At 34.9% G+C, this 72,089-nt stretch overlaps 2 protein-coding genes across 3 annotated transcripts; one reads left to right on the top strand and one right to left on the bottom strand.

Moving 5' to 3' along the window:
* Nucleotides 1–23,740: 23,740 nt before the first annotated feature.
* LOC129256890 (urocanate hydratase-like) lies at nucleotides 23,741–46,958 on the top strand. The gene is made up of 18 exons (XM_054895107.2): nucleotides 23,741–24,463; nucleotides 30,209–30,339; nucleotides 30,761–30,854; nucleotides 31,439–31,498; nucleotides 32,520–32,648; nucleotides 32,996–33,057; nucleotides 33,559–33,625; nucleotides 33,948–34,129; nucleotides 34,951–35,001; nucleotides 35,246–35,308; nucleotides 39,815–39,994; nucleotides 40,425–40,522; nucleotides 40,886–40,967; nucleotides 41,327–41,448; nucleotides 41,979–42,049; nucleotides 42,262–42,460; nucleotides 43,336–43,517; nucleotides 45,237–46,958. The coding sequence occupies exons 1-18, from the start codon at nucleotides 24,338–24,340 to the stop codon at nucleotides 45,369–45,371; spliced, it is 2,034 nt and encodes a 677-aa protein (XP_054751082.2). The 5' UTR covers nucleotides 23,741–24,337; the 3' UTR covers nucleotides 45,372–46,958.
* Nucleotides 46,959–47,961: 1,003 nt separating this feature from the next.
* LOC129256892 (histidine ammonia-lyase-like) lies at nucleotides 47,962–66,814 on the bottom strand. Of its 2 annotated transcripts, XM_054895109.2 has the most exons (20): nucleotides 66,304–66,814; nucleotides 64,621–64,711; nucleotides 63,022–63,052; nucleotides 61,973–62,047; nucleotides 60,680–60,752; nucleotides 60,315–60,381; nucleotides 59,638–59,801; nucleotides 59,038–59,177; nucleotides 58,710–58,757; nucleotides 58,167–58,218; nucleotides 56,396–56,491; nucleotides 55,399–55,553; nucleotides 54,962–55,042; nucleotides 54,637–54,702; nucleotides 54,037–54,115; nucleotides 52,572–52,658; nucleotides 51,967–52,101; nucleotides 51,223–51,331; nucleotides 50,523–50,592; nucleotides 47,962–50,205 (listed from the first exon to the last, which is right to left on the bottom strand). In XM_054895109.2, exons 1-20 carry the CDS (start codon nucleotides 66,527–66,529, stop codon nucleotides 50,050–50,052), a joined length of 2,001 nt encoding a protein of 666 aa, XP_054751084.2. In that variant the 5' UTR covers nucleotides 66,530–66,814; the 3' UTR covers nucleotides 47,962–50,049. The 2 variants fall into 2 exon arrangements, with proteins under 2 accessions (XP_054751084.2, XP_063953536.1); XM_064097466.1 differs by lacking the exon at nucleotides 63,022–63,052 and having other exon boundaries at nucleotides 66,304–66,743.
* Between the last annotated feature and the right edge of the window lie 5,275 nt (nucleotides 66,815–72,089).

Raw genomic sequence — 72,089 nt, 5'->3', positions numbered from 1 at the left:
ATGAGTACAATAACTACAAAAAAGGTGCTTCATATGACATTGTGTTTAGCTTGGCACTCGCATTATATGACTATGGTGAGATATGTATACTCTTAATGAAATCCTTAAAAAGGAGTCCTTAATATATTCCTGTTTGGAGTCAATATATACACAAATTTCAGCTCGTGCTTGCATAATTTGGTTAGTGAAATACGTATGGTCTTAGTGAATTCCTACAAATAAGCTTAAAATGCCCCTCTTCAGGTCTGAATTTCCTAATTTTCAGTTCGCACTTCGCGCTCGCAATATTTGATTAGTGAGATGCGTATGATAATCATGATTACAATGACTACAAAAAGTGCTTCATGTGTTTAGTTGTAATTCTAACGAAATCAGCATGCACTTGGCACTCACATTATATGACTATGGTGAGATATGTATACTCTTAATGGAATCCTTAAAAATAGTCCTTAAGATATTCCTGTTTGGGGTCAATATATACAAAAAAATTTAGCTCGCGCTTGCATAATTTGGTTCGTGAAATACGTATGGTCTTAGCGAATTCCTACAAACAAGCTTAAAATGCCCCTCTTCAGGTCTGAATTTCCTAAATTTTCAGCTCGCGCGTCGCGCTCGCAATATTTGATTAGTGAGATGCGTACAAGGTCCTTAATCACAATAGATTCTATACATACTTAACGAGTATTTTCTAGTGGATTAACCCTTTTCTTGTTTACTTTAAATTTCTACATTTTCTGTTCCTCCATTTGAAAATTAAAAACAATTCAATGTGAATGTAACTTTATTATCATATTGTCACGATTGTGATTTTTTTTCTTTTACAGCTTTATTTTCCCCAAAATGGCCTGTTAAAAAGTGACGTACTTTTTATAATGTGTACAATGTTATTTATTATTCTGCACTTGTGCTTATAATTCTGCTGATTGACAAAATTAACTTCTTCGGGATAGATTTTAAAGAATATTTCCCTTTAAACATTACAGTGGTGCTAAAAAAAAAACTAGTGAACCCCACCAGAAAATGAACATATTAAAAAAAAATTAAATTCTGCCATCTTTTAAATATTCAATTGTGATGCCAAGTTATGAAATGTTATATTCAATATAGATTTTTTTCTGGGCTCGCCGGACATTGTAACGTTGTTGTCTACGTTTAACATTAAGCATAATCATAAAGGAATACATTTTCTGATGGGGTTCACAAACTAATTCTTAGCATCACTGTATAGGCCTATTATATGTTACAAGAGTATCAACTTTCTTGCATCAATTGCAATAGTCTATGTATACATCGTAATCAAATATATGACATTTATGAAATTTAAATCCACAAAGCAATTAAATCATAAAGGCTCATACATGATTCATATGATTTTTTTAGAACGGGGTTTTGTTATTATCAGAATAAAAACGTCATGCTAAGGGCATCTATAGTTCAAGAAATTTTAATATTGAACAATATAACAATAATGAATTACAAGTTATTGGAGTTACCTAGTTACCTAGTGACCAGGTGGGTGTTTCATAAAGCTGTTCGTAAGATAAGAGCGACTTTAAGAACGACTGGTGATCCTTACTTTTGGTAAAGCTATGCACCATTGACAATGGTTTAGCGCGTAAGAAAGGTTCACCAGTCGTTCTTAAAGTCGCTCATAACTTACGAACAGCTTTATGAAACACCCACCATCATTCATAATTAATGTTATGACATGTAAACATGACCATCCTGCGCATCCTACGTAATATAATATGTAACATTCCATTAATTCATACATCCCTAAAAATAGATAACCATGAAAGCGGGACAATTCATTAAACACGCAAATACACACATTTCCATAATGTACTAATCGAATGCATATAGTACCTCTTCATTGTAATCTGTTCGTTCAGATATCTAAATACTTTAATTATTCTATGTTGATTTCATCTAATTGGTAGTTCTTGTCCCTTTATTTCTCTAAACATTTTCAACTATGTTTCAATATTTATTTCATATACGTGAGATGATTGTAATCATTAATGGATAAAATAATCTCAGAAGATTTCAAGTTAACACACTTGAAATTAACTTAACTGTAATCACCATGCCTGCTGAATATGAATCATGGATAAAATCAGTTTCCAAATGTTGAAATAAAGTGATTGTGATATTTATAATACTAATCACAATAAAAATAGCAATTTTACACTAAAGTAACATTACATTTAGTAAGAAGCAGGATGGAATTTTTGTAAACATTTCGGGAATTCATCAAATGCTGAGGAACATGAGGAAAGGAAAGATATTCAGGACTATTGTTAGGACCCTAATAAAATTCAAATTATCAGCTCAACTTTTCGCTCCAGTACTCCAAATGATAGGTGGTCGTTTTCACTGTATACAATACCTGTTCTGGGATGTTTGGGGGTAAAATAGAATAAGGGTGTCACCCTTTACCCTTTCTAGCCTATTGTATTTACAATGAAACTCTATACTATCATTGTTGAAATGACATACCACTGCAAGAGACCATCGACTAGTACCCATTCTGCATGCATTTGTCAAATAATATACTGTAGCGTTACCATTGTAGAATTAGAACTGGATTTGGATTGAATTAATATTATTCAGGCCAATCTGACGGAAATATTAAGGTATGAGCTTTTGTGGAATGCAAACAGGGTGACTGTTTTGATGAGATGTGAAGGAAGCTTTCATTGAAACATGACTCACTTATTAAAACATACAATAACAGACCATTAGTTAAACAAAGATACTCATATGCCTATAACCTTAATATAACAGTCATACAATCGTCCCAAAATCATCAAGATAAATTTTGTCTTCCTGAACTATAAGTACAAGCTTACAAATAGATCGTATACACATGACTAGTATCAAAGATCGATGCTGTGGTATTATACCACCAATGAGACAGTGACAATAACACAGAATAATAAACATGAAGGACACGAGACAAATATTTGAACTTACTAGACTGTTAGCAGCCACAGGGGAATATTCGATCTCCATTCTTATAGTCCTCTATAAGCTGTTTTAACTCCTGTGTGTAGTTCGTGAAGTTCGTCTAGAGCAGATCGTAAGTGAGTATAGAGGTCCGACAAGAAACAAGATACCACTACATCACAGAGAAGATGGCTTGAATGTTTTGGGTCTCGTTGTTCATATAGATCCAGAGTATCACAGGCAATGTTTAACGAGGGTGACGTAGTCTTCATTAACAGACTTTGAAATTATGGGTAAGGCAGTCAACCATACTTCCCCTAAGCAAATTCTAAAGTCCAACAATCGTATGTTTGCGTCACTATAGTTCTTATTCAAACTTATGCGATATAATGTACAGCAAATAAAACATAATATTTTTACCATGTCTGTTACTTAGAGCGTGAACTAATGAAAAGTTATCATGACAAAACGATAAGCCATTAATCTTAACCAAGGCTTCGGAACTAACATAAAAGTAGGTTGGGGTCGGGGGCTAACCAAACCACAAGACACCCCCCCCCCCCCATAAAAAAGTGATTTATTTTTTTCATTTTTATACACGTTATTAAAAACATGGGCGATGACCCCCCCCCCCCCCCCCCCCCCCACCGCGCGCCTTCGCGGCCCCTGTTCTAATCCCATTAATGAATGCCAAATTTAAAGATGACATTAAATTCAAGTACAGATATATATGATTCCTCAGAAGATTGTGTGTTTCAGTGGATTTTCATTTTGTTGAGGGGCTGGGTATCTGAGATTTACCTCCTGGAACATCTCATCTTATTATTACTTAACTTAATGTTATCATCTCTTGAAGGAGAGACAATATGTAGCGTTTGTCTTACGTTTTGAACTTTATCAATTCCAATTCATGGAATCTTGCTTGATAATGAAACCACGACTGTAGTCTCAAACGTGAAGTTTACACAAACTTGAATGAATGAATCTAGGAAGTAAAACTGTCGATGTAGGATATTTAATTCACTTATATGTAATAATATAGAGGGAATACAGTTCGGAGAGCATTTAACAGTGATCTGGCGTTAAAGCCCAGCGCACAGTATTGCGATCCGATATACTAAGCGATTTTTTGTTTACAAAATCGCATTTTGCATCAAATATGAAGGTTCCAAGAAGTAAACTTATTTTATTTGAAGTTCGGTCTAATGTTCGGAATACCGGTAATAGAATCGTAATTTCGCTTTGTGGCAAGCCCTATTGTCGGAGTAAAGTCCAAATCGGTTTGAAGTCGCAGTCGATGATGACGTCATTACGATTTGGAATTGATTTTTTTCCTGAGGAGGCTCGAACTTGACTGAATTTCGTTTTCAGTTATTCTTACCATGCACTATTCTGAACCCTGATCGCTAAGATTTTATTGGTTGGAACGTTCATATCAAATGATATTACAATTTCTTTGAAATTCAGATCGCAAACTTTCTCTAACAATGTTTCTTGATGGAAGCCTGGAGCGATGAAAAAACCCAAACAATCTTTTCAATTCATTTTCAATTCAATTTGTTTTATTTTCATTTTCAGACAATAAACATAACAACAAACATACTATACATAATATACAAAGCAGAATGAACATCATAACAGATAGTATTGTGCCAAATAGAGAATTCGCATGTATTATGGAAGGTATTCTGAAATAAATGAAAGTTTAAGATGTTTTTTAATGTGTGTACGTTGTTTTATGTTTAAGGCTCTGGTGGATACCATTCCAGAATTTGGGAACTGTATAGATTATAGTTTTTTGTGAAAGTGTCGTTCTTTTTCCAGTGTGTATGCACCGTATTGTCATGATTGTGAAATTGTGGGTGTTTTTCAAATCAACAGAATAGTCAAGTGCCATAAGCCTTCTCAAACACGAGAATTAAACACGATAAATCAATGATATACTAGGTCAATCTACGATCAATATGCCCCACCCTTCAACTTCGCTCTGCCGCCCATGCCCTGTTTTCAAACATATACTGAGTAAATTTCAGACGAAAAAGTGTGTAGAAAGGATATTGCATGATAAAGTGACTTCTGATAATTATATTTGAGTAAATAAAATCGTAATACAAAAGTCAATTGTTTAGACGTGAAAACCATATTCCGTAGCTTTCGATTACTCTCTCTCTCTCTCTCTCTGCGCATAATGAGTAAAATGAATAGTCTTTGCAGTGAATTTTAATTGTGTTTAATCCCAATGAAATTTGTTCTTTGGTGCTCTAAAAACACTGCTTTTATACTCCATTTTTAAATACACAAAGTCCATACCGTGGGATGGCGGTACCAGCCCCCCCCCCCCCCCCCCCCGCCCACACTCTCCCTACTTGGTCGCTTCCCTTCCTCCCTCGCCGAGGATCCCACACTGTCACAAAATATTGTACCCCCGGCGCGCCATCATCCGGTCAAACCAACTGGTCAAAAACTAGACCCCCCTTGCTCTCAACTCCGACAAAACAAAAATTATGAAGGGGGTGACTTTGTTCCTTTGTAGACCTACAGGTCATTAATTAAAATGAAGGAGCACCCATAATTATTCTTGCTGTTTGATTTTCAGTGTGCTGATCGACTGCGATGGAATGAGTGTCAGTCAAATTTCAAAATGTCGCCCTCTGTTACTGCTCTATTTAAAAACGCAACTAGAAAATGGAACATTTCTCCTTTGTTGCTGTGTTTCTCCGTGCTGTAAATTTCTTGTTTTCATCTCATGTCTTATCTGAGGCAGCGATAGGAGGCAGATGGCGACCACCCCCTTTGATTTTTCGAGAAGTGAAAACAAGAGGAAAAGCAAGAAAACTAAAACAGTGGGAAAGGAAGAAAGAAGTCAAGAAGAGTCTCAACATTAACCCCCCTATAAAAAAAGAAGGTTCTGGGTTGTAAATCACAACCCCTGTTATTCCCGTTATACAAATGAGAGACATCACCTTTATGTTGTCTTGCCACCCCCCCCCCCTCCATCCATGAATATATAATCATGACACTGCCCCCCGTCACAGTGTCAAAGGTCTAACTTATTCACCTTCCAAGGGATGTCTGTGTATTCTCCCAGCATTATAATCAGGAAGCCTCGGTTGGATTACAGAAATGAAATAGATTTATTGCAATAAATCTCACCGGCTGTTTCCTGAACTGTAAGCCAACCCATCAAATGGAGGGAGGTTTGATTTCAAACTTGTCACCCCCCTGCCTTTTCTCTTTTCATAATTATTGGGAAATGAATTATTCAGAAAATACAGAATGCGTCGTATCTTAACAATAACATGGATAAAACCTTGATATAATAATAGTCTATCAACACGGAGATATGTTAAAAACTTTCCCTTATTCATTTTGTTTTTTAACCCAGGCTTACAGTAAATTTCCTTCATAGTCTGGTGTCTAATTCGCCAACGAAATTAATAGTTACATTTTTTTAACTGGTTGTCTTCAACAAGAAAAAAATGTAATACATAGAAAATTAAATAAAATTAATAAATGAATTATTGAATGAATAAACTATCGAACCAGCTTAGGCATTTTCACATGATTATGAAACAGGGTGGCGACCCCCCCCCCCCTCATATTTTTTTTAGAATACGGTGAATACCTCGATCCCCCCCAAAAAAAATGAAAAGAAAAGAAAAGGTGGAAGAAATAAGAACATCAAAAAGAATTGCATAAGTCATGTAACTCTATATTACCGATTTAATTCAGTTTGAGGGCAAATAGGTCGCCTCCCCCCCCCCCCCGCCTATAAACAAACAAAAAATACTGATGCTGTCCCTGTTTGAAAAAAATCCCAGAGCAACATACCAAGAATAGGGGAAGCAAATAATTAATTGAACTGAAGAGTTTATCATGTTTATAGGTGTGATTAGATAATATTGGTCGGTGTTGCTATTTCCTTTACTAAACGTTTCTTCTTTTTTTCTTTCCTTATTCCATTTCTCCTATCCCTTTTGCCCCTAAAAGTAGCCCTAAGGCACGTTCTTCGTCCTCGTACAAGTCGGATGTGGAGTTGGTATCGCCCTGATCATGATGATGACGGCGTGACTTTAAATGGCGTCATTAGAGTTCAATCTTAAAATCATATTCAAGTAAGTAGTGACAGAGAAAAAGAAATATAAAAAAAATGCGCTTTTGAAAGAATTCTACAACCCATGAAATAGTTCGAGGTTAAACTAATATTAATAGGATGAAACGCCCACAACACCTCAGGGATGTTGTTGAATAAACAGTGAGCGAAACGAAGCATAATGTTCAGAGATATGATCTGATATACAAAATATTAACAGTTGCAAAGAATAATCTCTGTTGGGTGCGAATAGAATTGCAGTCAATGGACAATAATGAAGCTACTTGTCAAGAAAAATTTTAAGGACAATTTATTTTTCATATTTTGGTTGTATTGTTAAACTTGCATTACACTTATTCTTATACATGCCTCATTATTCATGTTATTCAACTGTTTTCATGTCTAAAAATTGTATTAATATTTCTGAACGGTCGTTGGCCTAAAATAGCAAGTGAATAAGAAAATTATTTGAATAGAAGTATTGTTGAATAAGAAATTTACCTTTTGGGAATCGTTTGTGAATGCCGCTGCTAAATCTTATCTTTCTTAACATTGTTCCAAAATGACAATGATTTTTAATCAGGGGAGAAGATCTACAGTAGCCTAGTTCGAGAATCTTATCAAGATTGTTGCAACTGTTAAGTTATATGACATGACCTGAAAGGGAAATACAAGACCTTCAGTGACTGACACTGACATATTGATACAAAATAATGCAGGGTTGATCTTTATCTTTATACCAGAGGAGATTTTGGCTCCCAGACCAAGTCCATCTCAACCAAATTTTAATCAAAATAAAAGGAGAAAAAATATAATCCAAATCGGACGTAAACAAGAAATTATGACATTTGAAAGTTTCGCTTAATGTCATGGAACAGTTTTTTATGCACATCCTGGTCCATATACAAACAAAGAAACCGATGACAGCACCCACTATTAATTTCATTTGTATTGTTTGATATTAGATAAAACTATTTCAATTTTTACTCATTATTATTTGAAACAAAGTTTGACTCCTCCCTTGTGGACAATAAAATACAAAATAAACAGTGTGTGACATTATCGGCTCTCATTTGAACATCATTGTAGTGTATATGTTTTTTTGAAAAATAAGCGAAATTCTAAAATGTCATCACGTTCTTGATTTACAATCCGATTTCGATGAAATTTTCAGTGTTTCAGATTCAGATTCAGATTTAGATTTATTTCCAACAGAAATGACATAAATATTGATACAAATCATTTTTCATACATTATAACAAATATTTACGATACAAAACATCAAGGATAATTAACATATAAAGATATATACAAAACATTTTGTAGACAAATTATGATATATAGTTTTAGATAGAAGAAAGGTATCTGTGGAAATGGGAGATTCACTCAAAAGCATAGCTTGTATAATGTGAACCCCCCTCAAGGAAGAGAAAAGAGGAGAGAGAGAGAGAGAAAGAAAGAGAGAGAGACGCAATTGTTGCTATTTGCCTACGGAGACTTACTGAATAGATTAAAAATAACAGGATAACCCACAGGACAAGACAAAACGAAAAAAAAGTAAAATAAAACGAAAAAAAAAAAAAAACAGGACGACAAAAGGAGAAATAAACATAAATATAATCAGGACGAATTGCGACCGAAAATAGAGAATAAAACAACATGATAAAGACTAATAAAATAACTTGAAGTCTGGGAGGAGATGATAACGAGCGGGAATTAGTAATGAAGACCTCGGTAGGATTTAAGTAAGAAGTTTTTCAGTTTTCTTCTAAAAGAATGTATGGAAGGGCTGTTTTTTATGTTATTGTCGAGGGAGTTCCAAAATCTAGGGCCATCGAACATAAACGTACTCTTTGCCAATAAACTTCTAAAACGGGGTAAATGAAATTCGTTAGATTGCCTAGTAGGGTAATTATGAAAAGACCGATTAAGAGGAAACATAGAATCAAATACACGTGGAAGGGTATTTTTTCAAATTTAAACATAAATTGTCCTAAATGAAATAAGTATAGGTCGCTTATCTTCAGCAATTTGCTATCAAAACTAGTGGGTCAGTGTGTGAACGAAAAGCTAAATTATGAAAAACACGAAGGGACTTCTTTTGCAGTAATAACAGTCTATCTAAAATGGTTTGGTGGGTGCTGCCCCAGGCAAGTATCCCATAATTCAAGTAAGGTAAGATCAGGGAAGAATATAGCATTAAAAGTGATGACGACGAAAAATGATATTTCAATTTATTGATCATGCCAATATTTCGCGAAATAATCTTATATATACAATCTATGTGGTATTTCCAGGAAAGCTTATTATCAACGGTAACACCGAGAAATTTAATGAATGTGACACTGTTATGCTTGTTAAATTTTTATTTTCTCCTTTACAGATCAACCTTTAAATAAGGTCAATTGTTTTTTTCCCTGGAGGTCCATGAGCAAAATTTCGTCAAGTTGGAAAGGTTTTGATGTCATACATTTAGGAAAGGAACAACTGACACGAATTTTATGCAATGGTATAATAATAATTATGCCCAGAGAAAAATCACCAATTACAAACAAAGCGATTGCTTCAATCAGTGGCGTAACTACGGGGGGCATGGGGGCACGTGCCCCCCCCCCCCCTCAATCGGCTCGCCACAAAAAAAGGGGAAGGAGAAAAAGAGGGAGAAAGGATGAGAAACGTGGTGGGAAAGAAGAAATTATTGTTCGTTATAATGTTATATTATATTGTAATTACGTTATGTTACTGTACATTAAATAAGAAACATTTTTTTTCATAAATTTATGAAACATAATTTGCTCAGGGCCTCTGTCTTCATTGTTCCTGGTGCTCGCATTGTCTGTTTAACTAGATAAAATATATCCAATATTTTTTCGGAACACTATAGTTTTCAAGTATATTTGAGAGACCTGACGTTGTCAAATCAAGTCAATATACACCAAATATATTTCCTTGTACTTCGAGTTATTATTGTTTTATGTAGTGACATATGCTTCTTTTTCATGACTATTTAAAGTGATTGCCCCATTTTAAGGTCTTAATGTAAAACCTTTCCTGTCCGTGCTTACGTTTGCATTAGTGGATTGGTGATATATGTCTTCTCTTCGTGAATTGGCATTAGCATTAGATGACTATGGTGAGATATGTATACTCTGTCCCTATTTGGGGTCAATATACAAAAATTTCAGCTTGCGCTTCGCGCTCGTATTGTTGTTGTTTGTTTAGCGAGACAGGTACGTATCATGATAAAAAAATTGCTTATAATGTCCCTTTTTAGGTCTGAATATCAAACATTTTTAGCTCGCGCTTCGCGCTCACATTATTTGATCTGTCAGATAATGGCACTGTCCTTAGAATGTCTCTATTAGGTCAGTATACCTGGCAATTGATCGCGCTTCGCGCGCTCACTAAGTGACTCGAAATTTTTTATGGTGCCATCACCTCCCCCCCATGCCGTGACCCACGATACGCCACTGGTTTCAATTCAAGTGAAGGACACAAATTACACTTGGAGTATTATATAACTTTCAGGGGAGAGTTTCATGGAAGGACTTTTTGTCGTTTTATCCGACTGTCTAATGACTGTTACTATAGTAACCGCGCTTCTCAGCCAATTAGCATCAAGGAAAGATGTCGGATCAGAAAACTTGTCGGACAAAAATTATGATGAAACGTAAAACGTTCCCCTGGTGTAGTTTAATCAGTAAATGGTAGGCCTACTGGTGAAAATCAATCACTGTCGAAGAAGTATTCATTAGTGCCTGGTCGACAAAGCATAAATAGCATGCATACTTACATTTTAAAAATTGTTTAGATTTTAGCATACATGCCAGCCACAAATAGCCAAAATATTAACGTTATCATTTCCTGTATTACAAAACAGGAGAGTTTTGTCAAGTGCCAGGGCAATGTGGCCTATATATTTTGTTCTATCCACTGATAATTATTATAATAAATTAATTATAAATGATTTTATGTCCTGTGCTTTTCCCAGAATGGCCCATCTCAACTTATTAGAAGACGAGATCAAGAAACTAAGAATTGTTTGAGCAGATGAGTGCATATGAGCATAAATGAAAAAACTGAACTCAACTAATATGCACTGTATCATAATGGTTTGATATAACTACAATGATCCTAATTTTGTCAATCACTTTTATGTTTACCTTAAAATCGAAGTAGATTTATTTATGTGCATAACGTTACTAGGTAGAAAGATATCATATATGTACTCTATTCAACCTTATAATAAATATTTGTTCAAGTTGTATGTTCACGTCATCCCTGTTCATTATATATAGCTTTCAGAATTAAAATCGATTTCAATGGACTCTTATAATACAAATAAGTAAATATTTACGTTAGCGAATTTGAATGCCTCTAGCTCCTTGCTTATCACGTTTCTTACCATTTACGCAAAGTTTATTTTGCTCCTTTGCACTATTTCTCTGAACAGTGGCTAGATCAAAATGCCTCCTTTTGTTGGAGTCTGTCTCAGTTAACACCTTGAAGTTATAATCCAAACACAAATCTCAACATAAGAAAAGTTGTGACAATATTTCAACAGCTTTTGTATTGATGTTGAACTTTAGGGGCCCCCAAGGGAGAAGGAGAAAAACTTTTATTTGAAAAATAAAGATCTGATCTGATTCATACTGCCCACAATATAAGGTCAGATTGAGGCGCAAAATAAATTCTCTTTTAATTCTTGATAAATTAGAAATCTTGATACAGTTAATATAATTATGAACCATCATTGGCTTAACTGATACAATAATTCTATTTTCAATGTTATAAATATCTTTTGTGACATTAGAATACTGTATTGTGGTTGTCAACATTCAAACTGAATGTCTAAAAGTGTACATTTCATGTAGCAGACATATTATTCCTGGGGGAAAAACATTCACAAACACCACAAACAAAGGCAATGTTCAGTGTAGTTGACTGTCTGCTTTTCATTACAAAGAATTGAGGGAAGTTTATTCATTAGTCTTTTCACGAATACAGACACAATGAAATAAATATCAATAAGTTCCAAATTCCTGTGGCTACACACATTACCACATCCAAGTATCTCTTTTGTAATTACAAAACATTATTAGTGATTTGAGATAATTTTTTGTAATGATTTCAGGAATATTGCACAATGAGTAAAATGTGAAGGGTTTACTTTGTACATGACAGCAAAATACCAGAAACTTGAAGTTCACGTCAAGGTTGACACTTAGTAATACTCATTTTCTTTCACGATTAGCTAAAGTTCTTCGGTTTCATACATGGCTAGTTTAGCTTTCAAAAAATGAGACATTGCATGTAAACCAGTGTTAGTTTTGGTATTCAGTATTTGATATTCACTGCAGATTTGTCAGATCTTTTACTAATTATGCAGGATTTCGTTGACATTTTCACAGACAAGTTTGTCCAATCTCAATTAGAGACAAGGATTTCATGCCACTTACAGCTAGTGACAAACTGTCCATTGCTAATTGCAATGTCATTGCCAATTTTCCTTCTTTTACAAACATTGTTACATATCTGAGTAAAAACAGAACAAACATAAGCCTAACCTGAAGCGCTTAGAAATACCACTCATGTTAATAATACTAGACATTCTTTAAACTTCATAAATCTTTCTAAATACGAACTTTATGGTTACCATGACAATTACGTTAACATAAAAGCGTAACCACTCATCCCGAACCCTTCATAATAACGCATCATGGATGCCTTCTATCTGTTTGACCATAAATGCTGAACGTATTATAAGCGTGTATATGTGTTTTTTTTTACTCTGGTAGTAATGACACCGGGTAATGGCACAACATATATTATCATTCAAATTTACATCGAATAGTTTTTTCCAGAGCTGCAGGCCTATATTATACTGAGGTCAAATTTGGACTTTAGACGCGTATCAGTCGCAACTACTTCTTCGGAATCAGCTTATTGAGATAGTACCTGTTATTGACATACAGTGTGCATGTACAGTCCAAAGAAATGTTCAACTTTGAATATTATACCAACTGCACACTGATTGTCACCTTCAGAATGATGCGAATCAAGTTTTCTTGAAAGGTGCAATGCCGAAGTTTTCCGAAAGGTGCAATGCCGAAGTTTTCCGAAAGGTGCAATGCGGGGTGCAACGTAGCCATATGCACCCCGTGTGACATTGATCTGCACCTTTCAATTTCTTACAAATAATGATAAAAAGGTGCAAAAACATATTTTTATCTGTTATTTCGTTAGGACCCAAAAGTCATTATTTCAACTGCAGTTGATTATCATAAGATTATTACACGGCAAGAACTTAATTACATTCAAGAATTATGGTGAACTTATATATTGGTAACTTGATAATTCATGCATTGTCATTCTATTATTGATTTAGGTTTTACACTTTGGGAATTTGAAAAAGTATACAAAAGTATATTATTATTAAAAAAAATAATTTTATCTTCTTGTCTCGGTACCAGTGATATAACAAAGGAGAGGCACATGTTGAATAGATTTTTTTTCATTTCGACTCAACATTACACAAAATGACAAATATGAAATAATAACAGTAAAAACCATACAGGTAGAGTAAAGTAAATCATAGATGGTAGGCTTATATAGCTTTAAAAAATCGAATGGATTCGGAATGGTATATAGACGCTTCAGTGAAAATGAATTATCGTCAAGTAATGTAGGTCTAAATAGATAAGTGAGTCCAAAGTACTAAATGTAAATACAGTTTGGAAAACACATAAACAATAAATATAAACCATAGATAGAGATGATACAAACCCCTATTCTATGGCCCTGTTTTAATAATGTTATATTCATAAGGATCTCGTGACCTAGCATATGAGACAAAATACATATTTTTCGGCTTTATAAGGGTATTTTGAGAGAGCCGTCTGAATAGTAATAATGCCTGAAATATACTCCTGGTGATTTAACTCCCCCTCCCCCTCTCCCTTCCCTTTCGTCATCTCTTACCTCTGGTTCTGCAGGCGTAAAGGCAGGATTGATGGCTGTAAATGTCCCTTCTGTCGACATTGTAGTAGACATTCATTAAATCATACACCATGTACACGAATATACTCTTTTCTAAAAGTAATAAAATCTTCAGAACAATGGGAGTATTGAATCCATTCACCAGTGAAGTCCAACGAAGGATCAACTATACCATTGGAGACTATATACTATACCCTCTGTGTCAGACTCTGAAATGAATTGTTTGAGTGCACTTCGAACGAAAATGTTTCGACCTCGGAAATCGAAGCTTTAAAACGCGCATGTTTGCAAGTGGTGTACCACACATCGGATTTGAGAGGATTGAGAGGAAATGGGAGATGGGTGCCCGGGGGGGGGGGGGTCACTCTCCACCAGTGGCGTAGCTAGGATTTTTTTCCTGGCGGGGGGGGGGGGGGCACTGGGGGGTTCTTGCTCTTTCAGGGGGGGCACCATTTTTTCCGGTGTGTGTGTGTACATGTGTCACAAGGGCGGATCCGACTTTCGCCAATAGGGGACGGGGCCCGAAATTATCTTCACCTATATTTTCCCCGATCAGTCACTTTTTAGTTTTATTCTTATCAAACAACATAAACATGAAATAGTCTCATAAGCCTTATAAAAAGCGCAAGCGACTTTTTTTTTTACTTTCACGTATTTTGTCCTGAAAATTTAATATTCTGGGCAATGTTATGTATGATCCTGAACAAGATTCGTATGTAACTAGATGATTACTGCGAACGCCAAGCGCGAGCAGAAATTTATATTAACTGTTCTAGCATTATCGAAAAGGGACATGTTAAGGACTGCTTACAGTTACTGGGCGTTGTGGCGTGCGCCTGTAATCCAAGCTGTGGGGAAGTTACAAATTGATGCAGAGGTTCGAGCCCTGGTCACGTCTTTCGGATGGTGACGTTAAAGGTCGGTCCCAGACGTAAATAATCATATCTGATTGATACACGTCTGACAAAACTCAAATACACACACCCACAAAGACGGTATATATTTCAATAATGGGAGCGCGAAGCGCGAGCAGACCATTATTTATATTCTGATGTGAAACTGGATAATTTAAGTACATTTTAAATAAAGAATCTAGAACCTACAATCTGGGCATTCTGAATACATTTGTTAAATATAACTTTATGGAATACACGTAGACAATAGGAACTTGGCAAATTAAACAATGTGACCACGCAGCGTGCTGATATGTAGACCATAAAACGGACATTTTACAGAGCACTTAAATTTGTAAATGAAAAAAAATAATGAAAGCTCGATGTCCTAGAGCTAAAATATTTTTTGTATATTGACTTCAAAACTTGCTCCATGATCAGCCTATTGAGCAAGATATGAATCTCATTGAACAGGTAATTCTGGCGCGAAGCGCAAGCAAAATTTTATATAGTAACATGAAAGATTTGTTTTTTTTTTGTCTTCCCCACACATTATTTCATTCACTCCTCTTATTTTCATCTACATTTTTTTCTTGTCTTTCTCCTTCTTTTCTTTTTTTCTTTTCTTCTTTCTCCCTTTTTTTTTTTTTTTTTGTGCTCCGCCAACTTTTTTCAGGGGGGCATCTGGGGGGGGGGGGCGTGCCCCCCCCCCCCAGGCCCCCCCCCCCCCCCCCCGTAGCTACGCCACTGCTCTCCACATGGCCTGCTACGCACCCGCGTCCAGAAAAAGCGTCGAAAAGGGTCCCGTTTCAGGCACTCAGGCGGCGTCGACGTCTTTGGCAAAAAGGGTTGCATTTCAGCACCATTCGCTCGTATAAATCGCCGATAGGGTAGCCTTTTCTTTCTCTCTTCACGCCGTTTAGGGTTGCTAAATTGGTTATGAAAATTACGCCATTTAGGGGTGCAAATTTGGCCAAATTTGAGGAGACCCGGGAGCAGACATAAACACCATGAAAGGCGATTTTAAGGGATACAAAATAATCGAGCATGGACCTATGATGAGAGTTACCCCCGTACAGTTCTAGATAGTCTCTTACACCCAGTACAAACTTCATATGTAACATAGAAGAAGGAATATACTATTTTTGCCCTATATTTATACAGAGCGGGATTTAAAACTAATATTCAATGGAAAATATATGAAATAATATAATGTTCTCTGTTACTTTCATTTATTTACGCTTTTGAATTGAAGTACAGACAGCCAGGGGCGGATCCAGGATTTTCCAAAAGGGGCACATTTTTCGGAGGGAAAATTTGACAAGCAAAAAAAAAAGGTCTTCACTTTGAAAAGAGGGGGCACACCTCTGTTTCAATGGCATTTTTTCATTACAAATTCAAATTTTGCTTCTCAAAAGGGGGCAAGGGCCGGCCGTGCCCCCCCCCCCCTGGATCCGCTAGTGCAGACAGCATTATAGAAGAGTTTTTGGTCTATATCTCATGTACACGTCAGTCAAAATATCGAGAGGAAAGAGGGGGGGGGGGGGTTCTCACGTCATTACAAATATAGCGTCCTCATACAAATGCATTCTATTTAATGGAGGTCAATGGTTCCCCAAATGTAACAAAATCTTGATTTATTGAGAAAGATACCAGGATCTGATAACGTCTCTAAAAAGGATTCAATAGAACGATTTCTTTCTGAAGTAAACTGGTCCAGATCTCAACAAAAGAAAGAAATTCTATAAAGTGACATGAATATAAAGTATTTAAATACAATGGCGTATACAGGCTGGTTCTTGGGAAGTGGAACTTAAGTTATCACAAGCAAGCATTTCCCGGACTCGCTTGTGATTAGGACCAGCTCCATGACATGGTCCCCATTTCATAAAAAGTTTATATTATAGCAACTCTTGCTGGAATATCAATTACATACTATGACAACAGTGAAAATTCTGCTTTCTGAATTGACTCTTCAAATGAAAATTTACATTTTAGCAAGAGTATCATAGCAACTTCTTTTTATGAAATGGGGCCCATAAGCTGCGATATTATGGGGAAGGGGACGAGACAATGTAGATTGCTACCCCTATAATGAGTTGTGTGATAGAGTAAAGCAACCGAGCTGAAAAAGCATGAGTAAAGAAAAGTGAAAGGGAATTCAAATTTGGCCATTAGTCCACTCTATTGGCTAGCTTTCATGTTAAAGTTATCAGCTTTTATTTCACAATTTTGACTCTATATAAAAAATTACATGCATTTGGTTAGCATTTAATTCAAGGGGACGACCCCTAAAAAGAGAAAGGGGTGACAGGCCATGTCCCATGTCCCAGTGCCCCATGATAACCACTTAGCCTATAATATATATTGTGAAAGAAATGAATGAAGAGAACAATGGTAGGCGTAGCTTAAATCAAGGTTCCCCAGAGCTATCTGCCCTTTGGAAAAATTGGTAATGCCGAAAAAATGTCTCTGCCGGGAATCGAACCCGGGCCCCCGGCTTTGAACGCCGGTGCCTTAACCACTAGACCACAGAGACGGGTTAGTGGCTAGGGCGACCCCGATCCGACTGACCGTCAGATAGACATATTTTCGACACTATACCAATTATAATTTCCTTTGTCGGGTGTAGGTGGGTTTTGAACAATGACAAGCCGCCATGCATCAGCTGGATCAAAGCTATTGCTTTGACACAGTACACGTATGGGAGAAAGTATACAAATGTGTGAAATTATACACGTACAACAGCTTTGGCAACTCTTTTATATCAATATTTTGTGAAAGAAATGAATGAAGAGAACAATGGTAGGCGTAGCTTAAATCAAGGTTCCCCAGAGCTATCTGCCCTTTGGAAAAATTGGTAATGCCGAAAAAATGTCTCTGCCGGGAATCGAACCGGGGCTCCCAGCTTTTAACGCCGGTACCTTAACCACTAGACTACAGAGACGGGTTAGTGGCTAGGGCGACCCCGATCTTTCATCCATTTCTTTCACAAAATATTTAAATAAAAGAATTGCCAAAGCTGTTGCCAAAGCTGAATTAATCTGTTTATGTAGTGAATTATGTACAAGGCCTTGGGAACGATTTTTAATCAGGGTTGCTGAGGCTTTGTTCAGGGGTTTGTCTTCAGAAAAAAGCAAATAAATAAACAAACAAATAAATAAGCAAACAAGGTTATTCCTCTCAAATCTCCTTCATTTGGGAGCTATAACCGTTTTTTTTAAACTTATCAACCTGATTTCCAGGGGCATGATTATGTCATGCTACTTTGCTTCATTGATAGCAACATTATCTAAATTGAATATTATGCTGATTTCTAAGATCAATGTTAGTTTTAGATATTACTTGATGACTTACAAAGTACAACATAATTACTTGGGTCTTGAGATAATAATTGAATATTTGAATTGAATTGATTTGATTTGATTTATTGTTTTCTTTTGCATCCATGGAACATTCGTATAATACATTTTCCATAACATAATAAACATAATATGTTAGCATTTTTGGCATGAATCAAAAATAAAGTGTACTAAAAAAATAAAAATAATTCCAGACAAAAATGATTAACTACCAAATTATTATATGATATTCACAATTATTATTAAGATAACCATTGTACCGAAATAAATGTAAAGCGCAGACTGTTTGGTTTAATATTAATTAATGCATGATATTTTGAAGGAAAAAAAATGATTTTATGCCTTAATTGGTCAAAGAAATTATTACAGTTATGTAAATAATGACAATGTTTAACGTAATTCTAGTCTGTTTCATATTATGTCTTGACAATGTCATTTTAACACGATTGGCTCTTGTCTCCGATAGTTCTCACTTATGTGAAGTAAATATTAGGCCAACTATGTTTATTTATTCTTTTTTACAGTGACCCATTTCTCACCTATTCAATGTTGGTTCACAGGAAAAACATAAATTCACTCTCATATTGACTTTTATTTTTATTAGGTGCCAGTGAACGCACCGTGACCGTTAAAGGCCCACGCATAGTCTTACTGAAAATAATCAAGCTCCAAATATTTGATGGAAACTTGCAAGTATATTTCATACATTAGTTGATTGTGGTTTAATATGTCTATGGATTGATAAACTTGACTACCGTTCTGGAAAGTGTCCTCTAATTGGGAGGTCATTCCCACGCCGCTTTTATTGTTTCTGATCTAAAAACAAATCAATAACTAGAACATCAGTCTCTTTTACAGCCATAAAAGCAAGTCATCCCAGATACAAATAAAATAAATAATCAGATTGGAAGTTGCTGTCTCTTGGAGTGGTGTTAGTGAAGGTCTCCCAAAGAACCTGATTTGTTTTTGATTGACACATTCTATAAAGCTTATTGACTATTTTTGATGATAATATAGCCACAATTTGTCATTTTTGTGTCAATAAACAGAAGTTTTGTGCACCTTCATTAGACCGAGGATAATCTTTTTTATTGTACGTCATACAGTATTTTATTCTTTCTCTTGCTTTACTGACGCCTATAATATACATTGGCCGCGGATCCAGGGGGGAGGCAAAGTCGGCCCGTGCCCCCTTGAAAGGCACAATTGATTTTTTTTATGTAAACATGCCGTTAAAATAGAAGTGTGCCCCCCTTGAAAGTGAAGACCTTTTTTTTTACTTGTCAAACTTTTTCGTGGACGAAATGTCCTGAATTTTTGGTTAATTTGTTTTGCTTGCTTGTCAAGTTTTTCCTAGGGAAATGTGCCCCCCCCCCCTTTCAAAAATCCTGGATTCACCCCCGGCAATGTACCATATTCAGGATAATTGTGACGCTAACCTGTACGGGCATTTAAAGTTAAGCTATAATCGATTTAAAAAAAAAATAGTCAGAAGATGGGTTATAGATGTTGGGGTCCATGATTTTGGAAATGGGGAAGGTGACAATCCACACGATGAACTGACCCATAGTGATCTATTTTTTTATTATCATCAAATTAGATCGAAATTCGAGAAATGAAATAAAAAGAGAAATTTGGCCCTTATGCCAATCTCTGTGAAGAACGAATATTTAATTTTCGATAATATATTTTTTTTTCTGGAATTTGTTCGACGATACTTTTAAACATTATGTGTGATACAGATAATTCATGCATTATGTATATTATGCCTACATTATTTTGATTCCCTCTAATAATTAATTTGTTTCGTTCTTACTTTTTTTTTTTGGGGGGGGGGGGTAAAGTAAATCTTAGTACAGTTTTGTGAGTGCGTTTGTGTGTGTATGTGGAGGTAGGTCCATTTCGTTATACACTTTGAGGTCTATTTTCATAACGAAGTGGCAAATTGTTTGAGATATCACAAACAATTATTTACTTTATTATTGTCAGAAGGAAATTAGACATAGGCTTTTCTTTTTCAAATGAAAATCTATATCTTTAAGATAGGCCTATTTATCTGCGACATGCAGTCACTTGCGTAAATCTCGAGGGGTGGTATTGATAAAACCATTCTCCCATAGGACATCAATATAAGTTCCTTATCTTTGACCAAGGATACTTCAAATAACTTGAAACAAGTCCATATATTACGCTTTATATTTTTTGTTAGCTCTGTATGCTAAATACACTGATTACGATGTTTGCATTTAAATGGGGTCATATCCAGGGTCATACTCATGAATGAATCATCATGGGATTATTTAAGTTTTAAGGGGTGTTGCAAGAAACTTGCGATCAATTGCAAGTCTAATTTTGGTCCCTAAATCAATCAAATGTCTTGTAGTTAATTGCAAATTAGTGATTGATTGCTAATCTGCTCCTTGAAACAAGAAGTTTAATCTGATTTGTATGGAAGCTTAAAAGTGCCACCGAGATGTTGAGATAATTATCTTGGGAAGTCGACATCATGATAGCAAAAGATCAGATGACGAGATCCCGGATCTCATCATGTCGACATCTTTCAGAAGACATGATCAGATGACAAGATCCTGGATCTCATCATGTCGACATCTTTTAGAAGAGATGATCAGATGACAAGATCCCGGATCTCATCATGTCGACATCTTTTAGAAGAGATGATCAGATGACAAGATCCCGGATCTCATCATGTCAACATCTTTTAGAAGAGATGATCAGATGACAAGATCCCGGATCTCATCATGTCGACATCTTTTAGAAGAGATGATCAGATGACAAGATCCCGGATCTCATCATGTCAACATCTTTTAGAAGAGATGATCAGATGACAAGATCCCGGATCTCATCATGTCAACATCTTTTAGAGGAGATGACAAGATCCCGGATCTCGTCATGTCGACATCTTTCAGAAGATCCCGGATCTCATCATGTCAACATCCTTTTGAAGAGATGATCAGTTGACAAGATCCTACACCATTCATTGCGAACATAACGCGGCGCTAAATTATGGAACGCCAGGCTGGACACAATTCGTCACCAACAGTACATGGTACATCCGCCAATTGATGTGTCCAGATAGCGGAACATAGTGTGATTATATTATGGGGGCTACTAAAACATGTAAAAGATATATAAAACATAGTAGCCTAAAAGAGTGACCGTTTCAGACCCAAAACTGCCCCCAAAATTGCTGATAAACCCGACATTATCTGTTTTCAGGACAACCGTGAATTTCACAGGAAGAGTGAAGAGTCACGGCCGAAAATTGCTGATTTTTTTTTTTGTTGTTGTTTGCCAGAGAATTCTGACATGCAATAGACATTGTCATGCTTTCAGCACCCCAGGACAAAAATCGGTCCCACATCCCTGCTGTGCACGTGTCATCTAACAGACCAATCAAAATGCACCAAATTGATTTTGTTTTACAGTGTTTTGTGTTGAATTTGATATATTTGCATTGCTTTGAATAACTGGGATTATACCTTTTCATTTTTTTTTTGTAAAAAATACAAGGCTTTAAAAATCGGGAGAGGGACACTAGTTGCTTAGATTTGCAACAATAACAATTTACACTGATCTTTGGTTAAAATTATACAAGTCAATCACATTAAACTCCTTTTTAGAGTCTGATTGAAATGACTTCCAGAGAATGCTGGAAAATGAAAGAATAAAAAAATATTCAAAGTGATTAGGCTACTCGAAAACATCAACAAATCCCAGATGTTGGTTGCGTTTCCTGTTTCTTCTTCTTCTTCTTCTTCATCTTCTTAATTCTTCTTCTCCTCTTCCTTCCTCTTGTTGTTGTTCTTCTTCTTCTTCCTCTCTTTCATCCAGGCGCGGTTCTAGACTAAGAGGTTTTTTTTTTTTTTTTTTTGGGGGGGGGGTCTTCTAGATAAATGCGTGACGTTGGTCATTTGAATACAAGGAAAATTGGCCCCTCACGTCCTGGTGATAAATTAGTTTCAGTTGTTATACGAGGGGCGTAGCGACCGAGCGAAATAAAATCACATCAACGTGTATAACACCCTGGACCAGTGATTTAGTTCCATGATAAGGGGGACAAGACTGGCAATGAGGAGGTCTGTGTTGTTACCCTCTCCAGGCGTTCAACTTCTTCATACGCGAGAAAGCGTAGCGAACGAGCAATTGCTTGACTAAATAACACTCAAGATAAACTATCCGTCAAGGGCCGGTACGAAATTGAATATTGAAAACATTTTTCCCCGATTAGGGTCCCGGTTTTAGGGTATCAAAACTACTGATCCTGTAGGGTGATTTAAAGTGATTTTTCCCATTTAGGGTAACAAAACTACCGCTCCTGATATCCCGTTTAGGGTGCTTTTCAAAAATGATTTTCGCCCATGCTGTAGGCCTACGGGTCTCAATGTCCCCGGGCACTTTACTAGTAGGTCAGAGAGCATGATAGCGACCGAGCCGTGAGAGAAACTACTGAAGAATGGCACAAATTCACAGCACTTTTGGCCAAAATAGGAAAAAAAATCAGGGTTTAATCTTTTATTTTACATTGGTAGGCCTAGTTTGATTTTCGGGGACGGGGGAGGGGAGAGCTACTTTGAAAAAAAATTGTTTCTCACTCCTTATTGCTGACACTCGGTTAAATCCAACAGGGTGTATCCACAGTAGTTTACTGTACTGTACGTAGGCCTACAGGGAAATTATTGGCTGACTATAGTCGCACATCAATAGAGCATTAATGTATTTTAAGCTTAGATATTATTTTGCGAGGGAACGTGTACATGGTGTAACAACCGAGCGAGAAAATTTTCGAATTTGAATTGTAAAAGTTTTCAAGAGCACTCACGACCTAGAGAGGATTTGTGGTCCTTTTTTTATTGGGGGGGGGGGGGGCTTTATTCCTCATAGCCCACCCGTAGAACCGCACTTGCTTCCTCTTGTTCTTTTTCTTCTTCTCCTCCTTCTTCTTTTACTCTTTCAACAAAATCACACTATGTTCCGCTATATCTGGACACATCAATTGGCGGATGTACCATGTACTGTTGGTGACGAATTGTGTCCAGCCTGGCGTTCCATAATTTAGCGCCGCGTTATGTTCGCGATGAATGGTGTAGGATCTTGTCAACTGATCATCTCTTCTACAAGATGTCGACATGATGAGATCCGAGATCTTGTCATCTGATCATCTCTTCTGAAAGATGTCGACATGATGAGATCCGGGATCTTGTCATCTCATCATCTCTTCTAAAAGATGTTGACATGATGAGATCCGGGATCTTGTCATCTCATCATCTCTTCTAAAAGATGTTGACATGATGAGATCCGGGATCTTGTCATCTCATCATCTCTTCTAAAAGATGTTGACATGATGAGATCCGGGATCTCGTCATCTGATCTTTTGCTATCATGATGTTGACTTCCCAAGATAATTATCTCAACATCTCGGTGGCACTTTTAAGCTTCCATAGATTTGCTACAGCTAACGTTGATCTATCAGTTGTAAAATTGCAACAGAATATTTGCAATTGATCGCAAATATTTTCTTGCAACACCCCCTTAGTCTTTCTGGTTTCAGATTAATCGCATATTACATAATACATACATGCTAATAAGATGATTATGCTAATTAGACAGATTAAAAATGTTCAAGGTTGCGAAGAGGGCAACCAATCTGAATATCCATATCCATCAAGAAGATGAATCAACATAAACCCTGACTTGAGGCGGGCGAGGCGGGAGGCTGACTTATGGAAAATTTCTACTGACTGATTCGCTCCAAACTGCGGTACCGCAGCTTTTCAAACTCTTATAGCGCCATCTTCTCATCGTAAACAACGCAACAGGTGTCACTTTTCATCTTTTCAGTACCTAGCGGCTAGCCGAGGATTCATATTTTGGCAATTTACACGTCGACACCTCTACATATCGTGGAATTATAGTGAAATTTGGAACCCCGAATTGATTCAAAAGTTTAATCAACGGAACCACAACTTTCGTAATTTTCTAGACCTGGATTTGATCTGGTATTGAACTCGAAACGATCGAGAATGGGCAGCTTGAAAGAACTTTGCGACGGACTACCATTGGATCCGCTCCCACAGCCGCGCCCCCGTGACGAAAGCGTTGCTCACGCTCCAGTGCGTAACACGGAACTCAATGCTTCCGAAACCAGGGTGAGTAGATATATACACAGCTACAGAGAGAGAGTGATATAGTTCAACATGTGTATATACTATATGTTCCTTTTGTACATGATAACTCAGTCATATCTCCCTCTCTTTCTTTTCCCAACCATATCAATGAATTCCTGTTACTGACCTGGGGCGGTATTCTGAAAACCGTGTTAGCACAAAAACGGTGTTAGCTAACACGATTGGTATTCTGAAAATCGTACTGTTAGCATGAAAAACACGTGGCCCAAGTGGTAACACCGCGCAGGTCATGAAATACGCAGAGCCCAACGCGCAACCCCCATACGCGGTGTTAGGGAGGAAGATATTAACACAAAATTTGGTATTCTGAAAATGGTGTTAGCTAAAATTTTGTTCAAAGATAACACGAACATTTAACACTGCGTTAAGGAGAGGTTAAGTTGGGGATGATGATGGCTGCACTTTTTTTAGCAAACGCAAACGTCAAAAAGAACATAAACGGGCATATAACTATCGTCTGGCAGAATTTACTGTAATTTTCTTTCATTTTAACAGCTTTATTTTCCATCTACCTTTCTCTCTACTAACAATTATTAAACAACAATTTCTGTGAAAATACAGTACTTCAAATGCATCTTTAATTTGTATTAATTAAAATCACTATCATAAATGCTCATGAGTTATTCATTTAGTTACTTTTTGCCATAATATAAAAAAGACAGAATGAGAGGAAGAAAATGTAAAACGTCTTTAAAAAATTCACAAACAGAAATTAAGAGGAATAGAATTGGCGATTGGGGAACTCTATTAATAATATTCACAATTCCCCCCCCCCCCCTTTCAATGGTTATATAGTTCCAATGATTACACCTTTTTTTACTCTCAATGCTTCTAGGTTATCCTTAATTCATCTATTCCGCCAGTCAATCTATATGCTTCGGATAGGGGAGGGGGGCAAAAGTTTTTTTTTTTTGGGGGGGGGGGGGGGCTGATCGCTATACGCAACAAATTTTAATAAAGAAAAAAAATACAATTTTGTATGTTTGATATTTCTATGTCAGGTTTAATTTTTATTAAAGTGCTTTTCATGCTTTTCAAAATTTACATTGCATATTTATCTTTTCAAGTTCTTAAAATTATTGGGGGCATGTATGAATTATGCTTGCCCCCATATTTTAGGGGCGATCGTCCCCTTCCTGCTCCACAATCGATCGAGGCCTCTGTCTCCTGTCATAATTTTGTATCCATGCTGTCTGAAATAATCCATTCTTAATTGTCACAATCACCCCTCCCTACTTTATTGCTCTAACTTTTATTTAGCTGTATGCGCTTTCAAAAATGATGTCACAATGCAAGCTTCGTGTCACCGAGCGCGCACTCCCCTTTTCCCTGAAAATTTTGCGCGATTTGTTTCTGTAACAGCGCATTTGATTGGATTAAATAGATGCAGAGTGGGAGGAGCCGAAGATAACACGAAACGAGATAACACGCAGATAACACGGTTTTCAGAATACCGATTTGGGGGTATGTTAGGGGCGTGTTAAATCAGAGAGATAACACGATATTTAACACCAAAGTTAACACGATTTTCAGAATACCGCCCCTGAATTTAAGCAGTTAACACATGGAATAGTGAAATTCAAGTTTTCTCTGTTTTTAGGCCAAGTGATTTATTGCAGCCTCTGTAACCAATAGTTAGGAATTGTTCATCACTCTGCAGTACTTAGTTAATACAGTTCCACACAAAGAGTGCGAATTTTGCCATTAAAATTGCATTTGCATGCGTGATGAGTGGTGCATAGCTTAAAGATTCTAAGACACAAAGGCCATCTTCTAGATACATATCTATCATTAGGTAGTTTTACTTGAAAAATACGAATTTGCCATCGGTTTCTGTGTACGACGAACCGGTGTTGAGTTATTCCATGGAAATGAACTTCAACGGGAACGCCTACTAAAATTTTCGAAAAAGTCGGCCGATTGACCTGTTAATCATTGTGACGTCATCGAAGGAAGGCTTTCTCAGCTGTGCAGCCGGACCCCTAGTTATTGTACATGTGTTTCTCGTGTAGTTGCTGTTTCGACCCAGCTCATCCTTAACAGATTTTTACGAGGTTTTGATCATGGCTGCAGCATCGTCATCAGCTGCGTCTGATTCTTCAGACTTTGAAGATTCAGTTTCTGAATATTATTCCAGCAATTCAATTTATTTACTATGAATCCACATGTGCAACCACAATAGGCACTTCACGCTCCAAACGTCAACAACACTCAGTAGCTTCCTTCCCTGACGTCATAATGGTCACGTGATATACGAAACCAAATTGGGCTGAATTTTTGTGGGCAGGGCAAATTTGGCTCAATTTTCAATATAAAATTGCCTTTGAACCTGATGTGGGATGTTTTTCGGGTAAAATTTTGATGGAATCGTAATTAGTAACCACTAAGCTAACGAATAAATCAGCATCTTTGCTGTATTTCATGGGACCTTTAAGGACCTGCATAGCTTTAGGACCCGGCCCCTACCTAGACCAAAAGCGTTGGTCTCTGTTATGTTGGCTGTTCTGCTGAACTCCGTTGGCTCCACTCACCAAATAGACCAAAGTTCTAGCTCGATCTGTACAGGGACTCAATGGCCATATGTTTATGTATTAAAGTTCGGATAAAACAGGGAAGTGAAGTTGCACGACAGCCGAAGTAAGTCAGTTTTTTTCCCCTTTTAATAGGAGTGGGCTATAAATGGGTGATTTTTTGTTTTACTGTGGCAACAGTTTTTTTTTGTAAATTCCTTTTACCTTATCTCAACATGAAATTACAATATTTTTTGTCCCAGGTCCGAGAAAAAAGTGTGGCGGGCCAAAATCCAAAATGGCCGCCAAACCCCCCCCCCCCCCCCAGTGATTTTCCGCGATCGCGGAAAACGGACGGAATTCACGGAAAGGGCCTTTTGAAACGGAAAGTGGCATTTCAAACGGAAAATCACGGAAAACGTATTTTCCCTCAAAATACACAGAATAGCAACAGAAATTACTCCAAAATCACAACAAAATGAGAATATTAAATGGCCCCAAAAACCCAGAAAACACGATCTCACTTCGCTACTATCATGACAATTCACACATCGTGACTGCACTCGACATCAGCACTCTCGATTGTACCCCGCACCGTAGCCGTACCCGGCCGGCCGGGTTGGGCTTCACATGCACACATATCGTTCAACTACATGTACACGGTCGTGTGTTGCTGCCCTCTACGTATGAAGATGTAACAGCACGATATCGTGGTCTTAAAATCCAAGATGGCGGATTGGCAAAAGCCGTTGACTGATGATAACGATGTCCAAAAACCCCCCAAATTATCGATGAAATATCATTTCACCGTGAAATAATGCTAATAATATGAAAGGTGAGGATGTATACATGCAAAATGGGTGTGTAAAAATATTTTATGCACCCGCATAGATCCGATTAGAACAGATTTTATTGTGTTGTTGGTACAGTAGCAGATACTAATTTTGACCAGTGCGAGTGTGCGTGTTGTGATTTTGCTATTCAATGTGTAAACGGAATTGTCAGTTTTCCGTGTGTACAAAGTCTATGGGGAAACAGAATTTCCGTTTTCTGACATGCTGAAACGGAATTTGAGATTTTCTGAAACGGAAAATCACTGTCCCTAGGTCAGGTAACTATCATGGTAACGCTGATCAACAGCCAATCAGAATCAAGGATTCCATGCAAGTTACCATTAAGTTAAGTTAACATAATGGTAAATTTATATGCAACGGGGCCCAGAATAGCTACAGTGTAAATGCCATGATGTGGGGTTAATTACCTTTCTCCGACCCCTGAATTAGCATATTTGACAAAACATGTCCTCAATTTCTGAGACAAAACATATCTTCAATTTCTGAGGCATCTAATTCTAAACCTAAGAGCTCATTTCTATGACACTATAGTTTATACAGGCCTTGTCATGGTGGCCAATGCATTTATGCAGTGCAGTATGTACAGTACATTCATTGTATACTGTACAGCCCCTATGGATAATTTACATTTTTTTATTTAATAAGATATATTTCACAAATATCCATAAAACCCAAAGTAGAGGAACAAAAGCAATATAGCTCTATGAAGCTGCTTGCTATTGTTGACCTCGTACCATCTAATATCCAAGAACCCCAGGACGATAGAACCTACTTTTTGGCTGAATAAAGGCTATAAAAATTGGAAAATTTAGGCATAGCCACCCTTTTTACTCTACAAATAATGGTTTAAAAGTACTAAGTATAGGAAAAACAAATCGCCTGCCCCAAAAAACATATGAATAGACACCAAAACCAGAGAAAAAGACTATCAAATAAAGAAGTTGTGGCCAAAACTGTGATTTTGGGGGGTTTTGGCGGCCATTTTGGATTTTGGCCCGGCACACTTTTTTCTCGGACCCGAGACAAAAAATATTGTCATTTCATGTTGAGATACATTACAAGGAATAAAAAAAACTGTTGCCATATTGAAATTACAAAAAAAGTATTTTTGACCCATGTACATGTATAGCCCACTTCTACTTTTAAGTTTATTTTTCCATGTTTTGGTGCATTTCAGGCCATATTTTTATGAAATACTGACAAAAATCGGTGAGCCCCGTCGGGGGGCTTTTGCTTTGTTAACCTCCTAATGTTGGCTGCACGATAGCGAGCCGTCTGTGTACGAGGAGCCCGGACGAGGAGAAAAATAAATGAAATGAAAATGTTTAAAAACTCCTCGAAACATACGGCTGCCAGCTGTCTACCCCCTACCATACTCATTTACTACTCTGGTGCTGTGGTCTATCAATTAGTTTTTCTTAACCAGCTAGTTACCATCACATATATATAAAGGGAATAATTTTCCTGGTATCGCATCGCAATTTGCTCCACATTTTTGAAAGACTGAGCATATGCATTTAAGATCTTTTGTATAGCATATTTCTTTACATAGGACTGTACATTACTTAGTTGAGAGCTTTTCTCTTATGACCAAAAATGCTATTCAAATTTGTAAATCAAAATTATTCCCATATATATATAGATAACAATTAACATAAATGACATATATCTGTGTGCTTCCAAAGAAATAGTTAATTCTACCTGACAAATTGACAATGCCCATCAAACTACATGAGCTAAAGGGGAATCCAACCCAAATGAAGAATTGTTTTTTTTTTTTAATGACAAATCACAGGAGCAGGCAAGTGATGTTTTGAGCATACATGAATATATCAAACAATTAACTTCAGTCATCAAGTTTTAAAAGTTGGAATCACCATACACAAATTGGCATCATAATATGTGATCGTATTGTGATATAATGTGCTCATGACAACTACTTTACTAGAATAACCAGACCTCTATATAATATAGATATAATGTCTTCTTTAAAAAGAATACATGGAAATTTGTTGGAATTATCTAAGTACTAGTAACATTTAATTTAACAATGTGCATGTTATCTATACAAGTTACTTTGGTAGTTATGAGAGAACCACAAATCAATGGTAATCAAGTTCGTGAAGATAGGGATACTTGTCCCTAGCACTTAATTTAAATAGTTTTAATGATCTCATTATTAAGGGAACAGCCATATTTTTGTGTTTCCTTGTTTCTTATTAAACTTTAATGATTCTGTTTTTCTAATTTTCCTCTTACACAATTAATTTTATTACCAATGTTGGGTATTGACATTGATAACAGTCCAAGGATGTATGATTTTTTTATATTTTGAAATACAGCTTGCCCTTCAGAATGCTCTTCGATATTTCCCTGCTTCTCTTCATGAGACATTGGCTCCAGAGTTTGCTGCTGAGCTGAGGAACTATGGTCATATCTACATGTACAGGTTTCTACCTCAGTTAGAGATGAGGTGAGTCTTACAAAACAAAATCCTAAAATAAACTTTACCATGCAATTACCACCCATAATTAACTGATAATGATATTCAAGATTTAATTCATCTGCATTTCTTATGTCTGCTGTACTGCAACCCGACCTCCTGACACCCCACTTGCCCCCCAAAATAGGGAATTCTAATTAGAAGCCTCCCAAAGGGGGTGGGGTAAAGTAATCTGACAAGCAAATAAAATGTTAGAAATTGAAAAAAAAATGAAATGAAGAATTTCTAAAAAAGACCTATTTTCATTTTCACTATTGAAGAGGATGCCTTAATATTTTATTTTTGAAGGTTAGCTCTCATCTGTTTTTTTTAAATGATTTTTCAAGCTATTTATTTAATTTGCTAGAACTCACATAGTATATCCTTCGTTTTTTTAATCTCATTTATCAAGAGCTTACCCAATAGATGAGTATCCTGCCAATACACGTCAAGCTGCTGCTATTATGCTGATGATCATGAACAACCTAGACCCAAGAGTTGCTCAGGTAATCACATTGTAAATGATCGTTATTAACCCGTAATTCAATTCAAGGCATACTGACTATACATAGACAGTCATTCAAGTGAAAACTTACAAAAGGATTAGGAATTTATTATATATATATATGGTACTGTCAAAATATAATTTGTTTTAGGAGAGCATTTCTTTCATATTTTTGTAAACTTTTTGTAAATATGTAATTGTTTGAAATGTGGATTTTGCATGGATTGACATCTAATCCACCAGATCTATTTTGTTGCTTAATACATAACTGCCACAATGACCTTTATGAGCCATGGATGTCTCTTTTTTACTGTTCAGGTTGTCGCTGTCCTCCATCTTGCTTTTTCCATTGCCACCCTCATTATCAACTTCTTCATCCCACCCTTTTCTCACCCATTCTCTTCTTCTTTTCCTATCTGTATGCACTGTCATCATCAAATGAGATAATTCCTTTTAACTCCTCTTCAAATGTCTACATCATCTCAGCCCTTCTTGGGTGTACATCAATAAGTAATGATAAATTTCTAGGATAGCTGTGATTAAGCAAATCCGATTCCTACTTTGATATCAATTATTTCTCTGCAGTTTCCCCATGAATTGGTGACATATGGAGGTAATGGTCAAGTGTTCTCCAATTGGGCCCAGGTTAGTGGATTATTCAATAATGTTTTTATTTGTATTTGTAAAGAACTTATATGAAATGAAAGGTAAATGTAGAAACAGAATAATTTACATTACTTACGAAAATATAAATTGTCAACTCACAATTTAGATTGTCAAATTTGAATGGATAATCTTCAATTTGTTAATCTGAATGTCAAAATTGTTATGCTTAAGGACCAGTTTTGAAAATGTCAGTGTGGCTCATTTCTGTGAGATACTGAGATGTCTATATGATTTGTTGCAATCAGAATTTTAAAGAAATTGTAATAACATTTGATATGAACATTCCAACCAATAAAATCTTAGCGATCAGGGTTCAGAATGGTGGTAGGACTACTGAATAAAAATTCATTCTAGTTCGAGCCTCTCTGTAGGAATAAAAGCAAATTCAATTCCAAATTGTAATGACGTCATCAGCTGCGACTTGAAGCCGACTTGTATTTACCCCAACCACAGGGCTTGTCGCAAAGTAAAATTATGATTTTATTATTCTGAACATTATGTTGAACTTCAAATAAAGTAATATTACTTGTTGGAATTTTCACATTAGATGCAAAATGTGATTTATTATAAAATTGCGTCGTATCGGATAGTGTGCGCTGGGCTTTATGCATGTACTGTGAACAGCAAAGTATGCTACAAGATTACAGTGCCTATAAAGCTCTCTGCTACTCGGCTATTTTCCAGAGTACTTGACTGAATAAGTGCAAAGTGATTATGTCAAAGAGGAATTTTGCCTCTGTCAAATCCTGTTAGATTTTTCTTTAAGAAAGAAATGTTGACAGATCACAGTTAAGTTTGTGCTTATGATTTATCTTAGGTTAAGTTTAATGTAGGTCCAAGATTGAAGGCAAGATAAGAGACATTAAAGTTGATTCTTTTTGTACATCTCATTTGTGCAGTGTTACTTTGTAACATTTACTGTATGAATTTACAATCGGAAGCAATTTCTGTTTTATTTCTTGTCCAAGTTTGAAATAATTTTATTTTATTCTTGGTTTAGTTCTGGTTGGTGATGTACTATTTATCTCAGATGAGTGAAGAGCAGACTTTAGTCATGTATTCAGGCCATCCTTCAGGTCTCTTTCCAAGTCATAGGGATGCACCAAGAGTTGTTGTAACAAATGGCATGGTAAATTTAACCAATTTTTTCCAAATAGATTTATACCAGAAATGTTTTTGTGCTTGAGAGATGAGATATAATGTTCTTAAATTGTTCAAATTGTGAAGACCAAAATTTGAAAAAATAAAATTACCTTTACAGATGTTGACTTCTTCATATTCCTGGCCAGATGTAAACTAGTGGTTAAGAAATATCTATCAACATAGCCTTGTATGGTTAAAAAGAAAGACGTGATATGAACCTCCAATTTGGTTAACCATATTGAGCAATGATGGCAAACATGAATTGATTGTTCTATTAAGGCTGATATAAATTCAGATTTATTTTTATTTCAATAATTTTCCTTATATTTACAGATGGTACCCAATTATTCATCCAGAGAAAATTACAACAGACTTTTTGCAATGGGAGTGTCTATGTAAGTATATTTTACTTCAATTATTTTACTTAGATTATTTTTTAAATGTTACTTGTGTGTAGAAAAAAATTATTTGATAAGGCTCAATTCAGATCATTTTGAAGTGCATATATGAAATTGTTAGATAAAGTTTCAATTTCAATTGTATTCATATTCAAAAGGTGTTTTTTTATCAAGAATTTCCAAATGATAATTTCTAATTTTGATCAACTAAATATGGCAGAAACAGGCAGACCTACTTTTACAGTTCATTGAGTGTATCTGTTGATATCAGAGATAGTAAAAGATATGATGGTGGTTGATAGAGAGATACGCAAGGCAGAGAGAGAGAGAGAGGGGTGTAGGAAGTATAGAGGGATGAAGAGAGAAATACAGGTAGACATATAGCAAAATTCACATGTAGAATTGAATGTTATTCAAGACTTCATAAATATGACACAAAAATTGAAATAACTACAAGATTTGATATACAGAGTAACTGCCATGTTTTACTACATGTAGGTATGGACAGATGACAGCAGGAAGCTACAGCTATATTGGACCACAAGGAATTGTCCATGGGACAACGGTACATATTTTTATCTTTCTATTTCCCATTAAGTCCTTGTCATGGAGCTTTTTAACCATCTGTGTGTTAGTTGATCCAACCTGTGATCACTGAACTATGAGATGGTCATGAGTAATTAAATGAAATGAATTACCCTGTTGTTATTACAAAAGAGTGGATAAAACAAACTGGATGATCAGATAAAAATAGCAACATGACATCATTGTTTAAGTTAGTTAAATTAGTTAGTTGAATCTGTCATCGGAATATTGCCTTATCCTAATGAAGTTAAATTTTTAACTGAATGAGTGAATTAAAAGCATATTACCCCCTTTAATTTCAGTTGACAGTCCTGAATGCTGGTCGTAACCATATTGGTTCAAGTGATTTGAGAGGACGTGTGTTTGTTACCTCTGGTCTAGGAGGTATGAGTGGTGCACAGGCCAAGGCAGCAGTCATCTGTGGGTGTGTAGGTGTTGTAGCAGAGGTCAGCAAGGAAGCCCTTATGAAGAGATACAATCAAGGGTCAGTCTTCCTCTTTTAGTGGTAGTTTTTACTTCAAATTCAAATTTGCATACTTTATTTAAATGGATTGTGTGTTCAATTCAAGCATGTTTGGAGAGATATTTACTTATAATATAGAATGATGTTTCTTGGTCTTAAACGTGGCCAGTCCAAGTTCCATGAATTTCTTATAAATGTACGATCTGGGGATATGTGCTGCCTAGCGTTTGTTTGGTATTGGAAATAAAGGCCACCTGTCTGATTATGATTTCTTAAAGAAAAATTGATGTCTATATCTTATTGAAATGTTGGATATGTAATCAATTTAGATCAAAGTGAAAAAGTGAAACTTTGATCGAGATTATTTGCAGGGAGAAAGGTAGAAAGTCTTTGAAAGCAGGATGAATTGTTAATATTACATCATTATTGATCCAGATATAGTACGCTCTTAATAGTTTAAGCAAGCAAAACATAAAATAATGAAAACAAGTTTATATTCAAATAAAGTATTCTGAAAATCACCAACTCTAATGAGGACACATAGGCATGTGCATTTGATTATAGTTTGGTTAAAGATCCATCTCATTGCAGAATTTTTTGCTTATTCTGCAAATCACTGAACAACTTCTCATTTTCTACTCGAATAATTTTGAAAGAAATATTCATTTATTCATACAAACACTTAGTGGACATTTTGTTAAATTCTGTTAAAATTATTTCTTTTATCATTGTTATCATAGGTGGAAGTTTTCCTTGATTGCAGTTAGATACACCCCTAATTTGTACTTTGTTTCTCACATTAACCACATTTATTATCTATTGTTTTCTTCACCATTTTCCAGATGGATAATGCAAGTCATTGATGATGTTGATGCACTAGTACAGCGTATCAGGTACTAAAATAATATATTAATACATGAGAATCTATGTTATGAACTTTTAAATTGAATACAAGTTGATGAGAAGGGATGTGAATGAGTATGTCTTTCTCCACCGAGTTTGTATGGCTACCTGATAATTTGGTTTTGATATGGGTTTGTTTTCTAAGACACAATAACAATCATAAGAGAAGTGTATATTATTTTTAAGTTCTTTACCACATTAAGATAAGGTATTTTTGTGTTCTAATTTTGACAGGCAAGCACGGAATGCGCAGGAAGCAATCAGTATTGGTTACCATGGAAATATTGTTGATGTTTGGTAAGTGTGATATGAAATATACTTTCAAATGCAGTCTGTTATATGAGTATTTTATTATTTCATACATGCAAACACCTTTAAAGTATCAAGCCATTTTATTTCTGAAATACTAGAAATAGTTTCCAGTAAGTTTTTAGTATAAATAGATACTGTGTGAAAGACTTGGATGTTACAGAATACTTCTGAAGAAATAAGCACCAGTCAAATTATTTATCAATTATTTGGTATAAAAGGTGAACAAACCGTTCAAAATTGGAAAAATAAAAACTAGATTTTAATTTGTCATGCGGACGAACTAGGTGGTCTGTCGTAGAAAGATAAATACTAGTAGATAAACAGACATAATTATTTAAACAAATGAGTTGATATTAGATTGAAAGATAAATAGACAGATATACATACATATTTAAACAGATACACATAGGAAAGATAGATAAATAGATAGATGGATGGAGAGATAAATGATAAGTGGATAGATAAATAGAAGAAAGGTAGATAAATTATATCTTGATATATAGATAGACAGATAGATAGATAATTAGATAGATAATGATTGATGACAAAAATTACTATGATGATGATGATAATGTGGCAGCTCGGTGTGGCGGCCCTCCGTCTTGGAACGGGTCCTGGATGCTGGGGGGCCGGCCTGTCCCTTGCCTCTATCACCTTCATCCGTTGATGAATTACTAGCAATCCTTACTGCAAGCGGTTTCCTTATATCTGTATATATGGCATTATGTAGAGACCCGTGCATGTTCCGATTTCCCATAATATATGGGGGTGGAGTGTTGAGGGGGAATATTGACGGGATGATTAGGTGATTTCTATTGGAGCTGTATAATCTCTATGGGAAGGCTTATACTGTAGATTACACAGGTTGGAGACAATGAATATGTATACGGTCATAATTTAATTATACATCATTTGTACACGTTATCACAATTAAGACCGTCACCAATTATCCAGACTTGTATTTGCAGTAGTAGAAATTAAGCGAGCAATGTTAATTTCCAAACCTTTTCTTGATGCAGCCCAGATGGAGAGGAGCGCAGAGAGTTCGTCGTCTGACTCCGACCTCAGCCTGCGTCGAAGTGACGAGATCACTGCAAAACTCCGCTATTTATAGTCTCCGAGAGCTCTCTTACGCAGTGCGTTGCGTCTGTCGACCATTGAGTTCTAACGCGCCAAAAGCTATAGCGCCATCTACGTTTAATACATTATAACCAAAACCGTAGATGACGGGTTCGCTACAACAATGATTGATGACAAATAAGATGATGATGTTGATAACGGTGATTATGATGTTATATATACACAGATGGACAGACAGAAAATATAACGATATATTTATTGATAGATAAACAGATAGAATAACATGTTAAACAGATTTAATAGATAGATAGACAGACAAATAAACAGACATAATTATTTAAACAGATCAATAGACATTAGATTGAAAGATAAAAAGATAGACATACATATTTAAACAGATAGATAGATAGATGGATTGGGGGATATATAAAATATAGGTGGATAGATCGATAGAAGTACATCGATAAACATTCATATAATTGAAACATATAAATATATATTAGATTGAAAGATAAATGGATAGATGGACAGATAGACATATTCAAACAGATAGATATACGAAAGATAGATAGAACATAGATAGATAGAAAATAGATAGATAGAGAGACAGACAGACAGATAGAGAGATAGATAGAAAGAAAGATAGATATATAAATATATCATGTAGATAGATAGATAGACAGACAGACAGACAGACAGACAGACAGACAGGCAGACAGACAGACAGACAGACAGACAGACAGACATAGATAGATAGATAGATAGATAGATAGATAGATAGATAGATAGATAGATAGATAGATAGATAGATAGATAGATAGATAGATAGATAGATAGATAGATAGATAGATAGATAGATAGATAGATAGATAGATAGATAGATAGATAGATAGATAGATAGATAGATAGATAGATAGATAGATAGAGACAGACAGATAGATTGATATAGAAAGATAAACATATTCAAACACATAGATATATATTAGAGAAATAGATAGATAGATAGATCGCCAGACAGACATATAGATAGATAGATAGAGACAGGCAGATAGATAGATAGATAGACATATTCAAACAGATATATATTGAGTTGAGTTGAGTTTATTAACAACATTAACATATTTACATGAATGAATATATGTATAATACATATTTACAAGAATGTTTTGTATAAAATGAATCATATAAATGCAATTCATAACATAACATATGCATAGTCTAAATAAAAAACACAATATGATACCGCATGTGATATCAGCATATAATACAAAAGAGTAACATCATGTGGTTTGTCTTGATGCAGTTTCACCTGACAAGAAGCAAATCACCATAAAAATTGATTGTATGCATGAACATTAATTATAAATGGTATGGGTGATTTTGTACCAAATGAAATGCTGTTAAAGGGAGAACCAAAAGTTAGCACAAGTGCTAGTCGAGAATGGTTTCCCAAAAGGATCAAAGTGCAATGTATCTACTCTACCAAAACAACTTTGTTTTATTTTTTTTTTCCAAACTCATATCAATCATCAAACTTCATTAATCAAGTGATATATATATATATATATATATTAGACAGAGAGAGAGAGAGATCGATAGATAGATAGACATATAGATAGATACACAATGTAGGTAGATAGACAGACAGACAGACATATGGATAGATAGATAGAGTGAGAGAGAGAGAGAGACATATTCAAACAGATAGATATATATTAGACAGAGAGATAGATAGATAGATATGTCATGTAGGTAGATAGATAGACAGACAGATAGATAGATAGATTTATAACATAGATAGCGGATAGATAGACAGATATGATTAGATAGATATAATATGAAAAAAGTAATTATAATCTGTTTTATTTTGCAATATTTTAACTATTATTTATTAGAATTCTTATAATTGATCGTGCGCAAGATAGTTAAAAAAAAAAAAAAATCATGTTCACCCTCGGACTCGAACCCCTGCCCGCATGACTGAATGAGATGCAAGTCTGACGCCTCACCGATTGAGCTACAATATTTCCCATAGACTTTACACGTATGCAAAATACGAGAATCTCCCAAATCCAATTTTGCAAGTGAAATACGGGCATGATCCCGGCATCTGATCGGAAAATGAAGGCAACACTTCCGAAAGCTTAGAATCTCAGCTACAACATACTAAAAGCTCAGGGCTAACTGACAAGAAAAAATGGAGATATAGCTCATGAAAGAGAGAAATGTAGAATCTAGTTTTGAGATAAGGTCATGTCCCATGGAGATTACACGCAAAATGAGTAAAAATGACATGCCTTTATTATTTGCAACTTTTCAGGATGATCCGTTTATTAAAATGAAAAATAAAGGCAATATACATGAAGAGTAAGACCTAAGCTACAACATATCAAAAATTGGGTGCAAATTGACTAATATTCACGGAGTTATAGCCAAATTTGCATAATTATAATGACGTCATAACACGCAAAATGGATATTTTGACTTTCGACGCCATTTTGATGACGTTATAATATACGTTAGGGTCCAATGAGACATGAAATCATATGTATGATTCATACTCTATCGAAATATGAAAAAAAATTGGGGGTCCCCGTTCGTTCTGAAGAGCTACAGTGAATTTTTAATAGGCATGTTTTTGCCCATATAGAGCCTATGGAAAGAGCTCGCGCGCACGCGTGCTGCAAACTTTAATGGGTGCTCATTCCCTCATTAATGATCCTAGAGAGCTGATCGACGTATCAATTTGATCAGAATTATATCAATAATAGATATGCAAAGAAAAAACAGCGAATTTAGGCTGCGTAACACCGTTACGCACGAAAACGCGCGCACATACGTGCGCACGCGCAAAATGTTGAAATGCTTAAAATGACCTGAAACGTACCAAATAATTTTTATAGGCCATTTTGAGATTTTTTTTAGCTTTGACACGCCCGTACGCGCACGTCATGACCTTTACATGACCTTTGATGACATTGACAGACGACCTTTGACCTAAAGTTTATTTCATGTGAATATGATTGATTATTGACGATCCGTTATGTTGATATGATCAAATTAAGAATTTTACAAAATGGCGCGTAGATGACGTCATCATGACCAGATGACCTTGAAAAGCTTAGTAGAGCGTCTCTATGATAGACTTTATATATGACGAAAAATTCAGCGAAATTGATACAGCCGATTCGGAGAAAAGTTGGCGACAAACATAGGTTCGAAAAGTAAATAAATAATAAAGAAAATTCTGACGAAATTAAGAGGTGATCTGTCTTAGACAGACCACCTAATTAATGGTGATCCTGTCTTTATGATTAATGTCTGGTTATCACACTTTTTTTGTGCAAAGTCTGTGGAAGTAGATGGTTGGAATGAAGCTTTGAATGATTATAACATTGATCTTTGTTACAGGGAGAGACTTGTGGTAGAGTATGAATCTACTGGGGAACTCTTAGCCGATCTTGGTTCTGATCAAACATCCTGTCATAACCCGTTCAATGGAGGTTATTATCCAGTACAAATAACCTTTGATGAAGCCAATGATATGATGGTCAGTGATCCACTTAGATTTAAGAACTTGGTCCAGGAAAGGTAAGTGTAACTTTTTTTTATATGTAGATAAAATGCATTCTCAGAGTCTTTGTATTATAGTACACCCCAGTTTATTCTGTCTTTTGAAGGGGGGGATGGGGGTAAGGGAAACGTTGTTCTGTAAAATAAGTTATTTGTCAGTTGTAAATCAAGCAAATATTTCAAGGAAAAACATATTTTCTGTCATTAAATATGGGTAGATTATTTTTTAATGAAGGCCTGGTTATTATAGATGTAAAGTTGATTCATTACTAACTGAGAATTGTGTGTGTTGTTTTCTTGACTGTTTTCTGCACCCCATGAAGTTGTGTTTTCAAAAGAAATATCGATTGTGATAATTGAACGATATCTTGGGAGGTACCTGTTTTGTGAAAGGAAATAAGTATACTTGAAATTCTGTTTACAAGTTTCACCTTTTTGTCTCTTATAGTTTGCGAAGGCAGATCTCAGCCATCAATAAGTTATCATCAGTGGGATTGTATTTCTTTGACTATGGCAATGCTTTTCTCTTAGAATCAAGTCGAGCTGGTATGTATGATATATTATTCTCCCTTTTTTAATTGTCTTGTGCTCTTTGTTTCTGCCTCCACCTTTCTCTCCTTCATCTCCTGTATTTCTCTCTAACTTTTGTGTTTCCTCTCGCTTTGAAATTCAATTTTTTCTATATTAAGGTTTTGGTTAGTCAGTTAGTGTTATTCCTCTTTCTGTTTCTTTTTTTTTTTCTGTGCTTTTGTGATGAGCTGTTTAGCAAATAGTTACACATTGAAATTGATCACAGTAAACCCTTGTTTATATATAGAATACCAAAGGTACAATTATATTGGTTCATAATTGAAAAAAAAAGCATGATTTCATGTATATTGTTTGTTTAATTTATCTTCCTTGTTTTAGGAGCTGATATGCAGGGTGAAACAGAAGGAGCTTGTGCAGGCAACAGATTCAAATATCCATCATACGTTCAGGATATCATGGGGTGAGTTTGTTTTGAAATTCTTCAAAATGAAATATTAAGTCTGGTAGTATATATTTTCGTATATAGGTCTCTACAATAGAAGCACATGCAATCCGTTGCTTTCACTACTACTTAAGTTGGCTATTTTAAGAACTTAAAGATGATGCAATGAATAGAGTTTGCAGGTTTTGTACATTATATGTTCAATTACAGTTTATCTCTATCAGAATTAGAATGGTCAGAACTATACCTCCTCAAAGCCTGGTATATCTCTATATTGTATTGTACACTAAGTTAGTAGATGTAGAAGGTTTGATACTTGGTGTATGTTCTAACTCAGTGAAGTATTATCATGATATTGTGTATGTTTGAAATCCTAGTGATATCTTCTCACTTGGGTTTGGTCCATTTCGATGGGTATGTTCATCTGGTGATTCTAATGATCTAACCATGACTGATGAGATAGCTGCTAATGTCCTGGAAGATTTCATCAATAGGGGAGGTAAAACATTCCTTCTGACTTAAAAAGAAATTTCAAAGTTATATAAATGTGTTCTTGTAACCTATTCTGAGCATTGTGCAATTTTCTTCAGAGTATATGGTATTTTTTTTTTTTTTTACTTCATAAACTTCTTTCCCTTTAAATGATATTGTTCTTTTATTCAATGATATGTACTGGCTTTGTTGTGGAGAATCAGTTTTAGTAAAAGTTAGCTTTCTACTGGTTATATTTAATATGGAATGGTATTGTGCCAAGTCAATGCACAGCTGTAAAGATTTAATGCATTTTGGCCTGAATGCAAAACTGATCCACTAGTACGAATTGAAGGCTCCAAATCAAAGCAGTGGCAAAAATAGTCATTTTTTTAAGGTTTCCAATACACCACAAGACAGAAGAAGAAGATTGAGGTTTTCTGTATAATGCTTTCATTGAATTGAGTGCTCAGGCAAATGTTATCTCAACACATACTTTCATTTTCTACTTGCCCTTTGATATATGTTTAAATTTCTGTATCTGTTTTATTATGACAGTACCGGAATCAACTGAACAGCAATATGAAGACAACATTCGTTGGATAAAAGAAGCAGAGAAGCACAAAATGGCAAGTACAATTTAAAGAAGAGAAACTAAATCCTAACAGATACATGTATTTCTCATTTAGATCAAGGTTACATTCCAACTGATTGAAAAAAAAACCTCTTATGTGCCTATCCACAATTCTTTTACAAACATCTTCATTGTCTCTGTTATGCTTTAGTAATATTAACTTTGTCCTTGAATGTAATGATCCTTTGAAATGTCTCTTCTCTATAGGTTGTAGGCTCTCAAGCTAGGATCTTGTATTCAGACCAACAAGGGCGTATTGCCATAGCTCTTGCATTCAACGAGGCAGTTCGTCAAGGCAAGCTCAAAGGACCAGTAATCCTCAGCAGGGACCATCATGATGTTAGTGGGACAGATAGCCCATTCAGAGAGACTTCTAATATCTATGATGGATCAGCATTTTGTGCAGGTAAGAAATCAAGGATGGGATAGAATAGAGGGCATTGGGCAGGTAGGATGAGAAAGTTAGGGGGAGTTGAACAAGGAGCAGGAGAGTAAAGGCTTTCTTATGATTTATTGATTTGATTTATTTCCAGTTTTTTTTCAATGGGGTAGCCTCTTCAGTTGACAAACTGTTATTACTGAGAACCCTGCACAAATGAAAGTAAGAGAAAACAATATAAAATGGCAGACAAATATAGCAATACAGATATAATTATGGGTACAGTATAGAAACACATCAAGAGATGTAGCACATTGATACAAAACACCAGACTTGGAGAGGGAGGTGTGGTGAAGAGGGGGCGATTGGGAGAGAAAAAAAGAGATGACTTATTTACGTATTGATTTGTGGAGAGCATTTTATGAACATTTTAGTCTGACAAGTTGTTAGATGTGATAACTTTTATTGATTTTGATTGGCTGATAAGCACTGTTACCATGGTAACTGTCAGATAAAACTTCCGACATGTTTTTTCATTAAATGATCCCCTGGTCAAAATTACTGATTTCATGGTAGTAAAAATAGCGAGTCCTGCTGTCAAACATGCCAACTTTCAAGCATTATGAATGAAACTCCTGCAATAGAGATTGCTGTTTGACTATTCCGTTTCTTTCTCAAGTCTAAATCTTGTTGTATCTTATACATTCTATTCAACATCTTGATTCCCTTCCTAAAATCTCATGTATTACTTGTCTTTAACGTGACATTTTTGAAATGTTGGATTACTTCCAATGCCGAATGAAAGATATGTAAAATCGATTGATTAGAAAATAAATGCACTGTTCTAGTATATTGTTTATAAATTCTTCTTTCCTTTGTTCTCTCTGGATATTTAATTCTAGACATGGCCATCCAGAATGTGATTGGTGATTCCTTCCGTGGGGCCACCTGGGTTGCAATACACAATGGTGGAGGTGTTGGCTGGGGTGAAGTGATTAATGGAGGGTTTGGAATGGTTTTAGATGGGACCAATGAGGCTGATAGGAGAGCTAAGAAGATGCTAGGTTGGGATGTGTCCAATGGGGTAAGTAATGATTTAACCCTCTCTTTGGATTCATTATCCCTGTGACAATTATTGATAATTAGAACTGAATTGATGAGAGGGGATGACTTGTGTTGATCCAAATCATATAATAGATCGCAATAATATTTGTTTATCAGTGATTAGAATAAGGATAAGATTTTTTAAATTATGAAGCAGACTGAAAATTAACGATTAATTTTATATTTATTTTGATTGCATTCTGGGTTGATCTATTTTTAGCTCATCCGGCCCGAAGGGCCAGATGAGCTTATGCCGTGGCGTGTCGTCCGTCATCTGTCCACAATTTCAAAATGCTTCTCGTTCGCCATTTCAAGTCCGATTTCAATTCTGTTTGCTTAATATGATAGCACTAGGTGGTGGATTCAAAATTTCTACACAGAATTTTGAAACTCATTGAATATGCTAATTTATGCGCATTTTTCAAAATTCACAAAAAATGGTTCTTTATTTGTCTACCAATTTTGATTTTTTTTTTCCATCTGGTAGAGCTTCATGAGGTTCACCAAAATTCTACACAGAATTTTGAAATTTTGACTAGAACAATTTTTATGCTAATTTATGCAAAATTAATTTATGCATATTTTTAAAAATTCACATAAAATGCTTCTTCTTTATTTGTTGACCGATTTTGATTTTTTTTCCTTCTATCTGGTAGAGCTTCATGAGGTTCATCAAACTTCTACACAGAATTTTTAAATCTAGAGTAGAAAATTATTTATGCTTATTTATGCGAAATTCATAAATCACAGAAAATGCCTCTTCTTTATATGTTGACTGAATTTCAAAATGCTTCTTCTTCGTCATTTCAAGTTTGATTTCAATTCTGTTCGCTTTATTGGATAGAATTTGGTGGGGGATTCAAAACTTCTACACAGAATTTTGAAACTCATTAGATATGCTAATTTATGGGCATTTTTAAGAATTCACATAAAATGCTTCTTTAATTGATGACCGATTTTGATTTTTTTTCTTCCATCTGGTAGAACTTCATGAGATTCACCAAATTTCTACACAGAATTTTAAAATTTTGTCTAGAAAATTATTTATGCTAATTTATGCAAAATCTATTCATAAATCACAAAAAAAGTTTTTTCTTTTTTATTTGTTGATCAGTTTCAATTTTGTTTGCTTTATATGATAGCTCGAGGTGGTGATACAAAATTTCAACACAGAATTTTGAAACTCATTAAATATGCTAATTATATATTTTCAAAACTCACAAAAAATACTTATTTATTTGTTGATTGATTTTGATTATTTTTGTTCCATCTGAGAGCTACATGAGGTTCACCAAGGTTCTACACAGAGTTTAGAAATTTTGACTAGAAAATTATTTATGCTTAATTCATATGAAATTTATTCATAGATCACAAAAAATGCTTCTACGTCATTTCTTCATCAATTTCAATTCTGTATCCTCAATTTATGTCACCAATATAATTCACTAGTGTCGACTGGGCTGAAATGAAAATTGTGTTAGATTTCGTTGCCAGGTGGCGGATGAGCTCCACATCATTGATGTGCCAGTTTAATTGATGATTTCCTGTATCTGACCGATACAAATGCTCTGAACTGTTATTTATTTATTCATGCTTCCAAAGAAAATCAAGGTTGTAACAAGTCTGATATTACCCTCAGCATTTTGCCCAACAAGAAGTATGGCTCAGTGAAGAGTATGATTTGATTACCTTTTGACAGGTGACCCGGAGGAGTTGGGCTGGTAACAGTAAGGCTAAGGAAACCATCTGTAGAGCTATGGAAGATGATCCAAATCTCAAGGTTACTATCCCACATGAGGTCCAGGACCCAGGACTCTTAGACCGTGTTCTTTAGGAATAGAAGATTAGATGCTGTCTATGTCGCTGGAACTTAACCTCCCTTTTAGAAATACACTGGTTATGGTTTCTATTTTGAACTTATATGTATGATACTTCTGAATTTCTGATACGGCATCTTGATATCCTGTGTCCAAGAGTTGTTTTTTTTTTGGGGGGGGGGGTGGTTGGATGAAAAGACTCTTCAGAGCAAAACTTATCATATGTGTGTGTTGGTTTTTGTATTGTTTTATTTCTCTTCAAGACTTGTTTCATTCCAATATTTCTTTTAACAATGACAAAAAGGCTGATAGGTTTGAGTTAAACAGCATTAAACTACATGTACATGTAGTGTGATTAAAGAGGTGAAATACCATATTCATGTACTGCATTGAGTGCTATCACCGTCGATATGTATAATTTCCCTTTGCTTTTTCTTTTTTAATTAGATTATACTTAGCATTGAATGTAATAAATGTGGACAAAGGGATAGTGGTTTGATAAAACTGCATTTTTGTTTTTAATGTAAATAATGTATTGTAATGACTTTCATATTGACACATTCCTTTAGTTTAATGACAATCAAGTCATTTTGTTAATCTACCAAATTATGTTTGTATGGATGATCAAATTTATATGTATATTTAGAATTGAATATTTGGTAATATGTAATGCTTGTGTTCTTACATATTCTAGAAAAGTACATTTTAGTATTACACAGATAGTAAGCTTATTACTGACAGCTGGCTGAATATTGAGTGCCAACATAAATGATAATCTAGAATTAAATTTGAGAGGTCAGTGTTTATTTCATTTTCACATAAATCTAATAGCTTTTCGGAATGAAAACTACAATTTCTAAACCTGAAAGTGCCTTTGAATATATAAAACACTGATTATGTATGATTGTTTTGTAATATATTAAATATACATTTTTTCTGATGTATTGAGTGAATTTACTGTTCCAAGTAAGCTCAAAGAAACTTCAAGATATTTGCAGAATACATTTGACTGTTAACTCATTTTGACAAAAAAGAGATGGGGAGGTGTACACATTTTATTTTTGAAACAGCAAAGATATGCTATCAAGTAATGACGAAGGAGATGAGTCAATGATATTTGCATATTAGTATTCATTGGTATAAAGCCCTATTTTCGTTGCAGTGAGTTATGTAATCTTTTGAATAAATGAGTAGGGCTAGTCCTGTTTTGTATTAAGGCTGTTTAAGCGGTGCAATTTACTAATGAACTGATCGATACTACTGAGAATAGTAATTGTATGTAATACTGAAATACTGATTAGTGTACTTATCAATAAATACATGTAAATGAATCCTTTTGAGGCTCTATGAGGGTTACCTCTCTGATCCCAGTTTTCAATATTCATTATTTCTACTTTGTTAATTTTGTTTTGTATCTTGGAAGTAGTGCAAATTTAGAGAAACTGCCATTTCATACTGCCCTTTATTAAATGAAAATAGTTCTTGTGTATATTCCATATCCATGAAAATTCTTGAAATAATATAAAGTGTACTTACAAAATGTAAAGTAAATCTGATTTACATTGCTGTGCTTCCAATTTGGGATTAAAACATGACAAACCGTATTTCAATGGTGTCAATATTTCTTTTGTTGTGGTATTAATAACAACCTGTCCATTAACAATAATTCTTACATTCAATATAAACATCAGTAAACTGAATTTCCAACTGATTGTGAAGTGACAATGCACATAAAAAATTATCTCAAACTTTCTGATGAAATTCAAATGTGTGGATTTTATATCTGGAGATAAATGTAAATTTAAGAAAATGTCAGGAAATTCATAACTCTGAGGGAAGTTGCCATAAAGCTGTTCACAAGTTCCACCAATGAACAAACTATAGACCTGTTCCTGTGCTTAATGATCTATCGCAGGTTCCCCCTGATTGTATGAGTGAATTCCTCTCTCTGTAATCAAATTTTACAATATAAAAACATAAATGTTGAGATTCTTGTGAAGATTTGACTTCTAATTTAGCTGATGGGTATGAAAATGGTTGCGAATCAGATATGGCACAAAAAAAAAGGTCACCAGATATGGTTCAGGTCTTTGAGCAGGATTATGAAACACCACCCTATAATTCTTTGATTTTCAGCAAAACTCTGTGAATATGTTGCATTCATCTGCCTCTATTTAAACCAATGTAATGCCAGGCTGATCTCTCTCTGTTACTAAATTATCTTTTTACATCCTAAAGCACATGGAGACATGCTAAGGTAATGTACACATCTTTCTTTTTCATGTTTGTGTTGACCCTCTTTAGGTAACTCTGCTGGGGCCATATAACTTGGGCAAAATGAAAATCTTGTTTGATTTGGGAGAAATATGACGTATGTGAGACTTAAAACAATCTTTTTTCAACTTAAATCCAGATGTAATTTACAGTAAATGAAAATGTGTTCAACGTGTGAGGCTTCTTTTTGTTGAAAAAGGAAAGCACCCAAGCTCTCATTCTATTGCTGAATCAAACCTGACGTAATTGGATTTTGACATCAGGAAACTTGGTCTTAGACCGTTTTATATCACATGAGAAAACACGACAATGGAAACGTGATGAGTTGCTGAATATTTTGAAATTGAAAGAATATAATTCACATCAAATGATCTTTGTTGACACACAACTTTGAATACAGATTTCTTGAATACAATTCATAATTTGTAACATACTGAATGCTGAAAAATCGTTCAAGGAAAATAAACAGGAAAGCACTTAAACTTGAATGAACGAATACAAGTTGATTAAAATCTTCAATTGATAACAGCGGCTGCCGGGCCCACAATCAATTGGGCAAAGCAAATTTTCGGAGTATTTAATTTCATGTCTATTTCGAACAATAAATTATAGATTTTCATTTTCATTTCATTTTCATAAAAATGTGATTTTGGAATGTGCATATGTACGCACATTCAAGGAAATAATCAAGCTTTAAAATGACCGCCAGTTCACGTTTCAAAAGAATATTTACAAATAAACAGACCCTAGATATGAAGTTTGTTTTAGCCCTACATTGACTTGGTCATCTTCATGAAACTCGCCCATTCACTTTTGAGGTTGGATGAATTCAATAAAAAATATATTAAAGCTAGAAAAAAAAAAAAAAAAAATGTTATATCGAATAACAAATTAACCTCTTAAAAACAGGAACACACTAAAGCACATTCAAAACATTAACGAAAATGGTAGTTCAAATAATCTAATTTGGACAGTAATTTTATTTCAATTATACTTTCAAAATTTCAGTGAAGAGAATCTATCTGAAAGCCAACTGTTAATATGATTATACATTAACAAGTACATGATATAAAGGTAGTAATATTTCAACTGCTATAGGCCCCACTTCTTCCTAACACTAAATCTCCCTTAAACCATCCTTAAATGATCAATGGAAATCCTAGAAATTGTCCTTCAAAACTCACTTTCGTTTCAGATAATTTTCTCCACAAGCCATTGATTTGTTTACATCCCCCCCCATATTTAGAGACATTTTCAATGGAGATGACTCATTTTAACCAATCACTGCACTGCTAAAATTAGGAGTGTTATAACAATTTTCAAACAATCAATAGACATATGAGACAAATAATGCATTTTATAATTACATAACTTAATGATGATAATGGAATTTTATAAGCATCAATCCATATTTCAACTTGCTGTGTTTTGCAATTTTTATTCACATGAATACAGTATATAGTAATGATACATCAGTGGCAGGTCTAGGATTTCACAGTAAAGGAGAAATAAACATGTTTTTATCACTAATAGCTCTGCATTGTTTTTGTTCTTAGTTTGATTTTTCATATCCTTTATCAATATATAAAATTAACCTCTAAAAAATGCAATTGTCAAGCAATCAATCAGCCAATTTAAGCAAAATAAATCATGAAAATCTTGTACTACATAATCTAATAGGTTTCCTAAATTAATTTCAAGCTTTTCTGCACACATACTCAACTTCAGCTTATTCCTCGATCCTAAGCCTAAGAATTTAAATATTCAGATATATTTCTAGACGAAATGTCGAACAAAATGAAAATATTTCCTCAAAAAATTTCAAACATTCTTTGCTACACATGGTTTTCGTACATTTTTTTCAGCCTTCTATGTACACCTGTACTTGTTTTCAGCCATCTTACATTATTTTTCAAGCTTTCTCTGTACACCCGCATTTGTTTTCAGCCTTCTATTTACACCTGAACTTGTTTTCAGGCATCATACATTATATTTTTAGCCTTCTATTTACACCTGTACTTGTTTTCAGCCATCATACATTATTTTTCAGCCTTCTATTTACACCTGAACTTGTTTTCAGCCAATTCTTCAGCCTTGTTCTTTTATAAACATTTATTATTGCAAATTTACAATACATTTTTGGAAGAGAAAAATCACAATATACTTCTTTGGCAGCATGCTTTTATCCATAACATGAATTGGAAGACATTAAGGTAAACCAATCTTGTTACATGCATTTTAATGATGGACAAAAACCACACGGAAGAGAAGTTATGGACAGGGAGTTTATTTCTTACAAAGATGATACATTTAAAAAACAGCAAATTATTGAAGTACAGGAATGTGTCTTTACTATCAATGCCATGTCAAATATCTGATGAAACATGGTTTTAGACATGGCATGATATCTGTCTCCGTCTTTCAGGCCTTTTCTGCTTTGCTGAAACTCTTGGTTCGCTTACGTTTGTTAGAACGAGTAGTTTTCCCAAGAATGCTAGATGTTGGGGAATGGACCTTGGTCTCTTTAAGCTGTTCAGACTCGTAAGTATCCATGTATGGTTTCACCACCTCCCAAACCTACAATCAAAATAAGAAAATCCTTATTGTAATTCAATACCATAACAGAATGAAGGGAATCAAGGTATCAAATATCAGTGTATACCAATTCTATTTGTATGAGGTAATGGAGAATCAATTGCAAAAGGAGTACTAAATCAATCTTTAAAAATGAGATTCAATCTTAACCTTTCTCAGTTTGTTGCAAATTATCAGTCAATATACACCTAGGCCTATAGGTCTCTTATACTAGTAGTATGGACTAATTTTGTAACGGTTACTGCACCTGAACAAACTTAGGAGAGTTGTAGGGGTGTTATAGAATGAATAATTGTTACCTTATTTTCTCGGAGTAGGTTGGTAATGACTTCCATGTCGGGTGAAAGATGACGGTCACGCTCGAGAGGTCTATTGAGAGAAATAGAGGGTAAATATAGAGAGATAGACAATCAGAGACAGAGATAGGCCCACAGACAGATGAATAAAGAGACACAGCCAAAGAGACCACAAACAAATTCATTTAAACTATCTGGGTGTAATTAGCAGTTTTATATTTCTGAACAAATATATGAATAAAACTATATATATATTAATATATTGTATATGCACAATCTGCAGAATGATTCAATGAAAGTCAGATGAAATTGAAGGTAACCAGTAAAAGATCAGTCATAAAGCTGACAACTTTTTACCAGTGCATCTCAATAGCTTACCAGTATTGATTGGTCATAGAGGTTATATTTATCGGTTTCTGAATGTGAACTAGATAAAACAGTTGCCTAATACTGAAAATAACAGAAAACCATAATCATCAACTTGTGAACCCAGCTGAAAAGGTAAAAAACTTGCGACGTTTCTTATGTCTGTTGTGGATATCTGCTAAAGTTTGTCACTATAAGTAAAAGTCAGAAATGTAGATCACCCCCTCCCCCCCCTCCTAAAAAAAAAAATTTGAAATTTCATTTTTATTTCTTAAGTCATGCTAACTCAACTTTTCTTCATAAAAGGTGTAAAAGATGTAAAAAAAAAAAAACTTACGGGACAACGCTCCTAACCAGCTTGTGAACAGCCTCCAGAGGTGCAGTGCTGGTCAGTGGTCGCAGGAATTCTATACCCTGACAGGCACACATCAGCTCAATTGCAAGTACTGTTAGGATTTAATTAACATTCAATATCATTAATGGAATCATCGTCATAAAATGAATGCCTATCATTTGCCAGATTGCAGTTCTATAAGAACTGGTTTTGTTTCTGGGTTTCCTCTGGTATGCTTAGTTTAGTCACGTGTGATTTCAGCTATACATGTATGTACATGCTGCGAAGTGGCAGATCATATGGGAGAAAAGGAGGAGGAAGTTAAAGTCTTTAAAAAAAAAAACAAATTAACTACAAATCACAAACTTTCCCCACATGGGCAAAAGCAAGCTAATTTAGATTTTAAGATAAATCTTATGTTTGGTACATGTCCATGTTAGGATTTCTTAAATTTGACAACTGGAACACTTCAGTTTGTACATGGCAATATGAATTTTAAGAGGGTCAACAGAATATCAGTCAAATGTTATTCTTATGCAAGTTTAACTTAAATAAGAATGTCTGTCATCTTCTAGATCCTAAAGGTAAAAATGCCATTGAAACAGAAGTGTGCCCCCCCCCCCCACCTTTTGAGAGAGACCTTTTTTTTTGCCTGTCTAATTTTTCCTCAGAAAATGTGTCCCCCCTTTTGAAAAATTCTGGAACTGTCCCTACTTAAATTGAAAAATTTTGATAAAGTTTGGTCACCTTGTTCAACATGCTCAACAACTTCAAGACACTTTCTCGCAGCAAAACCTCCCATAGAGACATGATCCTCCTGAGCAGCACTGGTAGATAGAGAATCAACTGAGCTTGGGTGAGTCAATACCTTGTTCTCTGATACTGTGGGAGCACAAATAGAAGGAGTTATACCAATCAAAGGAGAAATGAAAATGAATATTATGAGCTATGGTGTTTTTCATGAATTAAGGTAGAATATTATAGAAGGACAACTTATTTCCAAGGACTTTTCTTCAAATGCCCTCGCATTCATATTAAGAAACAGCTGAAAAAGTCATTCTCGTACTACATGTACACATCTTTCAGCTTGCGTGCTTGTATGATAGCATTGTATCAAGTTATCATTATTTTGGTTATTTCAGTTAATTACAGCAAACTATATTATTTAGCTTCAGCATTATATTAAAGGAGAAGGTAAGAAGAAGGCAGATATACAGAGAGGTGTAAAGAAATAAGTTCATATAATTGTTGATATGGTAGTTAAAGAAGTTTGTGGTTCACACATGTTTCTGAAATACATTACAGAAGTAAATCAGTTAACAAAATCAAAAGGGATTGCAATGAAAACTTACCCAATGCTGCTGCAGTGCAGTGTGCGATCATGAAACCTGAATTAAGACCTGCTTCTTTGGTCAAGAAAGCAGGAAGCTCACTCAGATCTATTAGATAGGGAGAAAGAAAGAATGAGATTTCATTAGAGTCAAAGCTTCATCTTTTACTGAAATATCAAAGGGGGAATAGTTCCACTTAAACGGGTTCAAAACTCTGCTGCTAGATTAGTTTCTCTCAGTAGGAAATCCGAGCACATACTTCCAATTCTGCGTTCTCTTCATTTGGCTCCCTATACATCACTATATCTCTTTCAAAGTTCTTCTCACCTAAAAAATTATCAATGGCCAATCCCCAAAATATCTTACAGATCTCATTTCTTTACGCTCTAGTACTTCCTCAAGACCTCTCAGTCTCCGTTCATCGTCTATAATGCAGTTAACTCCTAAACCTCGAACCTCTACAAAGTATTTTGATTAGTAGTATAGTTGCATTAGCTGTGTCATTTTCCCCTGTCATATTTTTTGTTATTTCTTTTCTTTAATCCCAAGTACAAACCATAAACAGAACACAGTGCACTTAGAAACACTAGTAGTAAGCGCCTTATAAATGTTATGTATTATTAGTAATAGTCCTTATGTAGGGAATCCCGAGGAGAATTGGATTTGGAAAGGAATTTTTTATAATAGTGTGGAAATATAATCTTGTACCTTTAACTCTTTATGCTCCGCTTAGACAAGTCCACCCCAACAAAAAGTTGATTTGAATAAAAAGAGAAAAATCCAACAAGCATAACACTAAATTTCATCAAAATCGGATTTGAAATAAGAAAGTTATGACATTTTAAAGTTTCACTTTATTTCACAAAACAGTTATATTCACATCCTTGTCGGTATGTAAATGAGGAGACTGATGACATCACTGACTCACTATTTCTTTTGTATTTTATTATATGAAATATGTAATATTCAAATTTTCTCCCTGTTGTTGTGTGAAACGACAATGAATTCCTCCTTGAACATGTGCAATTAGCATTGTTTAATACTATATGGTTCAATCAAGTTAGTCCTTATTGTCATATCTGTAAAAATGAAATATTGTGTAATTCAAACAATAAAAAACAAAAGAAATAGTGAGTGAGGGACATCATCGACTGTCTCATTTGCATGTCACTGAGCTGTGCATATCACTGTTTTGTGAAAAATAAGCGAAAGTTAAAAATATCATAACCTACTTATTTTACACCCGATTTTGATGAAATTTTCAGCATAATGCTTATTGGATTTTTCTCTATCTATTCAAATCAACATTTTTCTGGGGTGGACTTGACCTTTAAAAATCCTGCCTGTGTCACATCATTTTTGGCATATCGCACTCAAAGAGTCACAACCATCAAATTGTATTTGTATTTTGGGGCTCATATTGATATTTTCAACAGTTTATAATTGTGTTTTATTGTAGTGTAATGGAAGAAAGTTAGCAGCTTACGAGGGTTGACAAGTCTCTCAATACGACGTTCACTAATGCTTGCCAGTTCATGGATCCCAATAGCAAGATAGTCCAGTACCTGTATCATGACAAATATATCACATCATTTACATTCTAGAGATGAGAACTTTCAAAATGTTATCAGAATGTGTCTCACAAAGAATGAGCATAAATAAATTTGCACTTTAATCCCTATTGGTAGCAGTATACATATCATTGACAAGATGTTAAGGGGATGCATGTGACTATGAGGTAATATGTGTTGAATATCATGTGCATTTGCATTAAATATTATTTCAAGTCACACCAAGTGCTTCGGAGCACCTCACAGAACATACAGACTACATGTACATATAGAAAATATGGCATAAACTTTGATGGAATTCTCACGAACTCTGATCTGATTCTGGTGTTGGTAAATAAACAAAAGGGTCATGATTTGAAAATATACCATTAAAACGATTTTTCTCTTCCACATTTAGCAAGTGCCATTTGTAAATTGAATTGGAGCTTTCTAATGCATCACTCCACTGTATGCAAATAATGGTTTATGAGATAACATGTTAAGAATACATACAGTATTACTGGATGATTTCTCACCTTGGCTGGATACTCTCCATGGAAGTTACCTGCAGACAAGATTTCATGTTGGTCTGCAAAAACCATCTGATCATTGACACTACTCAGGAAATAACTCTCATTTGCCATATAATTACAGGTTAAATAAAAGCTCAATTAACTCATTTGATCAATCAATGAGGCTAACATTGGATATATACATTGTATTGTTCAGGTGTATTATATTTTTTCTGGTTCTAGGTAGATTTATTTTTTAATAATACTTTTTATTACTTTACTTATCATACAATATCACAATATTTACAAGTAATTGGATATGGGACTCGTCTTTGACTTTAAAGGATACAGGATTATCAGTAGCACTATTCATCTCAGTAGTCAAGATGCCTTTGACAAATTCAATTGTATCCCACACCACTCCATGAACCTGTGACAAATAGACAGCAGAAAAATATGAATTTATTATTGACAACATACACCTTCACTATAAGATCAAAAAGGACTTGTGACACATACTATGCCTTTTTCATTGAAATAAAACAATTTTTTTGTTGATTTGCATTATTTTTACTTCAACTTGATTTGTTCAATAAATTTCTTTTTTTGAAGTGTCAGTAAATAACAATTATTCTGAATTCTCAAGGATTTTATAATCAATACTTTTCATGTTATACTAGTGTTCTCAGCTAATCTGAGTCTATAAATTCTGAAATATAATTCTACCAAGTCTGAATTTGTTGACCCGTAATGCATCAGACCTGTTGGTAACCATAGCAACCATACCTGAGGGCAGCATCTGAGGGTGTATGCATCCTGGACCCGATCACAGAACCGATGGCTGATAGCTATCTCTGATGGATGAACATCAGAATGAAGTATAGATTGGAATCGTTTAGCAACCAATCTCTGTCCCTTGTGAGGTCTGGCACGATGAATACCTGAAAAGGTTTAGGAATAGTAGATTGATAGCTTTTTAGGCTTTTTTTGTCAATTAATAAGGTGGGAAATGGAAAAATAAGTACTGTAAACAAAGAGTGAAAATATACGACACCGCTCCCCCTTTCCACCTGACAAAAATAGAAATATGAAACATCTAGAAACGGTATGTTAGTGTAAAAACAACAGTATAAACAAAACAATTTTGTCATTAAAACAAAACCAAATATAAACACCCATTATTTCACACTTTAATACAAAAGTGAGGAATCGCTGATGTGGTTTACGGTACACCATGTGAAGTGTTATAGAAACAGTGGATAGAAGGAGAGAAGAAATGGATAGGCGAGAAAGTGGAGATTTGAGAGTAGAGTATTCTTTCTTGAAAGTAGTCCTGAAAAGGACTGTAAACCAGGAAAGATTGATGAGTTGAGAACAGCTTGAGTCGTAGAGCTAATGAGGAGATGCTGGCTTGAGTCGGCGAGTAGAGATGATGAGTAGTAGAAAGACTCGACGTTTCGGGCAGGTTGACTTTCAAGAAAGAATACTCTTCTCTCAAATCTCCACTTTCTCGCCTATCCATTTCTTCTCTCCTTCTATCCACTGTTTCTATAACACTTCACATGGTGTACCGTAAACCACATCAGCGATTGTACATACCACCATGCAAACCTTCAAACAACAAAAGTGAGGAAGATATACATTGACCTTATTTATCTCACCTAATCTACAAGGCCTTGAATGAAATGCATATATGATCTTCTGGTTAGCAGCATAGAGTATAATATATTATGTGTATATATCACAAGTATTAGACTATGGATGACATAATTACTCAACTTACAACTATCAAAGGCAGTGGTTGTTCCTTTCAAGACCTCAAGGGTTAAGGCAGCTATCACATCAGCTTGTTGAGCAATGGCATATGCCCGTTCAACAGCTGAAACAAAGTAATAAATCATAGGATTAGTTCTTCGCCCGGGGGGGCCATTTCCATTTACGAGTGGATACCATGCGCGACCACGGGGTCTTGAAAAGCACCCTAAACACGTATTTTCCATATTCTGAAAATGCACCCCTTAACAAGTATTGGCGTGTGAAACCCTACCCTTAACAAGTATTGGGAACAAATACTATTGGCAGGTATTCCCAGAACTGAGCCCCTAAACAAGTACAGCGATGTATTTTCCATATTCTGAAAATGCACCCCTTAACAAGTATTGGAAACAAAACGATACTCTTAGCAAGTATTCCCTGAAATGAACCCCTAAACAAGTACATAGATATTTCATTGTTATGTCACGCGTCCGTCGGTCATCGGTTTTACCTTTAGACACCATTATTTTGGTTTAGTACGGCCCCGCCTTCCACACCTCGCGCAAATCGGACTCTAAACACGTAGTGTTGGGGCAAAAAGGACATCCTTTATAAAACATTTAGATTTTTTTTATCATCCCCGCATATTTGACCCTAAACACGTATATTTTTCCGGGCGAAATAGATACCCTGTTTTCAATATTTTTTGTGTTTTTGTCACCCTTATCACGTTACGTACGTAACGTGCCCTATCTTGAAAAAGATATCCTTATTACATGTTTTTTTGGTTCGCATGGTATCCACTCGTCAATGTAAGTGGCCCCCCCGGGGTTCTTCGCCCATGATGTCATGGTGATGTAATATATAAATACAATTTGAATCAGCCTAGAAACTAGACAGCTCTATCTTACAAGATAAATGTTCTTGTTTCTCTCTCACCACTTGACTTTGAGTATTGCCATCAACCACAGCAAATATTACAAAGAAATTAAGTGGAAGACACAGTGCCACAATATCAGATCAAAGCTATTGTTTTTAAAATATTTTAACAAAGCACTGTTTCAAACTTAAGTTCATTCTGTCTGAGGCAAATAACATACTTCACACTTCAAATCATGTTAAGAATAATCAATCAATAATCAATCAATAATCAATCATTATTATAAATTGAGCATATGCCTTAATTATTCTAGTAATGTGAAAGTTGCTGGTTTGTAACTTTGAGATAATAGCTCTGTTTGCATTGCTAGTCTTAAATAAAAGATAAAGGTAAAGGGTATGCAGGATATTTCATAATTTCATTTTATTCATTGATTCAACCATTCTGAAAACAAGATAAAATTTGTAATAATATTCAAAGAACAATACAACAAGACAATTCAAAGTAAAAAAAAATGGTTGGGGGGCCCCCAAAGCAAGAGCTTGTTGTTAGGGCTCCCTACATGTAACAAATAAGAGTTGATTATCAAAGACAAGCACTACTAAAATGCAAAACTATGTAAAATATAAGTGACAAATCTACAAGAAAGCACATGTCAGCACTCACAGGCTGCACTGCTGTGAGCATTGTGTTCAACCGGAAAATCAAAATAAAGTAGAGATAGACTGATATGCAATGCAACAGTGCAGCCAGCGAATCACAACCTGTTCTTATAAAAAAAAGGTACAGCTGATCATTTGTATGTTCAAGTTGCAGTTAAAACTTTATTAACAAAAATATACAAAGATAACATTATTGATGTTGTCTTTGTGACAAACAAGAAAAAAATATCTTTGGTAAAAGGGGACCACAAACTAACCTTCTGCTCCAAGTGAAGTAATAAGTTGAGTGCCATTTATCAGAGCTAAGCCCTGCAAAAAAAACCAAGATGGGTTCATCCAAGTATCATAAACAAATTTTCTCTCTTTCTCTTCTGGGTCATATGTTGCTATATAACAATCTCTTTCATTTTCATTTCAAGAGGTGATAATTATTTTGACAATAAAATACATAAGAGATGAAAGATCATAAAAGAGAAAATATATCTATGGATATGGGAGGAAAGTAGCAATTCAAAACTCAAAAAGAGAAATAAGACTTTGTTAGGTGGTATCTTTAAATGTTTTTTATGTAAAATTTCCACACACAAACAATTTAATAACATACATCTCACAACTACTGCATGAAAAAGAAATGAACAAAAAAAAACATTCTGCACTACCAAAGAGTTTTATTCTAGACTGAAATTCAATAAATCAATATTCATGACACATTTTTCCATCATATGGTATTTTGGAGACACTTAACAAGTCATACATGCTACAGTATTAAGAAGCGTGGAATGCATGTATTGTTTGAATACCTCTTTAGGTCCAAGTTCTATTGGAGTCAAACCATGTGCTTTCAGAACCTACAACAGAGAAAGATATATGCATGTAAGTATCAGTCTGATTATAGTGTGAATATTCAATACATGTAAATGTTTCAAAATCAATATAATCTCGCTATACTTACAAAGCTTGTATGATGTCCTTTTTCCCCTTTACTTTTTTTGGTCCCTCAATTGCTTCCAAAAGTTGACATCTACATATCCCTTTTCTCAAATTTTAGACCCACGCCTTTATTTATCCTTAACAAAAAGCATATTCAATAATTCATACCTCTCATTTAATGATAATCCAGCAACTTACATCTTTGGCATCAGCATATCCACTCTTTGGACTCCACATCTTTCCTTCTCCCATCATGCCTAGCGCAAGGTGTGATAATGGAGCTAGATCACCGCTAGCTCCTACTGTTCCCTTGCATGGCACCACAGACAGACAGGAAGCTGATTACATTGAAAGTTACAACATGATATCAACCAAACAATAGGAAAATGTGATATCAAAAACATATATGAAATAAATAAGTTTGAACTTGGATAAGAAATTATATACATGTATATATATATGTCTGTATACTCCAACATTCCTATGGGCTATATACATATACAATACCCCATTCTACAAATATCTGGTATTTCCAGATACTGATCCAAAAATGATTTCTTTTGGTGTAGTTTGACGATCTTTTGACAGGAAAATGACTCGGCTCATGATGACCGCTCTTTTTTGTTTGTCAGAAAATTTCTGTCATTCACTTTAGGCAAATCCTGGATACCCCTGGGTATTTCTTCAAATCCTTTTATTTTAATAAATAACGTGGACCATATATAGTGATTGTGAAAATTAAATTAAGGGTAACTTCTAACTTATTGCACATCTATTTTGTCACCATTAGAAACTCACCATTAAATGCAGCAATGAGTTTCTCCAGGTTTTGAACTGAGATGCCACTGAATCCCTTGGATAGGATGTTAATCCGCAAGGCTAGCAACTTACGGGTGTGTTCTGGTGATAGGGGTCTACCAACACCTACACAATGTGAACGAATTAAATTCTCTTGGAGTTCTCTGATTAGTGGAAGAAAGACAGAATATGCTCTCATAGAGGTGACTGAATTTTTCACTTTCATCTTACATAAAAAAAAATTTGAAATATAAATCACTACTGCTAGTTTAATATTAAATTACTTGATTAAGCTGATTTATTAATTATCAATCATGAAATAGGTTTTGACCCCATGGCCCACAGTCAATTCAAATTGACCTATCCATCACTTTTTGTTTCCATTTTCTGCTTATGGTATCATTCATGAAAAATATCTTCAAGTAAAAAATTCTTCCAAAAACCATGGGCATATAGATACATGCCATCATGCTATTCAAGGCAGGGGGGTGACACAATATATTATGTCCCTACAACAACAGGTTCATAACTTGATTCTATGTCATTGCCGCAAATATATTGGGTAAAACTCATCAGATTTAGGTGAATTTATTGACAAAATAATTTATGACCCCATCCCCCTCTCTCATTGAAATATAGTAGATATGAAGTTCATACAGGTTATATCAATGACTCACTTCAGTTTATCAGGTCCAATCACAACTCGAGCAAATTTCCCAAAGCCTGTATTGATGCCATAAACAACTAATGAAAAAAAGAACAAATAATCTACAATGAATACCAAAATATTTGTGCAAAACAATTGCAAATATATAACTTTGAAAAAAATATTTATTTGTGTCTAACTGCATTATGAATTTAAAGAATATTACATTTAGATTTACCAAGAAAAAAATATCCTGAGCAACATTCAAGTTACTGAGTGCATATCTTCAAATACTGGAGTAAAAATCAATCAATATTTACAATATCATGTTCATTAAAAAAAATAATCCTGCATTCATTCCCCATTCTACATTCCCATAACATGCAAAGATAATACCTTTGTTTTCTTTAAGGATGTTGTCCACAAGCTTTTGAGCTTTAGCTACTTTCTCCCATGCAACTGGTGATACCTACAGAAGTGAAACAAATAAAACATCTCATTCATTTATTGATTTTTTTTCTCTTCTCTGAATAAGTTTTCTGGTACTATCAGGATCGAGAGATTTCACTCTCAATGTTTCAATATAATCCTTTACTTTGAATACTACATGGAAATAACTTGCTTTGATAGTTTCAGTGTCCTCTAAATTTCAACAAGTTGTTTATAAGTTCTGCTGATTACATGAAGTGAACTTTAAGTAGTAACACAAATGTCATCTCAATGAGAATTCTCCTATTAGGACACTTCACTTTGCATATATAAGCAATATATAAAAATCCAATAAACACGAAAACCAAACAAGTGGAGTGCCTCTGGCAGTCTCGCCTGCATAATGCGATTCAATATAGCAGCAGTGCTGACTTTGAAAATGAATATAAAATAATTATTCACAAGAAACACCATTCATATAATATGCTACTATGTTCATCAAGTGACCTACGACTTGTGCAAGATGAGCTATGATACTGGATTACCCCTATGTCCACATTTCATTAACTATATCCATTAACTTTCAAAGTTATGATGGTAATTCTACAAATACCCCAAAATAAATATTACCAAAGATCATTGACCCTAAATGAACTTTGACCTTGGTCATGTGACCTGAAACTCGCACAGAATGTTCAGCGATACTTGATTACTCTTATGTCCAAGTTTTATTAGCTAGCTCCATAAATATTAAGGTATGATGGAAATTCAACAAATACCCAAAAATGCCAAAAGTTCATTGACCCTAAATGACCTTTGACCTTAGTCATGTGACCTGAAACTCGAGCAGGATGTTAATTAATACTTCATTACCCTTATGTGTAAGTTTCATGAACTAGATCCATACACTTTCTAAGTTATGACATTTCAAAAACCTAACCTTAGGTTAAGATTTCGATATTGATTCCCCCAACATGCCCAAAGTTCATTGACCCTAAATAAACTTTGACTTGGTCAAAGTGAAACCAAGGCAGGATGTTTAGTAATACTTGATTTCCCTTAAGTCCAAGTTTCATGATCTAGGTCCATATACTTTCTTTCTAAGTTATGATGTCATTTCCAAAACTTAACCTTAGGTTAAGATTTGATGTTGACGACGCCGCCGTCGGAAAAGCCATGCCTATTGTCTCGCTCTGCTATGCAGGCGAGACAAAAATTTTTTGCTTCTGAGAGACTTTTCAGTTTTTATGAGCATCTCACCTTGATCTGATATTGACCTTTCCCAAGTTTAACAAGGTCATCAGAGGTCAAACTACCTCCGTCCAGATAGAGAATCTGATTAAAAAAAATTTTTAAGGAAGAAAAAGGGAAAAGACGTGAAATTGATATGGTAAATAATAAGTTAATAACAAAAATAATTTATCAATATATGTTGTATGGATGGTGAAACGACTTGAGATTAATTGATTATGTCAGTCACAGCATCAAAAGTCCCATATATTTTGTTTTATTCTATTTGTGATATATCACTTCTAAAAGCATATCAGTTAAGCACATAACATTTTTTTTTTTTAGTTGAGGTACTTAGTGATCTCTTTCCATTTCCCATTCTCTTTTTTCTGTTCCTCTCAATAAGATAATAATTTTTTTTCTGCATTCCTTGAATAGAAAATATAGGAAATAAATTCATAACATGGAAATTAAATCATTTGTCGATTCATGATAGAATTACTTTAATTTCATTCAACTTTATACTGACTGGATTATCTTTTTTTATATTGCACGTAAAACCAAGTCAACAAATTAGATATACCAGGGTTGACAATTTGGCAATACAAATTTCTAGAAGTACACAGTTCTTTCTTTTTCAGATTATAAATAATGCTTTTATTTGAGTTATGGGTTTTACATTAATTTGAGATAAGCATAGTTCTTAGTGTTACATACTGAATTGTAAATAGAAATGAATACATGGTATGTTGCATTGTAATTACTGCCAATATTCTGAAATGCACTTAAATTCTTTTTTTTGGGGGGTAGGGCTTCCATCATTTACAAAATTAACAATAATATGTATTGTAAATCAATTAATAAACATAAATCAATCCTTTTAAGGACTACACTCATTTAGAAAAGAATACTCTACTTTCAAATCTCCACTTTCTTGCCTATTCACCTCCTATTCTATCCAATTTTCTTATATCAGTCTCTCCAGGACTTTACATATGTTGTACCATACACCTCTTCCCCGATTGCTCATACCACCATGCAAACCTTCAAACATCATCTAAACATAAATTATTTTATACCTCACGAGAATCTGCCCCACCAGTACTTGATCTAGTAGCAGAATAGCAACTAACTGTTAAGGAATCTGTTGTAATATATATGAAGTACATCTTCTTGAGGTAATGCATTTCGCTCCAACAAAGTTCATTAAAACAAAATCCAAATTTCCTTAGAAAAAGCTCTTCAAGATGTATTTTCTAAACCTGACATGGCATTTATATTACATTTTATATATATATATATATATATATATATATATGTGTGTGTGTGTTACACTCTTTAAAAATAGCGTGGTAGATGGATGAGTGTTAGCTAGTAGAAGTACTTCAAAAAGTGAATCCAAACTCATAATATAAAGTTCAGATGATATTCATTAACACAAACAGTCGCTTGTTGTGAACTCGGGCACTCCCCTATCATGGCCTCAAAGGGCAGGAGCGCAAGCTTGTGTAGTAGTAGTCCGAAGACTAAGAAAAGGGCCCAGAGAATATCAAGCACCTCTAATTTATTCTCTGAGGGGAGGTGTTTACCCCTTTGGACTTAACTATTGAAACTGTACATGGGTAGACAACTTAATGAAATATAATAAAGGACAGGTCTGGAAGATGTAGGTAACAAAGACTAATAAATAAAGAATCGAGGCGAACTAATGAAGGAAGGAAGATTAATCTGAGGGAATCTATTGTTTGCCACTGAAGGCGGTGTTTTCATTTGGGTAGGGTATTGTTATTAAAGGGTAATGTGGTTGTATCACTGCCTGAATATAAGCATGGTCTAGTGATGTATTATTTAGTCAACTTCTACCTTGGAATGAATATTTTACTCTTACATATATATATATATATACATTTATAATATAATACATACATTTTTTTCTTCTATTGTTTAGTGCTTAGGTCCTCAAAAAGAAAAAAAAATTATTATAATTTGAGAAATTCCAAAATTCACAGAGATATTGATCAATGGCTTATTGTAACTCAACTAAGCAAAATTATTGTTTAGGGGAAAATCAGACGTAATACCATAGCCTTTTGCATGAAGGGAGCATGGAGCTATTAATAGCTCTATGAAGGGAGGATCACCAAAAATCCTCACATAATTCTACCCAAGTGACTGTACACAACACCCTTTAAGTTCAATTCAAATTACAAAATAGTATCTAAGAATTTTTTTCCTCCCCTGCCTCCAAAGAAATTCCTGTGTAACCCACCATCAGCAGCTGTGCTGTGAAAGAATCTATAGTTATTCTGTGTTTCTTTCATAAAACACAGTTGAAGTGTAATATTCAATTTTGAATCCTTTGTGTTGTGTTATAATTATGTTTAGTTAACAGAGCGTGAGAGGATTGGTCTAGTAGACCCTAGCTATCTGTAATCAGTCATTAATGTGAGAAATCGCTTTTATATGCCCTGAAGGTATTCTATTCATATTTATTCTATTCAATCCATACGTATGTTTTTAAGTAATGAATCATACTATCACTGCTTGAATGCATGGCTTTCATAAATGAACATCTCATGACAGATGCAATTGCTGCTTACTGGTATTAATATTTCTAATTCACTTAATTTAATTTAATTGAAAACTTAATATGCATGATTAGATTCTCATAAGGATACATTTGTGAAGAGTCTGGTGAAAATCCTCCGTTCAAACCATTCCCGTCGAATGAAGTTAGGCATGTCTTGTTGGCCAGATCTGACTTCAACACTAACAAAGAAATAATAAACAAAACAGAATAGACCAGTTTGTATTTGCCTAGATGTCCTAAATGACATATAATATCCAGATATGTTAAAACAAGTAGAAGACTTTGTGAACTTAGATCAGGCACCCATGACTTGTGAGATATTAGGACCGAAGCAATGTCGCAAGAGCGTATGCTGTGTCGCCACAAAATGAGGTGTTTCATGAACCATTTTCTATCCCCTCCATAAGTGACTACCTCTGACCTCTGGTCAATGAATGCACCATGAGTGAACAATCTATAGACTGATTCTGTTGGGCATTCCAATTTCTAGATGCATCTTTCTGCTGTGAACAGACAAACTACCAGTATCAGGTTTGAGTGTTGCTATGTCAGGTTATGAATTGAATATCAGTTGGTTTTAGTCTAGATCTTGGTAGAAATGACCATCCCCTGTACATGCTAAGACTGGTTTATGACCTTGCTTCGAGGTTTTGAATCTCATCAAATACATGTTTTCATTCAGTCACAAGGGACATGATACACAATAAATCTTGGCATATCTTCATTATCCCATATTGTGCAGTCATTAATGTGCAGGTATTTTTAAAATATCTTTGTAACATATTAAAAGAATAGAACCCTGAGCTTAATAAGGTTCTTTGGGTGTGGCACTTGCCAAGTCCTCATCTGCATTTAAAATCCAATCCTCACATAATTGATACTTGCATTACTTTACTTTGTCAAGTGCAATACAAAATAAGATTGTATTCAAAATTCAATATATCAACAGAACAAGAAAACGTTGCGAGCCTATATAGCCTATAGAGTCCTGTTGTTTAAGTTATTCTCACTAGAATACTATATCAGTTTCAATACCAAACCCATTTGACATATTTTTGCAGAGGCTGTGCTTACATGGATCAGGAGATATAATGAAAAGGCCCATCATTTGGAAATTATGATCTGGTGAACTAATAGCTTGAATGGGTAAATCTTGAAAATAATTATATTCCAGGTGCTGTTCTATTCTGATCTATTCTAAACTTATAGGCTATAAGCTCTGTCTCACTTCCCCAGGCGAGATAGATTAAAGGATAGACGTTCACCCTGACAAAAATGTTATTGTAAAAAGAGCAGAAAAAACAAACAGTAAAAAAAATATTGGTTTCAGGAAAATCCATCAAATATTTAAAAAGTTATTAGTATTCTATTTTTTTTTGACGTCATATGCAAGCACCTTCCCATGTATTGTGAATTATTTAAAAAAAAAACATTCTAAAACAATGAACCTTCGGTAGGTCCCTGTGAAAAAATCATTTCATAGATTCATGAAAAAAAAAATTTTGCAAAAAAAAATTCTAGTCATAAAGAACCATTAAAAAGTTTAAATTTGTGCATTTTTTATGATATAAACACATGGGGCAGCTTTTTTGTATTTAATGGATTTTTTCTCAAAGTTTCACCAATATTGTTTTTTTCTGGTAATTTTTACAATAAGCTTTTCGTCAAGGAGAACTTCCCCGGCCCTTAGGTGCGTAATACATTTCAAATCTGTGGAAGTTTTTTTTACACCGGGTTCACAGTCTAGCTAGTTTCACCAAATAGTACCTACCGACATGGACGAAATCATTTTCATCTAGAATATCAACAAGTAGGTCATCTGGAAAGAGCAAACTTCCTCCTTGAGTTTTTCTGACTTCGGAGACATCATCTTCTTCATCGTATTGTTTCATAGAACGGTATCGCGAAAGGGTTTCCTTGCCCAACCATGATATCGTGTTGTTGTCCTTACAAGGAATAAGGATCCATTCTCCCCGAACTTTCACGTTGATCTTCATCTTGTTCCTCAAATATTGATCAACAGAAGACAATCAAATGTAATTGTCTTTTCTTCCCGTTGATTCCCACAAACAAAAGACTGATTAGTAATATTTATGAGGTTTGGAATATGTATCACGTTGCTAATAATAGTATCGGACTGAACTCTGTGGGTTTTTACTATGATCAGGAGGATCCTGTTTGGTATTCGAGAACGCATGATAAGCTTTGTGTACACGTAGCTAGCTAGCTGCCAGCGCGCACTATATCGCTTGCACGGCCTTGGCCAAATTTCAGAAATCGACGACCGATGTTTACTTTTTGCGGGAACGAACAACTTGTTGAATGGCGGGGAACTATCCTATTTTTGTTTAGGTTATGTTGAAATTAGATGTTTTACTTGAAAAGGTTTATATTATCTTCAATTTCTGAAATATACTTATAAAATATTTCATAGCTGTCTTTAATTCATAACATATTCGATTTATATAGTTTAAAGGAGCAAATTCATTCGGAATCTCAATTCCCAATATATTGAACCCCTACAAATAATCGACTCGCCTGTAGGTGTGTCAGGGGTATGTACATTGTGGACCATGTGGCATTATTGATTTTTGTTGCGTAGAGAACTCCGAGGGAACTGCATGTGAAGCCGATTTACCTGCCAGACCGGGGTTGCCAGAACTACGTGGATTTTTTTAAATTGGGTAATGTTACATCCTTACATCGAGCAGCAGGCGGATTCTGATAGATATACACAGATCTATCATCGATCGGCCTCAGACTGGGTACTTTTATACTTCAAAATATTTGTCTCAAACTAACTGCGGTATACACAAAAATTAATTGTCTTTTTTCCCCTCGTGTCAGAGGTTTTTCATTCATGCAATTGCCAAGTTAACATGTATTAACATTCAGGGTCTCAGAGACAACATCCGAGATGTCGTCTAAAAGAATTCCATATTTAAACACATGCCATATATAATAACTGTTGTATGGTTTACCTTGAAAATAATTAATCATATACATCAAATAGATTGCATATTGAGCATACACAAGGACTGTATTTATATCTGTTGCTTTTTCATGTGTGAAATCAAAACCAGCTATTAATAATTTTTCGTTTAATATAATTTTTCTTTAAACATTAAATTAATCAAATCCACAATACGTTTCCAGAAAAGCTTTACGCTTGTGCATTCTAAAACAACATAAACAAAAGATTATGTTGTTTTACAGAAAATACCCAAGTTGTCTGTTACAATATTCCACCTCCGCAAGTTGTATCTAAACGGCAAAATCCTATGAAGGGTTTTGAAGTTGAGTTGCTTTATTGTATTGTTTTTCAATGTCTTAAACTTAAATTTCAATGTGTCTTTCCACTTAAAATCAATTGCAAGGTTCAATTCACCTTCCCAGAATGTTAAAGCAGCCGGTTCTCTGTTCTTAAATTCACACAATAAACTATAAAAGTTGCGAGACTTCATTGATCGTAGTCTAATAAAATCAAGCGTTCTAATTTCGAATACGTCGCTTCCGTATTGTGAATTTGTTTCATCGTTATCTGCATAACAAAACTTATGTCTAGAATTCTTTCGATCCAAATTTTTGGTATCGCATTTTTCAGTTTCGAATACATAAAGTCAATTAACAAAGAATTTGATCCAAGCACTCGACAAATATGTTCTCTTGGCCGAAATCGTCCATTTTCTACAATGTCATTAATCGTTATGCCTTTTTCAAACCATTTAAAAAAAAAAAGGTTTTCTATCATGTGTGATATTACTATTGTACCACAAAACTTGATATTTAACATTTACAATATCTGGAAACTGAATATAGTTAAGTTCACTCCAAGTTATGAGCCAGTCTATATAAAAGTCGGTACCTTTTGTTTTGCGCACAACTTCAACATATCTCTACTGAAACAATTTGTTTTCAAAAGTATTTAAAAAAGGACATATTTTTTCAATCCAATATCTAAACATAAACTTCCACGGTACATCATTATCATTTTCAAAGAATCTACTCAACCATGATAAATGTAAGGATTGGAATTTAGATTTCAAATCTATCATTCTCAGTCCTCCCCTTATAATATCATTAATCAAGACTGCTCTCTTGACCTTTTCTCGTTTTGAATTCCATAAAAAATTATACATCAGTTTATTGAGATCAACAACTAGTTTCTGGGGATGGGTAATGCAGAGGCAACGTAAACAAATTGAGAAATTACTAGTTTAATTTTTGTTCGTTCTAATTCAGCTTTATTTTCATTAGATGGGTTTTCATCAGTCTTATAACTCATTGAATCGAATTCAGATTGTAATTGTTTAAAAGTTTCATTATTTTCTTTCTGTTTTTGTTTCGAATACTTGATTGTGTATTCTTTAATTTTTATCTTACACATGTCCCATTTCATTTGAGGATTCATATTAACATTTTCCAATATAATTTTTTTAATCAAACTTTTCAAATTTTTTGTATAATAATCGTCTTTTAATAACGAATTATTCATTTTCCATAAGCCATAATTAATTGTCGATCATATTAGTATTTTGATGATATCTCCCGTGATATCTTTGGCATAAATTGGATTGTAAATGAAGGGACACCCCGGGAGGGACAATAGTCGCGCGTAACCCAAATTACGACATTTACACACACAAAATCGGTTCAGACGAAAAATTTGAAATAAACGAGCATCATCGAAATAATGACACTTCAATTTTTTAGCAAAATGATGGCTGCCAGTTATGGCATACACCACTATTCCTTGATCAGGGAATTGCGGGGGAATTGCCTAATAATTAGCCCCGGGGGGCGGGGGGCCACTTACATTGACGAGTGGATTCCATGCGCGACCAAAAAACACGTAAAAAGGATGTCCTTTTCAAGACTGGTACGTAACGTAATAAGGGTGTCAAAATTAACACTAAAATAATGAAAAAAAGGGTATCTATTTTCGCTAGGAAAGCTACGTGTTTAGGGTCAAATTTGAGAGGGTGTAATAAATTAAGACTAAAATGTTTTAAAGGATGTACTTTTTGCCCCAAGAATCAACACTGTATACGTGTTTAGAGTATACGATTTGTGCGAGATGTGTGAGGTGGGGCTGTACTAAACCCAATGATGTAGGTAAAGGTAAAACCGACGACCGTGACATAACAATAAAAATATCGTTGTACTTGTTTAGGGGGTCAATTTAGGGAATACTTGCCAAGAGTATCGTTTTGTTTCCAATACTTGTTAAGGGTATGGTTTCACACGCCAATACTTGTTAAGGGGTGCATTTCAGAATATGGAAAATACGTGTTTAGGGTGCTTTTCGAGACCCCATGGTCGCGCATGGTATCCACTCGTCAATGGAAGTGCCCCCCGGGTAATTAGCTAGATCCTTGCTGATATATGCAAGGGCGTGAGTTACACCTTTTTCAAGGGGGGGTGGGGCCTTAATTAATAACCGATAAATATCGGCGATTACCGACAACCATGATTCATTGAAGTGTTCCTCATTCTCAGTCACATTGTCTTAAGTATATACCCAGGCAGGGGCATGCAGATTAAGCTTTCATCGTATGAGGCATGAGGAGGGCGGAGGACGGGACGGAATAATTTAACTCATAATTTTCTCTGATCGGCCGCCAAAATCTGATTTCCGTTCTTGAGCATTTTAGGGTCAGGGTTATAGTCCCCTAACTACAGAGACTGAATTAATTTTATCTTCTTCTATAGTACTGAAGGTCTACAGTGGCGTATCTAGCGGGAGCAATGGGGCACGTGCCCCGGGCGCCACTTTCACTTTTCAGGGGGGGGGGGTACGTAAAGAAAGAAAAAATTAAGAGAAAAGGCAAATGAGGATGTATATTAAAAAGATCAGCTCATGCACACTTCGTGCTCACACTACACCGATGAGATACGAATCCTTTGCATGAATTCCTATATACAAATGGTCCTTTTCAGTTAAGTATAAATTAAACAATTTAGCTCACCCCTCCTGCTTGCATTAATTGCTTAGTTCGTTATGCATCGATGGTTTAATTCTCCCTAAAATATCCCAACTGCAGGTCTAAATATCATTAATTTTCAGCTCGCGCTTCGCATTAATTAGTATTATATTATTATGCATCATGTTAATGATTACTAAGAATACTTAGAATGTTCAGTCTTATAGATCTTTAATATTAAAAATATAAGCTCGCGCTTATTTATTTATCTATTTTTTTTTTTAACAGAGCAGTGTTTTATACAAGGCAATGTTTTCCAGGCTTTTTGCCGGGAGCCCCACATTTTTGCCGACCTCGTATTATCTTCACAATTTGAGTATATCCAACAAATCAACTTCATTGCAAACAGTTACTCATTACAAGATAATTAAACAGAGAAAAACAATATTTACAAAAGATTACTCTTATTTATTCTGAAAAAAAAAAGAAATATGAAAAGAAATAATTGGAGGTCAAACATAAGAGCACCTGTAAAAGGGGTTTTACAGAACATTTCATCACAAAGCACAACATCTAATGAACATACAAGTTATTCAAAAGGGAATAAGGACGGTTACAAGTAATACTCTATAGATTATTTCATGTTGCAGACATATAATAATAATCATTGTAGCTGGCATGATTATTTCAAAACGGCAACAAATTTTTACAACTGTTTTGAATGATTATTTTTTCATAAATTGTAATCACAGAGGTTACATCCCTCAGTGTGTTGTCAGTCATCCACAAAGCCTACTAGGTTAACTACTTAGGCATCATCTAACAAAGTGATATTGAAATATTTTCCTTGCCAAAACTGATGTCATTAATATGTTTTAAATTGGTGGGGCTAAGGGAGGGGGGGGGGGCTTAGCCCTACCAATTTCCCGGGGTTAAGTTTAGCCCACTTCAGTTTCACACTTCGTTTTAGCAAAATGAGCTAGCATGGTATAGTATAGGACGATCTGGCCCTGCAAGAAAGAAGGGTTAGTCTGGGGTTTAGGTATTAACCCCGGCTAAGCAAATAGTATGGGGTTAAGAAAGTCAGTGTGAAACAAAAAAAAGATAGTATGGGGGTTAAGGAAATGCAGTATGAAAAGCATACAGATCCAGAACAGAACACATTGCCATTTCACTGGCCATATTATTTATGCACAATAGTGGGTGCATCCAATTGACATAACATCATGGTCATAACCTACCTCACAGTTGATTCTCTTTATCAATCCAAAAGGTGAATACAGTGCGTCCCAAAAAAAACTATACACTTTTGAAATGGCTGCCAAATAAAAAGTATATCACTTTGGGGGGTAAGACTTATACATATGGAAAGCAGATAAAGTCATCTTTTAAATGACACCAAAATGTTGGAAAACTATTCATGCTTGAGTGAGCACTACCCGCTTAAACAAAGGGTATGAAAATTAGGGTGGGCAGGAATTAGCCTTTCGGTTTCTTTCAGTTTTTGAGAGGCGAGTCCCTTGGAACTTGCAAACTTGAGGGTGTTCTGATGAATTGATGGTCATTCATTATCAATTTAAATTGTTAGAGCAAATTTCATGAATTATCAAATTGAAATTCCATGCATGAGTGA

The sequence above is a fragment of the Lytechinus pictus genome, chromosome 3, assembly GCF_037042905.1.
Source record: "Lytechinus pictus isolate F3 Inbred chromosome 3, Lp3.0, whole genome shotgun sequence".
In the NCBI taxonomy this organism is placed as follows: Eukaryota; Metazoa; Echinodermata; class Echinoidea; order Temnopleuroida; family Toxopneustidae; genus Lytechinus; species Lytechinus pictus.
This window is presented reverse-complemented; position numbering and strand designations above follow the sequence as displayed.

Excerpts from the sequence above, each read along its gene's own strand:
- LOC129256890 (XM_054895107.2), top strand. The coding sequence starts at position 24,338 with ATGGGCAGCTTGAAAGAACTTTGCGACGGACTACCATTGGATCCGCTC. Across the intron at positions 24,464-30,208 it reads TCAATGCTTCCGAAACCAGG|CTTGCCCTTCAGAATGCTCT; the intron begins GTGAGTAGATAT and ends TTTGAAATACAG. Across the intron at positions 41,449-41,978 it reads AGATTTCATCAATAGGGGAG|TACCGGAATCAACTGAACAG; the intron begins GTAAAACATTCC and ends TTATTATGACAG.
- LOC129256892 (XM_054895109.2), bottom strand. The coding sequence starts at position 66,529 with ATGAAGATCAACGTGAAAGTTCGGGGAGAATGGATCCTTATTCCTTGT. Across the intron at positions 54,703-54,961 it reads ATAGTGCTACTGATAATCCT|ATGGTTTTTGCAGACCAACA; the intron begins GTATCCTTTAAA and ends GTCAATGATCAG. Across the intron at positions 52,659-54,036 it reads TGAGAGACTTGTCAACCCTC|ATCTGAGTGAGCTTCCTGCT; the intron begins GTAAGCTGCTAA and ends CCTATCTAATAG.